General features: G+C 41.0%; 1 protein-coding gene across 1 annotated transcript; it reads right to left on the bottom strand.

Annotated features, from left to right (window-relative positions):
- Positions 1-17,505: 17,505 nt before the first annotated feature.
- Positions 17,506-20,764, bottom strand: GAS1 (growth arrest specific 1). Its single transcript, XM_048850873.2, has one exon. It carries the CDS (start codon positions 19,867-19,869, stop codon positions 18,916-18,918), a length of 954 nt encoding a protein of 317 aa, XP_048706830.2. The 5' UTR covers positions 19,870-20,764; the 3' UTR covers positions 17,506-18,915.
- Positions 20,765-72,089: the final 51,325 nt, after the last annotated feature.

The raw sequence follows: 72,089 nt of genomic DNA, 5'->3' as shown, positions 1-72,089 counted from the left end.
TAGGCTCACAGAGTACCAGTCTGCCCACCAGCCGCATTAACAACTCAACCCCCCAAAACAAACATTTTCTCCCCCCCCATGGTCCCCATCTCACAATCTTTCTCAACTACAAACAAAATTCTTACTTCATCTGGAAATGACAAGAAGCTACTTTGTGGACAATTTATCAAGTTAGATGGACTCATGATTAAAGGAGATTGCATTGTAATTCCAAATGAAATGAGAGAACAAATCCTAAACCTCATCCATGAGGGACAACAAATACTAACAAAATGTGGCGAATGGACCAACCAGCCAGTGTGATGGCCAGGCATCAGCAAGGACATAAAGTATCTGCATCTGAACGTTGCAGAACTAACAGACCAACACAATGCAAGGAACCCTAAAAAAACAATACCTCTACCAGATAGATCTTGGAGGAAACTAACTGCAGATTTATGTGAATTCAGAGGACATCATTACCTGGTCGTAGTGGACTATTTTTGCAGGTATCTAGAAATAATGTACTTGAAAGTCATAATGTGGCACAGTATTATCAAGAAACTGAAGTGCACTTTTACTCATTTCGGTATTCAAGACCAACTAGTGATGGACAAGGTACCACAATTCACCCTGGAAGAATTTAAGTAATTCCAAACTAAATGTGATTTTGACCATATTATTAGCAGCCCGCATTACCCACAAGTGAATGAAGACACTGAAAGAGCTGTACAGACAGCCAAGAAAATCCTACAGCAGGAAGATGCATTCCTTGCTCTGCTGAACTACATGACTCAACACCTCCAGCACAAATCCTGATGGGAAGACAACTCAGAACTACTGTTCTGACTCAAGTTCTTTTCCAGTCTCCAAAGTGGCCAGACATGAAGAGAATAGCCAAATCAAATAAAAAGGCAAAAAGAGTTTATGAACACTTTTACAACAGATGTCATTTAGTTAGAGAACTGCTTAGTCTAGAACCTAATGACTGTGTTTGCATCAAACTGGATGGAGAAAAAGGATGAGGAATGCCAGCTGTCATAAAGAAAAGGAATTAATTGCCCAGATCATATGTGATAGAGGCTGATAGTGGAGAGTTCAACAGAAATCAGCAACATCTAGGGTTTGTTCCTCAGAAAGAACAATCAACAGAGCAAACTCTAGAGATGGTAGATGTAGAACAAGAAGATGACTCAAAGATTCCAAACTGACCACAGAGAGTTCGTGCAACTAGTGGACAGCTGGATGACCAAGTTGTTATACGGTCAGGTCGTGTAATTAGAAAGCCAGTATGATTCAGAGATATCTGGGTGGGGGGAGGTATTTTTTCATGCTTTGTGTGTATAAAAAGATCTTCTACACTTTCCATAGTACGCATCCGATGAAGTGAGCTGTAGCTCACGAAAGCTTATGCTCAAATAAAATGGTTAGTCTCTAAGGTGCCACAAGTACTCCTTTTCTTTTTGCGAATACAGACTAACATGGCTGTTACTCTGAAACCTGGATGCTGGACTTTAAAGACAGTGTGATAATGGACATTTTGTAAGTGATAGGAATGCAAAACTTGAAGGGGGGATGTAATGGAATGCTAAACTGTATTTGCGATTACGTAGCTCTTTGTGTAACATACCTTACCTGAGAATAGCTCAGCCACACTTGGCAGTGCATTGAAGTAACTCATGGAAGTCACATCTCTGGTATCTCTCTGTAAAGGAAGCTTTGTAGGCTGTCTATATCTGGTATATGACAGCATGGTTGGGTGGGATATATCAAGAAACCTTGGGTGTTTTGGGGGTCCCAAATGATGAAAAAGTTGAGACCCATTTCTGTAGGTATTATATCTCCATTTAAAGACAGGGAAGCTGAGGGGTCAGTTGAATCATTTGTCAAAGGTCTCACAGTGACAGAACCAAATACAGATCCCAGATCTCCTTATACCCAGTCTGGTGTCTACCCACAGGAGCACTTGTGTCTTTGTTTTATCTCCTGTGAGAAATAATGGATGCCAGTAGTTTTATAAATGTGTAATTGTTTCTCTTTTTCCTGACTCTTTGGATGCGTCATGAAGAAGAGACCACTGACCACCTAGAAGATGTAAAAGGGATAAAGGGAGAGAACAGTGAGGGCAGGAAAAAACACAAAGCAGGTACTTTGCACTGAATAAATATTGTACTTTCCCCACCTTTTAAAAGATTTCCTTCATAAATCTTGCATAGATGGTAATTTTGTTTGTCGTGGACACAAGAATATAAATTTTATTACATTCAGATACATATAGTTAAATGTATATTTACAAAGAAATTTAAATGGTTTTTGTTTTGTTTTGCTCTCCAGATGGGTCATTCTGTTACAATGGCATTTCAGTTTTAAAAGATCTGGGAAAAATAGTTGTGGAGTTAGTTCCTACAGAGACTACAGAAAGGAGTTGTCTGAAGGATAAAGTCTCTCCTAAAGTCTCGTCAGTTCTGCCTCTTATCTAGTAGTCACAGTTATGCCAAATATCTTACCATTTTTTCATCAGAGAGCAGATAACTCAAAGGCCTGGGCCAAAACAAACTCTCTGAAAAGATCTTATGAAATCATTTCTCTTTGCAAATCCATAAAAATCACCTCAGACTCCTTATCAATAGAAAGGCTTAAAGAGGGTGCAGAAGTCGTTGAATTATGATGTGCTTGTTTTAATGAAATTCCACTCCTGCTGAGATGTTCCCTGCAGATTTTCCATATTTCAGCATGGGAAAGGTTTGAAGCTTTCCTGACGGTGCCAAGAGTTAATTGAAAACATTTCAGGATAAATTCAGCTCGGGGCCAGTGCTGCCATTCCTTCATTATTCTTAACAATAATAGAGGAGTAATACAATTATTAATAGGCATGTTGTATCCTCTTAAAGTGGCAGTGTGTTTCTGAAACCGTGTCTTTCACATTCTTTTTCTTTTTTTCCACAAATCTGAAACAAATGGGAGAATAGAAAACTTAGGAAAAAAGCAAGCCTAGCTGACATATTATACCATTTATTACTTTTCCTTCACACTAAACATTTAGCCACAGTTATTTATAAGTAGTTATTTTTAAAAAGTAAACCTGTTAAAGTTTTCCTCCATTTGTTTGTTGGTTTTTTCTTGGTTTTTTGTTTGGTTAGTTGGTTGGTAGGTTTAGGTTTTTTGATTTTTGTATTTAAAATCCCAGCCGTAGTATGGCATTAATGATTTTCTTTGCAAATGTGTGTGTGTGCGTGTGTGTGTGTGTATCCTCTGCATTACACAAGGAATTCCAGACTAGTATAATAGATAATAGAATAGAGCTACTAGCATGTAAAAGGTTAAATTAGCTTTGAAATCATGATCCCCCTCCTAAGGATTTATGATTTTACTATTTTGAAACTTCAGATAAGAAAAAATAGTTTTCTCCTCCATAAATTAGATTACCTTGTTGGCCAAGTGATAGCTACCTATTATCTCCCAAGGTGAGCAATTTATGTCACCATTTCCCAGCAAACAGCATTTTTGGTTTCATTGCTTTTTATTCTGGCCTTGAGCCTTGGCACTTTCATTGGTGTTTTTGCAGTAGATATGTACTCTCATTAAATCTAATGTTAACATTCAAATCTATCATGAGCTACTATGTTAATATTTCCGAAACAATGGCATCATGCGTACTTGTTATTATCATCATATAGAACCAAAACAGACAATAAAATAGTTGTACATTATTTCCAGATTTTAAGCAATCTATATTTCTGCCCCATTTTTAAATGATGTTCAGACAGAATATAGAAGTGACAATTGAACTAAAGAAAAAAAAACCCATCCCAGTTAATTGCAGAATTGTTTATGCAGTAAATTTTTCCTAATTAAGGACCATGAGCTCAATCCAAAGACAACTGAAGTCAATGCAAGGACTCCTGTTAATTCAATATGCTTTGATTAGGTCATATTAGTAACATTTCAGGAGTCCAAAGGCCATATCTGATTTACTATAGCCATCCTTATTTTTAATGTAGGCCCTGCCAAAACAGACTATGGGCCAGATCTAAGCCCTTTCTGGCAACAAAAAGAGACTCAAAGCTGCCACATTGTGGAAGAATTTTCAGATGCAGTGGACCTGGCATAGCCCATTCTATGCCACCCTCTCTTAATCCCCTGTCATAGGAGAAATTCCAAAGGTAGGAAGGGAGTATGGCTGGAGCACATTTTGATCCAGCAATCTCCAGTGACGTGACAGTCCCAGAGGACAATGAAAAACAGGTGTAGTTTAGAGTAGCCCTTAGGCCTTACTCTGGGTTAGGGGTGATGTAAAACGAAGTCCAGATTGGGGGCCTGCATACAGCTCTTTTGTTGTTCCCCTCTCAGCTGTCCTTGGTGCTTAATGGGCAGATCTACAACTCCCAGAATAACTGTCCATTTCCATTTCAACAGCAGTGGGCCACATTTGGCTTTTAGGCTCCAGTGTGGTCACCCTTGGATAACATGTAGAGCTAGGTGAATAATGCAAAAACATTTCTGCAAGTATTTGCTCAAACTTAAAAATAATATTCCATTAGTCCCTTTTGTGTCCACTTTCTGAAAACATTCAAGAAAATGAGCTTTGCTCCTATGAGTGTTTGTGGAAAATGAATTTTAAGCTGTATATTTGCAGGTATACTTTATACAGGATGGCATGGTGCTTGATACAGGAAGAGGAGCGTGATTCCTAAAAGCCCTTGCCTTTGTTAGCACTGAAGGATTTAGACAAACCAGAGAAAACTCAGCCCACACCCTTCCCATCTGGGCCTGAGCACCCTTACAGTTATTTGTGAATATGATGATAAAAAATTACATTTAGACTCTACATCCAGTCATTAAATCTTACAGTTTAGCCCAAGTTTTCCAGGAATGGAGTCAGAGGCAAAGCCTGTATGGCCCAACAGATAAATAATTTCTAAAATTCCCCAATTGTTCTTTTCTATTCCCTGTTCCTGAACCGTTGCCTTCACTAGAGAAATAACTTGTGTCTAATAACAATTGTTTTCTCTAACTGGACTCTAACATGCCTAGTGTCTCAACACAAAAATGCTTTGGTCACAATACGAATCATGCTAGATACTGTAGGTTTCCACCCAGGGTTAACTTCATTAGTCCAAAGCCCCTGTGGCTTCTTCAAACTTTCCTTAATATAAAAGTTTCAGTCTTTCAGATCAAGAACTGAAATAATGCCATGGGCAAAATTCTGCTGTTGTTTACACTGTTGTAAATCCAGAGTAACTTCACTGAAATCTAGACCTGAGTAACTGAAAATGGAATTTTATATCATAAATAAAGGCTAAATTTGTTGAGTAAATTATTCGTTATGGTTATTTTCTCACCTCCATTCATGTATATACTCTTTTGAGGCCTCCAGCCACTGAAGGGCAAGACCAGGACACACAGGGATAGATCCAGTTGTTGTTGTTGTTTTTTCTTTTTCTTCTCCTTGTATCACATACCTGTTTACCAATATACACCCACAATACATTTAGATGCATAAGAATTTATGGTGAGATTTTTCAAAAGTGCCTAAATGAATTAGGGTCACAGGTCCCACCAAGAGTGACTAAAATGTGATACTAAAAATATTTAAACAAGTTTAGAATGAACTTGTAACTCCAAGGTATTGAAGGGACAAGGAGGGCCACCCCTGCATTGGTGCACCTCAGTCCCTCCTCTTCTCTGCCTGTGTGTACTAAGCACCCACTAATTTTTCCCTTGAGCACCCATGGAGTTAGTGCCTATGAGAGACGGATGTGGCTGCATCAGAAGTGTTGGATGTGGCTGCATCAGAAGTGTTAGGATATAGATATTCAGGCCTGTCTGTAAAGGCCTATACTCTAAGAATTTAGGTGTATTCTTATCACTTGGCTAGTTCTAGAGGTATAAAAGAAAGAAATCACTGTCTGCCGGTGTAAGGGCCTTCTCTTACTGTGACAGTTTGTGGCCCTGTGCTTAGGCTCAGGCCTTTGGCTAAGCAGCAGAGGCAGCCATAAACTGGGAAGCGAACGGTCACATCCTCACATTCCAAACTAGTCACATTGAAATAAGGTGCTATTGGGTTGTTAGGCACTATCAGGACAGGATTGTATTCCTATCACCTCCAGAGAAAGGGAAGTGCCTAGAAAATGTAAAAGGAAACTTAGTTTGATAGCATCCTGTCTGGCAAGAACTCACTTATCAATAGCTGGGATGTGAAATCCTCACTTCTGTGTTGTCTTGTCATTGTAGTTCCCACTTTGCTATTGTTTGTCTGTATAATCTCTGTCTGGTTCTGTGATTGTTCCTGTCTGCTGTATAATTAATTTTGCTGGGTGTAAACTAATTAAGGTGGTGGGATATAATTGGTTACATAATCATGTTACAATATGTTAGGATTGGTTAGTTAAATTTCAGGAAAATGATTGGTTAAGGTATAGCTAAGCAGAACTCAAGTTTTACTATATAATCTGTAAAAAGAAAAGGAGTACTTGTGGCACCTTAGAGACTAACCAATTTATTTGAGCATGAGCTTTCGTGAGCCACAGCTCACTTCATCAGATGTGTACCGTGGAAACTGCAGCAGACTTTATATACACACAGAGAATATGAAACAATACCTCCTCCCACCCCACTGTCCTGCTGGTAATAGCTTATCTAAAGTGATCAGCAGGTGGGCCATTTCCAGCACAAATCCAGGTTTTCTCACCCTCCACCCCCCCACACAAATTCACTCTCCTGCTGGTGCTAGCCCATCCAAAGTGACAACTCTTTACATAATCAAGTCGGGCTATTTCCTGCATAGATCCAGGTTTTCTCACTCCCCCCCCACCCCCAAACACACACAAACTCACTCTCCTGCTGGTAATAGCTCATCTAAACTGACCACTCTCCAAGTTTAAATCCAAGTTAAACCAGAATATCTGGGGGGGGGGGGGGTAGGAAAAAACAAGAGGAAACAGGCTACCTTGCATAATGACTTAGCCACTCCCAGTCTCTATTTAAGCCTAAATTAATAGTATCCAATTTGCAAATGAATTCCAATTCAGCAGTTTCTCGCTGGAGTCTGGATTTGAAGTTTTTTTGTTTTAAGATAGCGACCTTCATGTCTGTGATTGCGTGACCAGAGAGATTGAAGTGTTCTCCGACTGGTTTATGAATGTTATAATTCTTGACATCTGATTTGTGTCCATTTATTCTTTTACGTAGAGACTGTCCAGTTTGACCAATGTACATGGCAGAGGGGCATTGCTGGCACATGATGGCATATATCACATTGGTGGATGTGCAGGTGAACGAGCCTCTGATAGTGTGGCTGATGTTATTAGGCCCTGTGATGGTGTCCCCTGAATAGATATGTGGGCACAGTTGGCAACGGGCTTTGTTGCAAGGATAAGTTCCTGGGTTAGTGGTTCTGTTGTGTGGTATGTGGTTGTTGGTGAGTATTTGCTTCAGGTTGCGGGGCTGTCTGTAGGCAAGGACTGGCCTGTCTCCCAAGACTTGTGAGAGTGTTGGGTCATCCTTTAGGATAGGTTGTAGATCCTTAATAATGCGTTGGAGGGGTTTTAGTTGGGGGCTGAAGGTGACCGCTAGTGGCGTTCTGTTATTTTCTTTGTTAGGCCTGTCCTGTAGTAGGTAACTTCTGGGAACTCTTCTGGCTCTATCAATCTGTTTCTTTACTTCTGCAGGTGGGTATTGTAGTTGTAAGAAAGCTTGACAGAGATCTTGTAGGTGTTTGTCTCTGTCTGAGGGGTTGGAGCAAATGCGGTTGTATCGCAGAGCTTGGCTGTAGACGATGGATCGTGTGGTGTGGTCAGGGTGAAAGCTGGAGGCATGCAGGTAGGAATAGCGGTCAGTAGGTTTCCGGTATAGGGTGGTGTTTATGTGGCCATTGTTTATTAGCACTGTAGTGTCCAGGAAGTGGATCTCTTGTGTGGACTGGACCAGGCTGAGGTTGGTGGTGGGATGGAAATTGTTGAAATCATGGTGGAATTCCTCAAGGGCTTCTTTTCCATGGGTCCAGATGATGAAGATGTCATCAATATAGCGCAAGTAGAGTAGAATTTACCTACTACAGGACAGGCCTAACAAAGAAAATAACAGAACGCCACTAGCGGTCACCTTCAGCCCCCAACTAAAACCCCTCCAACGCATTATTAAGGATCTACAACCTATCCTAAAGGATGACCCAACACTCTCACAAGTCTTGGGAGACAGGCCAGTCCTTGCCTACAGACAGCCCCGCAACCTGAAGCAAATACTCACCAACAACCACATACCACACAACAGAACCACTAACCCAGGAACTTATCCTTGCAACAAAGCCCGTTGCCAACTGTGCCCACATATCTATTCAGGGGACACCATCACAGGGCCTAATAACATCAGCCACACTATCAGAGGCTCGTTCACCTGCACATCCACCAATGTGATATATGCCATCATGTGCCAGCAATGCCCCTCTGCCATGTACATTGGTCAAACTGGACAGTCTCTACGTAAAAGAATAAATGGACACAAATCAGATGTCAAGAATTATAACATTCATAAACCAGTCGGAGAACACTTCAATCTCTCTGGTCACGCAATCACAGACATGAAGGTCGCTATCTTAAAACAAAAAAACTTCAAATCCAGACTCCAGCGAGAAACTGCTGAATTGGAATTCATTTGCAAATTGGATACTATTAATTTAGGCTTAAATAGAGACTGGGAGTGGCTAAGTCATTATGCAAGGTAGCCTGTTTCCTCTTGTTTTTTCCTACCCCCCCCCCCCCCAGATATTCTGGTTTAACTTGGATTTAAACTTGGAGAGTGGTCAGTTTAGATGAGCTATTACCAGCAGGAGAGTGAGTTTGTGTGTGTTTGGGGGTGGGGGGGAAGTGAGAAAACCTAGATCTATGCAGGAAATAGCCCGACTTGATTATGTAAAGAGTTGTCACTTTGGATGGGCTAGCACCAGCAGGAGAGTGAATTTGTGTGGGGGGGTGGAGGGTGAGAAAACCTGGATTTGTGCTGGAAATGGCCCACCTGCTGATCACTTTAGATAAGCTATTACCAGCAGGACAGTGGGGTGGGAGGAGGTATTGTTTCATATTCTCTGTGTGTATATAAAGTCTGCTGCAGTTTCCACGGTACACATCTGATGAAGTGAGCTGTGGCTCACGAAAGCTCATGCTCAAATAAATTGGTTAGTCTCTAAGGTGCCACAAGTACTCCTTTTCTTTTTGCGAATACAGACTAACACGGCTGTTCCTCTGAAACCTGTCATTATATAATCTGTAGTCAATGAGGAAGTGAGTGGGTGGGGGTGGGCATGTGGGTAAGGGAGATGGGAACAGGGAATGGGGGTAAGACAATTGGAATCATGTTTTGCTAAAGGGGGAAATGGGAACAGGGAATGGGAGTAAGGAAGTTGGAATCATGTTTGGCTAAGGGTAGGAATGGGAACAGGGACGCAGGTGTAAGGCTCTGTGGTGTCAGAGCTGGGAAGGAGGATACTAAGGAAGGAAACTGGAATCATGCTTGCTGGAAGTTCACCCCAATAAAACATCGAATTGTTTGCACCTTTGGACTTCGGGTATTGTTGCTCTCTGTTCATGCGAGAAGGACCAGGGAAGTAAGTGGGTGAAGGAATAAGCCCCCTAACAAGGAGCTCTTTAAGGATCTAAAAATCAAAAAGGAATCATACAAAGAGTGGAAACAAGGATGAGTTTAACAGCTAAGAATGAGTATAACAGAACAGCATAAGCATGTAGGAACAAAATCAGAAAGGTTAAAACACAAAATGAATTACATCCAGCAAGGGACATAAAAGGCAATAAGAAGTTTTATAAATAGATTGGAAGTAAGAGAATGATGAAGGAATCCATAGGCTGAAGCATTTAGTGCCTTATTTACTTCAGTCTTCATTTAAAAGATTAATTGTGACCAGATGCTTAACATAATTAATATTAATAACAAGGAGAAAGGCTCTCAGGCCGGAATAGGGAAAGAACAAATTAGAGAAAATTAAGATAAGTTGAATGTATTTAAGTCAGCAGGGTCTGATGAAATTCACCCTAGAGTACTTAAAGAACCAGGCAAAGCAGTCTCTGAACCATTAACAATTATCTTCCAGAACAAGTGATATCCCAGAGGACCAAAGAAGGACAAATATAGTACCTATTTTTTAAAAGAGTGAAAAAAGAGGACCTGCAGAATTATAGACTAGTCATCTTAACTTTGATAGCTGGAAAGATACTGGAACAAATTATTAAACATTCAGTTTGTTCAAACCTGGAGAATAGGGTAATAAATAGCCAACATGTATCTTTCAAGAACAAATCATTCCAAGACAGTCTAATTTCCTTCTTTTATGAGATAACTGGACTAATGGTTGTGGGAAGCAGTAGACATAATGTTTCTTGATTTTAGTAAGGCTTTGACACTGTTTCACATGATGTTCTTATGAGTAAACTAGGGAAATATGGTCTGCATGAAATTACTATAAAGTGGGTGCATAGCTGGTTAAAAGACCATTCTCAAATAGTAGTTATCAATGGTTTGCTGTCAAACTGAAAGGACATATCGAGCGGGGTCCTGCAGGGGTCTGTCTTGAGTTTGGTACTGTTCAATATTTTCATTACTGACTTGGATGATAGAGTGGAGAGTATGCTTACAAAATTTGTGGCTAACATGATGCTGGGAAGTATTGTAAACACTTCCAAGGACCAGATTAGAATCCAGAATGATCTTGATAAATTGGAGAATTGGTCTTAAATCAATAAAATGAAATTCAATAACACAAGTGCAAAGTTCTACATACAGAAAGGAAAATCAAATGCACAAATAAAAAATGGGAATGACTGGGTAGGCAGTACTACTGCAGAAAAGGATTTGGAATTTATAGTGGATCACATATTGAATATAAGCCCAGAGTGCAATGTTGTAGCAACAAATGCAAATGTCATTCTGAGAAGAATTGACAGGAATGTTGAATGTAAGCCAAAGGAGGTAATTGTCTGCCTGTAGTTGGCACTGGTGAGGCCTCAGATTTACAACCCTCTTTAGCCTTCTCTTCTATAGGCTAAACATACCCATTTTTTTCAATCCTCACAGGTTTTCCAAACCTCTTATCATTTTTGTTGCACTCTCTGGACTTTCTACAATTTGTTCACATCTTTTGTAACTTGTGATGCCCCACACTGGATACAGTCTTCAAATATGTAAAAGGTTGTTATAACGAGAATGGTAATCAGTTGCTCTTCATGTCCACCAAGGATAAGACAAAAAGTAATCTGTTTAGTTTGCAGCAAGAAAGATTTAGATATTAGGAAAAACTTTCTAACTATAATTAACTATAGTCAGTTCCAGTTAAGCACTGGAAGAGGTTACCTAGAGGAATTCCTAGGAATTACCTTGTCGAACCCCCATCTCTGAGGTTTTTAAGAACTGGTTAGACAAACACCTTTCAGAGATGGTCTAGATATTCTTAATCTTACCTTAGCATGGTGAAATGCACTAGATCAGTGTTTCTCAATGACTGGCCTGTGGACCGGCGCCAGTCTCTGAGATCTCCCTGACACAGTTTAGGAAAGAAGCAAGCCGGTCCCTGGTATCAAAAAGATTGAGAGACTCTGGACTAGATGACCTCTTGACAGCCTTTCCAGCCCTATATTTCTATGATAACACAAAAAGAAAAAGATGTTTGTGAAGGATTTTAATGCAATGCATTTTAAACAGATGTGACTTGATTTTTGTAGTTTTTGATGATACCTTTCCATTATATGTGTTTTGGGATGACATCGAGCACCATATTTTCTCAGGATGCACATTGTGGTAACAAGATACAAGATGGCAAGATGTATTGGGGAAGTGTGAAGTCTTTTGCATATTTAAATGTTCTCAGATACTGTGTTGGTGTTGCCTAAATATTTCCCATAATGAAGGAGAAGAGAGATCTCTTTTATAATCCCAATTATCTTTTTAAACCCTTTTCCCAGATGGCTGTCCCCTTCTTCCACGTAATCCTTCTCTGTCCACGGTGTAGCTAATTTCTTCTATTCAAAATTGACATAATCGGACAAGAATTCTCTTTCTCCCCCATTCCATTCCAAATTGTTGCCTCTCCTTCTTTGCTCATTTTTTGGCTCTATTTTCTACTTTCTGCCTCTTACACTTCAGCCTGTACCATGGAGCCCACTCCTTTTAACTTCTGTCAGCCTTAGATCCTCTCTAATTCCTCTCCTCTGCTGTATTTTCTGCTGGCTTATTTTCCTCTGCTTCAAAACACACATTCCCCCCATCTTGAAGAAAGTTTTCTCTTTAACTACCATTCTATATCTTTTCTCCCTTCTGTCTCCAAAATCCTGGAGTGAAGGGTTAGCTCTCACTGCCTTCATTTCCTCTCCTCCTAATCTCTTGCTGATACTCTCCAATCTGGTTTCTGCCCTTTCCCCTCCACTCTAGACATTAATGACCTCTTTCAAGCTAAATGTAAGGAGTGCTTCTCTAGCCTCATCATTCTTAATTGGTCTACAGCTCTTAATACTGTTGATCACTCTCTCCTCCTCAGACCTTTCCCTTGGCTTCTGCAGCACTGTTTTCTCTTATCTTCTACTTTATCAACCATTCTTTCAAAATCTCCTTTAATAGTCAATCTCCTCTCCTACCTGGTACTGTCCCTCCAAGTTCTGTTATTGATTCCCTATTCATTGCTGCACTCTTTTCCAGTAATTTATCTCTTCCCATTGTCTTCAACCATCACCATCTCTGCTTCAATCTAATTACTCATTCAGTCTAATTACTCATTACTCTTAAACCCTTTGGCCAGTTTCACATCTCTAGCTGCCTCTATGGCACATCTTGGATTTCTAGATGCCATTTCAAAATTATTCTCTCCAAAACTGAACTTGTCACCTTTCTTTTTGATCCTTCTCCTTTCTCTGTCTCTACTTGATAACCTCGCTACCCTTCCCATTTCCAAGCCTGTAAAACTACTATTAAATTCTTACCATTTCTTTACTCCCACTTCTCTCCCATCCAATCCCTCGGTGAACTGTATTGCTTCTTTCTCCTTGTCAACAAAATCTGCCCTTGCCTCTCTCTCCAACCCTTATCCATTCATAGGCTATCTCTATTCATATAAGGGCTCCCAAACTCACTTTCCCTTCCTTTAGTCTATTCATAATATCACTATTAAAACTGGCTTCCTCTCCTAACATTCCAGCATCAACTTCTTCACCAAAGCATTATTTGGTTTCCTGTCTCTTACCAGGTCACATTTAAGCACCTTATCTACACCTTCTATCAAGTCCTACTTAATCCTGGCCCAGGTACATCCCTATTCTCATTTGTCCCTAATGCCTCTCTCTCTGTGGTGTATTGAGAGTATCAGGTTAGCTCTATACCATGATGTGTTTATATAATATATCTGTATATAATATATGCAGCTGAGATATCTACCAGCCCTGTAGAATAACATCCATTGGACTCATCATAAAGTCATACATAGAACTTTCATAAACTGTTTTGTCAAAAGTATCTCAACTTGCTTTTAGTCAGGAGGTGTCACTAGCCTTAAGTACCTAAATCATTTCTCCTTACTGGTTGTTAAACCCTTCAGTTCCATTCACACTAAAAGGGGTTTGGAGGTAACCCTCCAAAATATTAGCTGAAAGCTTCCTCAGAAAGCAAATCTTTCCCACATCCTTCCCTGCAGTTCCTCTTTAAGAGGTGTCAGCGTGGCTGAAAGAATGAAGTGGCTCCACATTGTTTGCCTGAACTATTATGTGCTTAACATTTCCATAACAAAAGTGCCACTCGACTTCTCCCCGATTAATGCAGCTCGAGGGCTCTTGTCCTCCTTTAATAAAACATTGTTGAAATCATTTATTTAGAGCCCCTGGTTACTACTGGGAGAATGACCATCTTTGTGCCAAAATATAGTGTATACAGTCCACTATTTTGTAGTAGATCATTCTGTTATTTAAGAAATTGATTAAATGGATGCCTTAGAAAGTATTTATGCAAATAGGGCATTACTTATGTCATTCAGACAGTCAATGTGAGCCTTTTCAACTGTCTACCACGGCCAATGCCGCAAGTCAAATACAGTAACTTTCGACTTTGCTGCTTACAAATCATATAGATTTCTATACCTTTATACCCTTGAACAGACTTGAAATCTCACATAGGAGCACTGATCTTTCCAGTTGGAAATGTTTTGTGCCGCGAGTCTACCTACTTAACTTGTATTTGCATGTGTATTGCAGCGGGGCACTCCGTGAGTGTGGTGTGCAGGGCCAAAAGGATACCGACCGGAATCTCTTTTAGCAGCTCTGAAGAGGCAGGTCCTACAAGTCAGTAGAGCATGTTTTCCATGATTCAAGCTGACGCTATGGTTATATGTTCCAAGTTTGTTCTTGAAAATCTTGGCTTCTTTACAATTTCCCCGCCCCCACCCAACCCAGGGTACTTTAAAAACAACAACAACGACCTGAGACAATATTGCTTTAATACCGAGCTATCTTGCATTGCATCGAGATAGGTTGTTTTCTGTTCTATGCATATATAGTTTGCATACTCTTGCCACCCACGTAGTACACATTTGTTACACATAGGTGTAGGCAATGCATGATCCAATGATCGGATAAGTGTTACATACAGCGTAGGTAGGTCCATTGTAACTATAACCTTGCATGCTTTCCAATGTGAGTGTAAAAATGCTCTGGCCAAAATCAATTATTTCATTTTTTCTTATTATAAATCTTGGTTTCATCATATTTACCGGGATACTTCTGCCTGCCTGCATACATTGGTATATATTGTTTAAAATAAACAGAGACCTTATGTTATGGCTATTGTGATGGTGTACAAAAGCTTTGCTGTGAGCTTGGGTGACCAGTGAAGCTTGAATCTGCCTCTATTTACTGTATGGTCACTGTCAGTTCAATGAACTGCCTCCTTGTTCTCCACCATTGTCCCACACTCCCTTAAACATTTGTCACTGGAGTGCCTCCAAAGACAAATAAACTGTCACCAAGAAATCAAACCTGGTAACTGGGAATAAAAAGGGGGCTGAAGCCACTGGATTATTTTACATGGCATGGAACAGAGTTCCTTCTCTCCCCGGAAGAGATTGCTAGGAATGGGCCAAGACAAGGAGCATTTTCAAACATCTAGAAAATCAGGGCCTCCTTTCCTAGGGAAAATCCCCTCTCAATCAGGGAAACTGACGTCCTTTCTTCTTCTAGTGATGCCCACAGCGCTCCCCTGAGAAATTCGAAAACTTCCGACCTTCCCTGTCTCTGAATTTAAAATATGACAGACGTTCACCCTGTATAATCACGCAGCATGGGGATACAGGCCAATACACTCCGGGTAGCTGATTCATTCTGGCAGGAGCATTCGCTCTGATAACCCAACTTACTTTTATTATTTTTTCATAAGGCGAAGACCACAGGATGCAGCGCGTATGGCTGTGCTTCGTGTACCACTATTTAAATTAAAAGGAGCCACCGATCAGTGTACACTTTCTACAGGGAAGGAAGCATAAAGACTCGTGTCCTCCCTCCACAGTGGTGCTCAGTGTTGATTTATTCCAGGCAGATGCTTTTGACAGGGGCCTATAAAATCAAGTCTTGAGTTTATTGTAGCAGTTAATTATCAGTCCTTTTCTAGTGCTAATGCCTTTACTCCTTACTGAGGAAAAACAGAGGCTTTTAGTGGGACTTAATTTTTTCACTTAAAACGAGTCAAAATAGTCTGAATGGACACAGAAAGTTGATTAACTGAAAATATGTTTAAGAATATCCCTTCAAGGACTGGGGAGAATATTTAAAATCATACCTACAGGATTGCAAACTCAGCATTTTTGTAAAGCAAGCTGACTCCATTTACAAGTCTCTCCCAACTCCTCTTTGTTCTCTTCCTAAAGAAACAACCTTTTCAGCTTTATTTTAACAATAAGTTTACTCAACCGTTCAGGTGACTTTAAAAAAAAAAACCACCCGAATTTAGCTCATAGCCACACACAATACTCAGGCTTGGTCGGCATCACAACTATTTTGGAGGTGTGGTTTTTTTTTTTTTTTAATGCTTGTGTGTGAATATCAGTTCAATTGTTAATGAAATTAAGCAAAACCATCTGAACTAAAGAAATGACCCCCCCCAAAAAAGTATCTAAAATAACTGATCCTAGAAACGGGGATTTATAATTGTGTTATTTGACTTAACAGACAGATGTGCTTTCAGAGGGGTGGGTAGCCGTGTTCGTCTGTATCAGCAAAAAGAACGTGGAGCCCTTGTGGCACCTTAGAGACTAACAAATTTATTTGGGCATAAGCTTTCGTGGGCTAAAACCCTGGCTAAAACCCACTTCATTAGGGCTTTAGCCAGGGTTTTAGCCCACGAAAGCTTATGCCCAAATAAATTTGTTAGTCTCTAAGGTGCCACAAGGACTCCTCGTTGTTTAGACAGATGTGCGTTTATCTTCTCCCAAGATCTGTTAAGATGAAAAAGACACTATTTTGCTAATCTGTCGCCCCCTCAGTCAAAGTTTATTTGTGGTGGCTTTTAAACTTCTGTCTTGCCTTCCAATCACCGTATTTAAAACTAAAAGCTTTAAATAAACAGCTTGAATAGAAGATAAACAAACTTTTTTTTTTTTTTTTTTGCAAGTGCCTAGCTTGGCGCGGTTCAAACTCAAATCCCTAGAGGACCAAGCTCCCTCCTTTGTGTTAATGTTTAAAAGATTTTCCAATGCCGGAGTTTATTCCTACTGCAAACATTTCTATTTACAAGGTCAAGTGTATCAGCACTCGACACAGCTTAAGAGTCTAATTATTTATCTAAGGGCGTTTGAGTGTAGATCAGTAGCTCTGGCAGAAAACCAGGCTTCAGCCCAATGCAAAACAACTCCAAAGAACAGTATTACAAGTTCTGGTAATTGTTTATCACCCCAGTTTGTTGACTTTTGCACTCTTCACTGTGGACAAAGGCGAATTGACTTGCAAACTTTCATTAATTTTGTTGCAAATGCCAACAATCTACTGTATACAATCTAAATATTTCTGAAAGTTGCTTGAGACACTGTATGTGTGGCAAGATATTTGCATGTATATGAAATTCTTGCAGCATCAGTGGGAATACCATCCTCCATTTCATAAGGAAAGAGCTGCTCTCTTGATAATTCTATACACATATAGGAGCAGAGTCCTTGGAAGACAAACTGAGCATTGCTTTACACAGCTCTGCACTGGTATGTTACCATGCCAACACATACAAAAATCAACCACATGCTTTGAAGGTAGTATTTTCTAAGTCCTGTTTACTACTTATGTCCAATTATTCATTAAAGTAAGAGCAACAGTAACTGACATCTATTTAAAGTACCATAGAGAGATACTGAGTTTTTATTTATTATTTATCCTTCCTCCCCTGTTCCCCCAAACAGGACTGACAATTCACTCAATAGCAATGTCTCTGGACATCATCATGCATCCATATTTAAAACTCTTCCTTTACTAATTTACACATTTAAGAAATACACAAAGCCATAGATATTTAAAACATAGGATCTTTTATGCCTTCTATAAAAATACCTTAAGGCAGCTCGGAAATGCATTTATACAATTCTACAGTGTTCATAAAGTCTCTTAAAATAAGAAAGTTAACTTCAAAACTATAAAATACACTGTACATTTGATGTTCTGCAGAACAGTTCACTGAGTTATTGTTGCTTGTATCCCTTTACACATAAAATGAAATCTGTATCTTTCCAGAAAAGAACAGCAAATGCAATTATCTGGCAAATAGGATGTAACTTTAAAACTTTAATTTTTTTTAAATAAATTATTCCCCAAGCATACAATTTATAAAATTCTATATACAAAGTAGTGTGACTGGTAACAAACCCCAGTTTTAAATACATTTTATATAAGATTTACCAGAGGTCAGCACCCTGATATGGCTAGACACAATATAACTTTTCAGAATATTTGTACATACAAGTTCTTGAGTTTAAAAAGTGTCTTTCGAAGATGGCAGTGCAGAGCTCCTTTAAGACAAAAGTTGCATTGTTCAGTGCAGCCAACAATTCTGAAAAATCTGCATTTTTTCTGGTTAGGTTGAAGAAAAAGATATGTTTGCTAGCAAGCATTTGTTATGGGGACAGTGAATGTGAGGGGAGGCTGAGATCCCATCGATTTGTTCCAAACTTTTCACCCCCTCCAGTTAATTAAAGGCAATTGAAACCTAATCCTCTTTCAGGCATCACTGTGAATATTTTGAATGGTGATACGGAGAAGGGTACTTGAATTTGAGTTGTTGGCTACTTATAACCAGTAAGGCAGTTGTTTTGGCAGCAAGTTCGGGTTTCCCACCTCTCTCTCACACCCTCATGTGGAATACTAACAACTATTAGCACCTTACTGTTTGTTTTTTGTTTTGGTGGGATGGTAATGGACCTACAGTAGCTTTGCTAACGGTTCCTCTTCTTAACTCATTGGCTTGCTGCTAACAACAAGCCGGGGTGTGGAACAAATTGCATAGTGCACGCTAAACGCAAGCCAAACCACACCACGGCCCTGGACGCCTCCCTCCGTCCATCTCTCTCTCCATCTCCTTAGCACCCGTGCAGAACACAGGGGCCGGTTTACAAGGCCAATAAACTGCTATCGTCGCCATCAAAATGATTTTAACTGGTGGCGGGGGGTGGTGTTTGCGGGGGGGGGGGGAGGGGGAGGACAGTGCCTAAGATAAATGTCCAGGCAGGTGCTGGCGAGAGGGTGTGCAGAGAAGTATTGCGGGAGGTGGGGAGGGAGAGAGAGGCCGTGTCCGGATAAACGACCATGGAGATGGGGGAGGGGAGTGTCCCCCTAAATAATCCCAGGGGGCACGTCTGGGACCGGGGATCCCCCCACGTGTCCCAAGCGCCGCGCGCCAGCCCTGAAGCAAATGGGGACTCGGCGGCTACAGCAGCAGCAGCAAAATGGAGGCCAGCGCGGTCCAGGCCGCTGGGGCGGGCGCGCGGCCGGCGCTGTTGGCCGGCGCGGAGAAGCCGGGCTGGGGGCCGGGCTCGTCCGGCTCGTCCCGCCCCCGCGGGCTGGGCTCGTCCTCGTACTCGTCCTCGTAGTAATCCTCCGGGCCCCCGTCCGAGCCGCCGCTGCTGCCGGCGCCGTTGCCGCCCGCCTCGGCCCCGAAGCAGAGGCGGGCCATGTTCTCCTTCATTGTCTCGCAGATGGGCCGCTCCAGCCCGTCGCAGACGCAGTCGTTGAGCGGCACGGCCTTGGGCACGGCCAGCATGTCCTCGATCACGGCCCGGCACTCCTCGGTGCAGCGCAGCCCGTTGAAGAGCTTGCCGCAGGACACCATGTAGCGGCCCAGCGCCGCGCTGCAGCGGCTGTCCCAGTCGCAGCGCCGCCGGGCCTCGGTGCAGCCCATCACCCCGCCGCCGCCGCCGCCGCCCGCCGCGGCCCCGCCGCCGCCGCCGCTGGTGCGGGGCAGGCAGGGCTCGATGGCGCGCTTGGTGGCCCAGCAGGTCTCATCCTGCGCGCAGTCGCAGTCCTCCAGCGCCGGGCCCCGCCGCGTGTGGTTGAGCTGGATCAGGGCCGCGATGCAGTGGCTCGGGCACCGCCGCCGGGAGGAGGAGGAGGCGGCGGCGGCGGCCCCCGCGCTGCCGGCCGGGTGCTGCTGCAGGAGCACCGGGGCGCACGCCTCGGCGTACTGGCTGTACGCGTAGCTGCACTCGGGCTCCCCCTGACACTGCAGCACCGCCTGCCAGCAGATCAGCCTCCGGCCGTGCACCCGCGGGGGGCACACCGCGCCCAGCACCACCGTCAGCCACAGCCAGGCGCCCGGCAACAGCCACCGGCGGCCGCCGCCGCCGCCTCCTCCTCCATGCACAGCGGGCGAACCTACCACCATTGCGGGCGGCGGCGGCTGCGAGAGGGTCGATGGGGGGAGGAGGAGGAGGAGCAGCTGCCCGTGGAAAAGTTTGCAAAACTCCTGCCAGCTGTGTGCATGAGGCTTCCCCTCATCAATCCATCCACGCGGCCCCTCCGCGGCTGGAACAGCGGGCTGCAGTACAACCCCCACCCCCCGGTCCCGGGCTGCTGTTGCCGCAAGAGTTCCCTTAGATAATCAGTGCAACTGGGGGCTGGGAGGAGAGCGGCTCCTGAGTGCACTCGGGGGCTTGCAGGCTTCGCCGGGGGAGCTCATGGTGCTGTCCTGCTTCTCATGCAGATCCCTTTCTTTCCTCTTTGCACAAAATAAATGCCCAGCTGCTGCTGCTGCTTCGGGAGCTTTCAACTCTGCGCTCTCAGCATCTCCGCACATGCCAGCCGCACACACCGCTCCGATCCCATTCACGGTCCCGGCTCCGCTCGCTTATACTGTTGCACTTTCGGGAAGCCGGGGAAAGAAATCCCCTTTTTGGCAAGAAAATTGAGAACGGGAAAAAATAGCTGGCTCAGGATCTCCCTTTTCTTTCTGTCTCTGCGGTTGATGCTGCTTCTGTTGTCAACAAGCTCGCAAGCTGCTCTGCTCTGTGGAGCTTTTTTCCTTGGAAGGCTTTAAATACAAAAGTGGCCTCCGAGCAGCAGCAACGTGCTCTGATGAAGCCTCATTATGCATGCATGGCAAAGCAAACAAACAAAACAATTAGCAACGCTTCTTCTCCTTTTACACATGCCCCCAGCCTGCGCTCTCTCGCGCTAGTCGCTCTTTCTCTTTTTCTCCACTTTTCTCCCTTTGCTCGGCCCCCTTTCCCTGCTTTTCGACTTACTATTGGTCCAGCCTGTTGTTGAAACTTTTTTTTTCTTTACGATCTACGGGAGAAAGGGGGGCTGGCGGGCAGCTCACATTCAAAGCTTGAAAGGAAAGGCTTAACGAGATTGACAGCAGCCCCCGAGGAGCCCCTCCTACTGTTAAGGAGGCGCCCACAGTTACTGCTATACAACAACACAGCTTTTCAAGGAGAAACTTTGCAGCTGTTTGCATCAAGCAAAGCTTTGCACCCATCTCTGTTTTCCAGCGGTCACAAAGCAGCGTTTGGTTTACAGAAGTTACCTGAGATGTAACATCATGGCATACGTTATTAAAAGATGCTGTAAAATAAATTTCATTATAAATTTTACTGATAGAAGTCCAAACAATTATAGATTTATTATATATCAAATATGCCATTATATACCAATATATATAAACAAACAGAAAGGGCTTTTGCATCATTTGTTGATCCCGTTTTGCCCCTTGCAATGGGAGTAAGAATTCTTCCTGCGAGGAATGTAGGCTCGGTCTCATACTGAACCAAACTGTTCATTTAAGATCGGTGCAATGCTACTGACTTCAATGGGCGTTTCAGAGTAGCAGCCCTGTTAGTCTGTATTCGCAAAAAGAAAAGGGGGACTTGTGGCACCTTAGAGACTTTCTACAGCTCACTTCATCAGATGCTCAGATAAATTTGTTAGTCTCTAAGGTGCCACAAGTACTCCTTTTCTTTTTTCAATGGGAGTGTATCGATATATTGAGAACAGAATTTGGTCCATTAATGCTACTTCTCTGAACATCAAGACTGCAGTACTTAAGCATGACCACTTGTCATTTCACCGTTTTTCACTTCTTTTGCCTTTAAACAAATTCAAATTATATATTTGCATGAAGATTTTCTCTAGGGAGTCAATGCATGGAACTACCAGGATTTAGAAAAAAAAACCCTATTCTCTAATATACATTATTTATAATAGATTTTGCAAATAGAACACTGAAATATGATTCCCAATGTCTGAAATGATTATTTGAATTCTTTATTGGGATCTATGAGCTCTTAAAAGTTGCCTGAAATTTATTAATTGCGATAAAAAAAATCAGTTTTGATTGAAAGAAAAAGACTCGTTGTGGATGCATTAAAATTCTCATTACATTCTTAATTCTTCTTCCTTTGTTTAAAAGAAAATATAAGGTTAAAATAACAAATATAATATAAAATGTTCAGAACAGCATAAGCTGTACATTGCAGAGTTGGTGATAGTGCATTTGTAGATGTTTCTTTTAATTTTGGTGCTACCTTAATTCCAGAGCAACATGGGCTTTGACCACAAGAGGCATCAGTGTCTGCTGCCTGTCAAAAACTGGCGCTTTTTTCATCGTGAAACTATCAACTCCATCTGTCACAAAAATTAGGACTAAATCTACTTTCCAGAACCAAAGGGAGCTTGGGTTTCTATCCTACGTGGATTGCTGTCTTTCTGCAATTGTATGCAAGGTGTAATAGAAATGCCATACAATTAGAAATCAATATGATTGATTGTGTTGCAAAACATTCCTCAACATTTGCTCCATTGTGATCAGTTTTACGCTTGGTTTGTTTCTCCAGTGCAGCCGTGCTCGTTCTACTGCTGCTATACAAGCAGAACTTATGCTTGCTTGCTTGCTTGTTTTTTAAAGCAATGAGAAAATAAAGCTAAAAATTTGCTGTCAACCAAACTGAGGTATCAAATGTAATCGCTGTTCTATGTATTTGTCTTAAACATCCCTTTAATGGTGGTGGTATTTGTTGTGGTTAATTCCCTCTAGTGTTTGCCCCTCCACAGTAGTGAACATACCACACACTGGGCAGGTCTAGTCTATGCATTTCTTCAACAGTATGTTCGCTATTGAACTTCAGCCACTCAGAGAGAGCCTCTGCAAGGCCCATTATGCCAAAAACCTAGTGGTATTCCTGCATAAAGGTGAGTGGGGCAGATCACAAATTGAGCTACTGAGCCAGGGGGTTCTTTACCACTTGTCTGCCAAGGAGGTACATTCATGTCTGCCCCAAACATACAGTTGCAGAGGGAGTTATAGGAGTGTGAGAGTTTCAGGCCCACAGCCATGAGCTGAATGAACCCTGGACTACACTACAGACTTATGTTGGTATAACTGCGTCTCTTAGGGGTGTGGATTTTCCACTCCCCTTTGCGACATAGTTATACCAGCCAAACTCCTAGTGTAGATAGCACTATGTCAATAGGAGGCCTTCTCCCATTGACATAGCTACCACCTCTCAGGAGCTACCAAAGGGAGAAGCTGTCCTGTCAGCGTAGGAAGCATTTTCACTAAGTTCTACCGTGGCGCAGCTGCAGCGCTGTAAGTGTAGACAGGCCCGAGAGAGGGGCCACTGAATCCACAATTACACAGATTTGCAAACTTTCACGCAGGGGATACAGAAAATCCTATTCTAGCCCAAGGACTGAGATAATAGATGTTACTTTTGATCTTCCTGGCTCCAGGCCTTGGGTTTGCGGGCTGACTTGTGTCTTCCTCACAACCCATGTTTTGATCTCCAAAACTCATTTGCTCCAACTATTTCACTCTCTGAGTAGCAAGCAGAAAAAGCAATTAATTTAATTTAATTTAATTGCTAAATAAATGTATCTTGCAAAGAATGAAAAAAAATTGTCTCTAGGACCTGTTAGTAGGGGGAATAGAGGAGCTTTCACCACAATCCCCAGACTCTCTCTTGACTGGGAGCTGAACATTCTGATTCTTCCTGAAGCCAGATTAGGGGCAGAGGATGGGCCAGAGTCCATTATGTTGGCGATCATTTTCATTTTAGGTGTTAGGTAAAACATTCTTGCAGGGCATGAAGCATTAGGTTTTTAATGTTGGATGGGATTTGCAAAAGCACCTAACTGACCTAGGAATGCAAGTCCCATAATAATAATTATAGTAAATGTGGACTTTTATCAAAGTTTATTAACAATAATTTCATACCGTAAGAGCGTACAAAAATAGGTCCTGAAAATATGTGGCCGTATCCATTTATACATGCAAAAATAGCATTTGAGCATTCAAAATAGGTAACTGGGTGTGCTATCTGTTTGTGCACACAAAGTAGCATTTGCTCAGGTTTTTATGCCCTCAGTTTTAGTAAAGAAATTAACAAAAACAAGGGTCTAAAAAAATGTTTGAGAAGCAGACTTTTTTTTTTTTTAGGGCCAAATTCTGTTACCAAGTATAACCACTCTCCAAGTATAACAGCTGCCAGAGTGGTCAGGAATGGGAACACATTGTTCTCTCTTGGAGGAAGGAAATCTTCCTCATGCGGTACAGGGTCTAGGGAGACCACTCTTTGGAATCCCGCTTATGAGTTCAAGTTTTCCGGCAGCTGACCTGTTTTTGTCATGTCTAATTTTAGGTTTCTGAAATCGAATAGTTCTAGAAATAAACAAGAATGCAACTCTTATTCTGCATTCCCATTTTCAAAGCATCCTATATAGACCTTTAATTACCTTTGCTGGCTGTATAAGTTGAAAAATAAAGGCCAAATGGTTTTAAAAATTTGGAAGTCTGCTATGTTTTCTGTGTATTGCCCTTTCCTGGACTGGCAGTTTATGCAGTTCTTTACACTAGTTGTCTATATGGGCATCATTGGAAGATCATCTTGGCTGTGAGGAAGGCCAGTGTATCATAGCTATGTATTGACAAACATTCATGCGCACGTTTTTATTTTCTTTAGTCTTGCTGTCTTTTACTATCTTTCCTAGGGCATCTCTTTTTCCAACTCTTTTCTCATCCTTAAATTTTTGTCACTTTTTCCCATATTTACATTTTGGGTGTGTTCAGACAATAAACAAAAAAACCACACACACAAAGGAGACAACATTACAATTCAGCAGTTCACATTCACATGTAATCGAAAAATACATGTATATCTGGTTAATGCGTCCCAGGTAATTCCTAGGCAAATTTGGATTATATTAGTGGATTATTTTGCCTTTTCTGCATTTCAGCGGATTTAAAACTGCCATTGTAAAATAGCTGGGATGAACACTGTGAATAAATTAGCTGACTAAGTTTACTGTTCTGGAGCCCAATAATGTTAATGAAATCTGTGTTTGGCTGCAGATGATCATAGATTCACAGAAATGTATGCCTGGATGGGACCTCAAGAGGTCACCTAGTCCCGTGTTTCTCAACAACCAATCCGTGGACTGGCGCCGTCGCTGAGACCGGACACAGTTTAGGAAGGCAGCAAGCTGGTCCCTGGTATCAAAAAGGTTGAGAACACTGATCTAGTCCATTTCTCCTTCCCGATCATCCCTGACATGTTTGTCTAACCTCTTAAAAATCTCCAGTGATAGGGATTCTACAACCTCCCAAGGTAACTAACTTATTCCAGTGCTTAACTCTCTCTCCATCCTGTGCTGAAAGGTGGCTCAAACATCTTGTGGCAGTGAATTCCACCTTCCACAACACCCAATAAAAAGCTCTCTATGGATGTTGGTGCTGTGATGGCAGGGGTTGAATTGGGCAGGGAGAATTTAGTAGTAGTTTTCAACACTCCAGCTAGAGACTGAGGACCACCCACTTGAGATGCCTAAATCAGATGCCACGCACGGTAGCTTCGGCAGATGTTCATAAATATAGCAATGCATACTCAGCTGGCCTCATTGGATTTGGCTGCCCTCAATGTGGCATGGATAATCTCTGGGTTCTTCAGCTGAGTGGTATTCAGATACAGCCTGGGTACTATTGAGTGCCACAGACTTAGCTCAATGAGACTCTGATGCCTAGTTTGACCCCGCTGGGCCTCCAGTCACTGAGGATCAGATTCTCTGGACTTCTCAGTCTTGGCTCTCCCTTAGTGGGTCTCAGGTGCTCTGCTAGGCTCCTGGGGTTTTGCTTCTCTTCAGTGGGGCTCAGATACCTGTGCAAACTCTGCTTCTCGCCTTTGGCTTGTTGGCTTCCCAAGTTAGATTGGGGGATGGAGGGGTGGGGGAATTGAAATTCTCCCAAGTGCCACCTATTCATGGCAACAAAATGATCTGTTACTCTCAGTAGAATGTGCACATCCTCGTACTATAATCCTGTCTCTTCTTCCCTTTGATCAGCAGAGAAATAGTTAAAAATGCTGACATTTAAATGATCATATTTGTGAATTAACATCCCACTGAGTGAAAGCTCATGCCTCTTAGAGCTATTGTTTTAGGCTCTGCAGATTCAGCCAGACATCACTGTATCAGTTACACTTGCTTCACATTTTTAAAAGTATCCTTGCAAACAGAGGATTAGATTTGTGGGAGGCCACAATCATTTTTTTAGAGGTTGTAGAGGGGGTTGGGGGAGGATGGGGCTCTGGAGCCCCAGCACCCATCCCCTATTACTCCTCAGCAGCACTACCAGGGTTCCCCAGTTGCTCCAAGGGGAATCCTATACAAGGTAGAGGGCTTCTTCCAGATGCTTTAAGACTTGAGTTATGCTGGAGTACTGGCCTGGTACACAGCTGTCTTAGAATCATGGCAGCAAAAGGCCATCTTTCCTCCTGAGGTGTTTTCCTTGGCGGTACTTGAGGAGTTGGGACCATTCTTTTTTTTCATCACTGTCATCATGGCAAAGGGTGAGCAGATAGATTTTTTGTGTGCAGATTGGTTCATTTTTATGACATTTTTGCAAGGCTTTTTAAAGAAAGTTTAAAATATATTACATACAAATCTTAAATAAGGATTTTTTTCTCCTATGAGTGGATCCTTCAATTTTTAAAATTGTTTAACAATTTCAAAGCTAAATAATGTTCCAGTATATGCATTCATCAGTCAGTATATATCAAACGGGTATACTAAGGGACAGCTAAGGGGTGTATATAATCAGTAACAAACGTACAAACCTGTTATGCGTTAACCCTTAGGAAACTGGCTGATTCCCAGTGATATGATTTCTGCGAACTGTCTGTTTCTAAAGGATTTAAGGGTTGGGACTTTTGACTTTACCGTGCCTTTCCCATCTCACAGAAAGTTGCCCTCCCCATCCTCCAAGTGGTGTTCCCAATGCACCCCAACTCCGCTGCTATCAATTTCCAACTCCCCTGGGAATCAGGAGTGAGGCCAATTGCATCAGCGTCTCAAAGGGCTGGCAGGACACCATTCAGCAGTTGGGGAAGTAGGTGGACTAGTATAATGCAAAAATAGGGGAAACTAGTGAATCAGCCATTAGGAGGTGATCACATTCTGTTGCTTGAAGTATTGGGGTGGTCAAGAAGAGAAATCGAGCAGATTTTATCTTGAGAGGGAGCAGAAAGGATCAGGAGAGTGGGGAGTAGTACTGTTTGGTTTGGAGGAGTTGGAAGGGGGAGGTGATTGTTACTAAGTTTCTCACTGCAGAACATTAAGGATAAGATTCCTGAAAATGCAGTGCTGTAAGGGTTAACGGTGTACAAAAACTATTTTAAAAAACTGTTTCATTTTAAGGTTCTCTTTTAGATTTTCCTTCTTAATTTACAATATTTACTTAGAAATTGATTGGCATCCTCATAAAATTGGAGATTGTTATTTATATATGAAATAGTAAGTATTTTTGAGGGTATTTGCCCAATGCATCCAGTACGGTCAACGTGGAAATATTGCACAATGCTACTTGGACCTCTGCTTTATTGAACTCTCTTCCAATCTAAACTACAAACTAGACCACGCATGTTGTTAAAACAAGTTTAAAAAGAGAGTAGGAATTAAAGCCCTTTTTTGATTGTGACAAGGGTGAAAATAACTGTTAAAGAAGTACATTTCTGGTTACCTGTTAAACCACTTAGAAAAAAGATTTTACAAAAGATGAATTTAAGCCCCACACATTGCCTATATGTAAAAACAATTTCAAACATCACAGTATTAGGGGAGTTATGTTGGACATGTCAATATAAACACACACAAAAACAGCTGGCTGGTTTTTAGGCTGTTCTGATTAGCAGATTTTCCAAAAATTGACAGGAGCAAACTCCCTAAAACGGCGACTAAATGTTATGTTTCATTTTCTGGATGTGCCTCTTTAAAGCCAGTATAACAGAAGTAGGAAGAAATGGGCAAGTCTTGAGTTTCTCAGCCTGATGAGATCTGGGAAGCAAGCATCTTTGTAGATAAAGCAAAGAATTCCCTTCTGTAGAACCACTGTCTCCAGGACAAAAATAAGAGTAGCGGTTTCATTTCTATGGCTTCAGCCAACACTAAGTCTACCACAATAATTGCTTCAACGTATTTATGACCTCAACTATGTTCTGAGTAGGGTTTTAACTAATGTGGTCTCCCATTTCTCTGTTCCCGGAAAATCAACTTTTAGAATAGTAATTTAAGATAGCTATCATGAAAGGTACCACCCAGGGGCATATCCAAAGTCTGTTGAACTTGGTATCCTTGCTTCATCACATAACAGTAAACACACAAAAGTTGTACTAGTTTAACTCAAATTGGCTTTTAAACTAATGTAAACCCAGTCACAGTCCTTGTGTTCTCCTGAGGCACGCACTCCTTTCCGTCTTTCCCAAAGGGGCAGAGAGTGTGTCAGGATATGCAAAACTAAGCTAGCTGGATGCAAGGGAGAACGGATGCTACACTACATGCAGTAACAAGGTGATCAATAGCAGCTGCATTTCTGCATTTTCCAGAACTCCAAAAGATAGGTGCTTGCTGTAGACACAATGACATTGGGGTGGTGTAGCCCCATCCAGGGCTGTGCTTTAATTGCATTACCAAGAAATCAGAGATGGAGAAGACCTATTAGGTCACCTCCTCCATCCCCAGGATTATGTAGTCAGTGCAGGATTATTCCTTGCATTATGTTTTCTGGTGCTTTGTCCAGCTTATTTTTAATGTCCTAAATGAAAAGAGATGGAATTTCCTCCACCACTTTCCTGGGGAGACCATTCTATAGTCCAGTGGATCTCACTGTTAGGAAGCATTATTGATAGTCAGTCCAATTTTTACCTATATTAATTTTGCCTCATTATCCCCAGATATATTTCATCGTTTCACCTTAAATAATTCCTTAGCAATGCCAATGCCTGTGGTATTCTACTAGACACACACATATCCTCTCCAATTCTATACATTGCTGGCTTTCTGCCCCTTGTGTAGTGTCCGCCAGTCAGTGTTAGATCATATGACAGTGTTCGAGACCAAGCAGATTGTGATGAGGTCTCCGGGATACAACCTGGAACTGTGAAATCACTGTGCCCTGCCACAGAGATTAGTCCTATTGGCTCCATCCATTAGGCCATGCTGCCCTGCTGCAGAGGGTGGTCTTAGTGGCTCCAGCTGTTAGGCCACATGACCCTTCCTAGAAGGGTAGCCCGAGTGACTTGGACTGCGGACTCTCATCAAAGGACTGTTGCAATGAGCCCAACTCTTAGGCCACACTGCCCTAGGAGCCAGAGCTGCTACGGTGGCTGGAGAGACCAGGCCACTTGGGACACCCCAGTTCTACTTCAGTTCCCCCACAACCTGGACGGGGTGGACCTGCCCCAAGACAGAATGGAAAAAAGGGTGTTCCGTTCTGTTTGAATAAGTGCCCTCACAGTCCCTTGAATTGTGTGAGTACGACTCCCTTTGAAGTCAATGAGGACTAGCACAGCTGATGGACTAGTTGGGACCGAGTAGTATTGCCTTCACACACTATAAAAGCAGCAAAATTTTTACCACCTCTGTTTTATAGTGTCCCTGCCAATACCACAGCTCTATAATATGGCTCCATCTTGGTAGTTCTGCCAGTGCAGATGTGACTGGGCAGGGTTTCCTTAGCCACTGTTCTGGCAAATATGATCAATGTTCCACCTATATTTCTAGACCTATGTATGGGGCTCCTTATGCATTTTTTTGGCTACCATCATGTACTGCACGCTGGTATTCAGTCTAAGACAAGTTTCCTAGCCACTTCTCTACAAGGCACAACATAGACAAGAAATACAGCAGAACTTAATATTATATGAGAAAATAAAATTTCTGAGTTATATGATGTCCCTTTGCACAAGAATCCTTGATTTAGTTAGAAAAGGTAGACAACTCCTTAGTGGCTACACATCTCAGGAGGCTCAAGTCTGCTTTGCTTGTTAGAGCAAAGGTCTACTGTAAGCTATGCTCAAGAAATTTTTTCATATGGAGAGGAAAACTTTATGGAATGTGAGATTCTGCAACACTTTCAAGCTGTTTCTCTTTGGGGTTGCAAACTAGTTCATTTTGAGAACTCTTTTTCCCCCTACAGACTTAAACTTTTTTGCAGTAGCGTTTCTTGTATTTTGGGAGCATTTTTGTTTTCTATATAAAGAGACAGAGGCTCAAAACGTTAAACTAGCACAAACGAGTGGCCTGGAAACAGGCTGTGTGCATACACACTTGCTGTAGTCATTTTTCATTAACATTTCTTTTTTATTCTATCTCTCTTCCCTTTATCCCAGATACTTATCGCTCTGTCTACTCTCTATTCCACTCCCCACCCCATTTTTGCTCTCTGCCACCTACTTGCTCGCTTGCTCTCTCTTTTTTGGGGGTGGGGTGTGGGGGGGTAGTTCCTTCCAAAACTTGAGAGAGACTTTTTTTTGCAGTATTTGTTTCCATAAGTCATAAATTAGCTTTGATTCTGTTGTGACCCCTTTTATTTGCTTTTCAAGGATGTTCATTGGATAGAAATTTTGTTCACAGAGATGTTTGCAGAAACAAAAGTACTGCAAATCCCCTGTGATGGGTTAGACCCTCTGGGATGTCACCTGGTGTGCTGGGAGGCTGCTGAGTCATTCTATTCTGCCCCCTTTTATCTGGTCTTGCTGGGCTAGGCTCCCCAGCCTTTTCCAGCCAAGCACACAGGCAGGGCTACAACCAGCTGCACAGAGAGACAGAGATCCTCTCTGGGAAGTCTCATCTTAAGGGACTTGCTCCAGCACTCAGATGTCCACCTCCCTTGGAGTGCAGACCCAAAGATATATTTTGAAATTCTCCCCCTCCCTCAACGTGGAGAGAGGTGTGAATACTTCTTACCCACACACCCACAGTTCAAAATTACAGAAACTGGCTTTAATATTAAACAAAACAAATTTTATTAACTATAAAAGGCAGATTTTAAGTGGTAAAAGGGATAACAAACAGAACAAAGCAGATTACTAAGCTAGTTTCACTAAAGAAATTGGTTACAAATAGTATTTCTCACCCTAGATATTGTTGCAGGCAGTTTGCAAAGCTTCTGTGGTTCAGAGTTCCAGTTATATTCCTTTTCAGACTAGGCCCCGTCTCAGTCTGGACTCCCCCATTGCTTTTCCTTTTGAAGTCTTTCTTCTTGGGCAGACAGGCCATGGAAAGGAGGAGTCCTGTTTGCCTTCCTCCCCACCCTTAAGTAGGATTTACATAAGGCGGGAATCCTTTGTTTCCCCCCCTTCCCTTATACTGGAAAGTTACAAGAAGTCCCAGGTAATGTTTAGTATCAGGTGACAAGACTGCCTGACTCTAGGATCACAGCGTCCATGAGTCAGTGGCAGTATGGAGCATCCACAGGAAGGCCAAGCTTTTCACAGTCTCTTGTTCTCGCTGGTGGGCCATCTGCCCTGTCTGGCTTTTCCATTGTTGTACCTGAAGTGTTAGCAGTGGGCATCACCCAAAGTAGCAGAGTTGAAATACAGATACACAGTCAATATTCCTAACTTCCGATACAGAAATGGTACAGGCATACAGATCGGATAATCACATTCAGTAAATCATAACTTTTCCAATGATATCTCACATAAGCCACCTTGCCTGAAGTATATCTCAGTTATGTCATATTCATATCATAAGCATATTTTCATAAAGAATAAGGAATGACATGTCACAGTCCCCACCAGTATGTGACTATTTGCACAAGTTTTTGTACCAGGACTGTTCAGGCAGCCATCTTGAAAGTTCTTTGTGAATTTGGGAGTCATCCAAACAGGGAGCAGAAACAGTACCCTGTGAACAATTGTGGCATGAATAGCAAATTACAATTAGTAAATGCTTGAAACTGAAATCATGGCAAATAGTTGTAAGCATCCCATAGACTGAAATACATTCTCATAAACCATTCATTGAATAATAAACAAATGTGTCAAAATCTATGTCTGTTTGCGGATAATTTGTTAACAGAAAACGGGACTAAATTGTCAAATAAATAGCTTGGTATGAATAGTTCAGGCAGCTCTAGTGCCTCCTAAGTAGAATGTGAACCTAATAATATTAGTGTCTGAGTTGGACTTTTGAACTCATGAAGTTCAAGGAGTTCAAAATTAGGCCGAACCCAGCCCAAGATGGTAGTATATAAACAATTGATGCACAAGATTGAAAACTCTCACTTTGGGCTCAAATCACATCCACTTTTGGGACATCATGGAACACTGGAATGCGTTACCTAGGGAGATGGTAGAATCTCCTTCCTTAGAAGTTTTTAAGGTCAGGCTTGACAAAGCCCTGGCTGGGATGATTTAATTGGGGATTGGTCCTGCTTTGAGCAGGGGGCTGGACTAGATGACCTCCTGAGGTCCCTTCCAACCCTGATATTCTATGATTCTATGATTGATCATTGGAAATATGAACGCTAGATGGGGCGGGGGAGCTGCCTGAGACAAAATTTGTTAGTGGCATTGCAACCAGGCACATGTTGCAGCACCACTTGTTCAAATTTGGCCTGGCCAGCCCGCTGTCATCATGGTAGATGGGAGGCTGGTCCTAACCAGAGCAGCGCAACACCCAGAGGTGGTGAGTTGAACCCAGCTAGACTTGTGACTCTTTGATACAATTTTGGGTCATGACCCTCAAGTTGGGAAACCCTGATGTAGGGAACAGATGGCAAGATATTGGTCAGTAAAAGAAGTCAGGAGGAAGCTGGGAAAGCAAAGAAATGGAGGAAGAATGTTGAGGATGCCGGGTGGAGTAATTGCTCTTCTATCTTGTCTCCTTGTTTTTTAAGGTGTAGTAAAAGATAATTTTAACGATTTCATAGTTTATCTAGGGTTAAAAAACCTTCTGTCTTTTGAATGTTCTAATTATGGAGATAAGCAAAATAAGATGTGTCTTGCAGATATCAAAATAATTTTATTTTAATATTTATGTTAAATGCTGAAAACACTTATTCTTTTGATACATTCATGATTTTTGGATCCAGCATTGTCCAAGGAGTGTTCAAATCCACAGGATATTTGTGAGAGTAAGAGTATGCATTTGGAGCTCTGCATTAACTCTAAAATATTCATATATTCAGGCAACTCCTTGCTTGGTACACATCTGACTGGGCTCAAGAAGAGCACAAATTATTCCTTCTGAAGCCAATAGTTATTTATGGTCACCAAGAGTGCAATTCAATCCTGTGCAGAGAGCCAGCCTGGGGGTGTTTAAATTGGACTTTAGAAGTGCATAAGCCTTGTGGAACAGGTGTGCATTGCAGCTGGGAGGTTTGCTTCCCAGCCTGGGTAGAAAGACTTGTGCTAGCTCTACTCAGGCCAGTGCGCTAAAAATAGCAGTATGGATGTTGCAGCATTGGTGGTGGCTCAGGATAGCCACCCAAGTCTGAGCTTGCCCCACCCCTAGGTGTGAACTTGGGGGGGCTAGCCTGAGCCTTTGCCCGTGCTGCAATGTCCACACTGATACTTTAAAAGTACTAGCTGGAGCAGAGCTAGCACAAGTCTATCCACCCACACTGGGAATCAAACGTCCCAGCTGCAGTGCCACAAGGCCTATGCACTACTGGAGTCCAATTTAATCACCCCAAACTGGGCTTCAGTGAACCTGACAGGATTCATGACCTTTGTGATGGTCCTCCGCACTGGGGTGAATTGTCACTCAAGGGGCAGATCTTGATCCCTGAGCAAAGCTTTGTGCATGGAACCTACAGAGGGACAATGAGAAAGCAGATTCTTCCTCCCCAACCTGGGGCAGCAGAGTGACAGCCGCAATACAGCTGTTCTGTGGCTGCTGAAAAAGCAGGCTGCAGGAACACCTGCACCTATGTGTTATGTGAGTTATGGCCAGTGGATCCCCATAGTTATAGAGCTATTGCTCATGCCCCGGCAACTTCCTTGGGCTGCTCTACCCAATACCCTCTTGTTCTGCTATAGAGTGTGCCAATCTGTGCCAAACTCCATATCAATTTCCCCCAGAACTCCTAGTAAGTGGTTGAGTTAAGGAAGTATTGATTACTGAAGCTGATCTTTATTTTGCATAAAGCACAAATCAATAAGACTGTTTTTCTCCCAGGCAAACTGATCAGAACATTTAATTGTTTATGATGCAAAAGCTAGTTTATGTAATAAACATTTTAGTGCACAAGATAATTATATAATTGGAAATAGGATCATGTACGGTATCTTGTTATGTCCTGTTTTGTAATGATAAAAAATTGACATCTCTGAAAAGAATATATAGGTACATAATAGGTGTGTGTTGTGTCTAATGAGCTGAGGAGACCTTGGAAGAAACAGTTCTTTCCCTCTCCCCTCTTTGCTGCCAGGCATAGTCATCTATTACTGGCCCTGACTAATAATGGATTACTATGTCCACCATAATCTGGTCATATCTTAAAAACAAATTCTTGTCTTGGATAATGTAGAATTAGTGCACATATTTGGGGCCAGATTTTGATCTCATTCTGATGCAAATCAGGCATAACTTCACTGATTTTCACTGAGATTCTCCAGTCATCCTATTATGATTTTTAATACCACATAGTCTTTAATCCTTTTTTTGAGGTTATAAAGACATGTCTCCATATCAGGTTCTACTGCAGAACATTCAGGCAGTCATACTGTTTCTTTCTCATTTTATGCTTTTTATAATTATAACAGAATAACATGCTTGGGGCACCTTTCATTTTGTCATACAAGAGGCTAATAAACCATTACAGGTATTTTTTTACAACATGGTGAGTGTTATTTTGCAATGTTTCATTAGCCACAAATCCACAAGTCACTTTCAAGAATTCCAGATGCCATATTGAGGGTATTTTTGCAGCTGTTCTGTGGGAAATCATGAAAGCATTACTCCCTTCAAGGGAAGGGGGAAAAAAAGATCTTTGGATATATCAGTCCTTTCTACAGTATTTTATAGCAGCAGTGAAGAAGAATCATCTCAGATACAGCTGTACACTGTATCTGTACATATGCCTGTGGATAATTCAAATATCATATCGCTTGTAAAATATTTTGGCTGCAGTGTTGGAGGAAGTCACCTCCTTTGAATGGATATAATATGCTCCAAGGTAAAATAGTTTGAACGGCTGTTCACTTAATAAAATCATGCCTAAAGCAATGCTATCTTGTGACGATTATGCTGCATTTCTCGAGTTGACTTATAAATTGAATTCACTGCCATCTTTATGTACTGAAGAACATCTTGAAAAAATCAAGCTACAAATAATGACTGTTTTCTAAAGGTCAAAGAAATTGAAGGGGAGGGGATGGAGTCTGTTTTGAAAAAAATACTCCGGAAGCCCTGAATATTTATATACTGATATCATCTATAGACCTCCAGGGTGTTTCAGAGCACAGACAGCTATAGCTTTTAATAAAAATCTGAACTGGATTTCATTTCTCATTTCTGATGGGGAAAAAAAATCACAATCTGCAGTCTTCATTGCCTGACTCGTATTCCCTTGTTTGAATTTTAACAGTTAATGTTTGGTCCTTTTCCAGAAGGACATTTTGTCCTTTGTGTTTTCTGTCCATTGTAAAAGCAAAACTAGGATTTGGGAGGTAGAACTGCCAAGATCTGTTTGTCAGAAGCTCATACACTAAGTTTACCATTGGTATATCATGTGCAACCCTAAGAGAGCTAAGGATGTTTAGCTTGGTATAGTGATGACTAAGTGGGGGTGGAGAGAGGGGACATAATAACTGTCTGCAAATATTGGAAAGGTTGGATTCTCAGGTGGTGCAAATCAGTGTAGCTCCATTGACTTAATCCTCAGTTGGTATAAATCAGTATAACTACGTACTTCAATAGTTTAACACCAGCTGAGGATCTGGCCCAATACTTATAAACACCAAGAAGGGAGAATACATATTTAGATTAGTAATCACAGGGGTATAATTAGGAGCAGTGGGATGAAATTAAGAAAGGGAAAATTTCCTGAGACTGGGATATATCAGACGGTGGAAGGGAAGTGGTGAAAGCCCCATCACTTCTAGCTATTAACACTAGACTGGACAAAACACAAGAGAATATAGTGTAGAAAATAATCTTGGATTTGTAAGGAGATGGGTTGTCTGATTTTATAAACTGTTTCCATCTCTAACTACTGTAGGCCATATTATGGCTTTAAACCATGGCCAATAGAAGGGCTGTGGAGAGGCTCTCTTTTTTTGGGTCCTTGAAGTAATCTTTGGCAAACTCAACCAGAATTCATCCTGGAGCACCACACATTAAGGTGACAGGTCCACGATGCTTTAAAAGGGCAAATAACATATACTCCTTTATGCAAATATTAGTTCCTTCTTCCACATATATAGGGAACTCCACTGTGAGAGGTAAGGATCATTATAACCATACTACAGGTGATTAAACTGTGGCACAGAGCCAGAAGTCACGCAGCAAGTCTATAAGGAGAACTCCCAACATAACCCATGAATCCCAGTTCCCAGTGTCTGCTGTGACCACTGGACCACATTTATTTAAGCTTGGGATGGTTCTGTCATCTTGTCAGATAGTTCTGTTGCAGTAGGGAGCAAGAGAGAGAGAGCAGTGCAGCCATTGTGAGCTCATTTACTTGTTTATTTTAGCATTTCATAGAGATTTCTCTATTGGCTAGTGTGAGTGAGTTCCTTGCCACTGGACTGTTCCTCAACTTGGAGGTTTTTAAAAAATCAAAAGTCAAGCCCTTATCCACTGTGTCATATTTTCCTGAGACGTTGGTTTGGGAAAAAAATGGTAAAAGAGAAGGATTTAATTTATGGGAGCATCATAAATGCCGTCTGCTAAGCCCCGGGAAAATTCCCTCTAGCCAACACCTGAAATAACTGGACTCTGGAGGGAGCTTGGCCCAGAATTCCTTGGCAATAGGGAGGATCGCTGCAACACGGTGTCCTTCACAAGGCAGTGAGGAAGCCGAAATGTGAAGAAACATGGAACCCCCTTCCCAAGCAAAGGGGCAATGTGAACTAATGAGTTCTTTTACTAGCTGAAGAACCTTGGGTGCTGCCAGCTTTTACTCTGATCAAGCAGGGTTTGGCTGTAGCATTCCAACTGCTTGTACAGACTTGGCAGATAAAATCACAGCATAATTTGTGACTCTTGAAAACAAATTAATGAATGCAATAAAATTTTATATTCTCTGCCAGAGAGATGAGAGAGAGAGAGGTGTTGGGAAAAGCGGCAGTTTGGCTATAATCTAGTTTGCCAAGCCTCACTTCCCCGGCCCATTGTCTCTTGTCTTCTCTTCCTCCTTCCTTTTCTCTGCCTTATAATCACCACAAGCCCCCACCATTTCCCTTCCATCCACATCCAGCCCACACAACCTCTTTCCTTCCCACCAAAAACAAAAAAATCAATTACTACAATGCACACATTAACAAACAAACTCCAGGACATATGCCAAAGCCAACTCACGATCTTACATTTGTAATCCTGGCCCCTGCTTCCTACCATCCTCTATGTCTTTGTGTTCTCCTGTCATGTCAACTTGGATTATAAACTGTCAGGGCAGGGACATTTTATTTTATTTTATTTTATTTTTTATTGCTGGGGTATGCTTTGTAGTAAAGTGTCTAGCGCAGGTTTGGATGCTGCATAAATAAAAAAAAAATAATAGTCTGCGATAATGAACTCTTCTTTAAGATCTGAATTAGGATCACACTTCAGCTAATATTTGAATCTGGTGTTCTATTTTAGACCCATCTCACATTCAACATCATACAATATAGGTAGAGCTATGCCTACAGGTATGGTTCCCACTATAAAGCCCCTGCTTTTAGTTGCTTGTAATTTTGCCAAATTTTAACTGTTCAGCCTGAAATTTTCTATACTGTGTTTCTACTTAAAGCTGAATTTTGAGGGGAAGTTTCAGCTAAAAGAGTTCAGCTGCCTCTGAGAATGATTTTAAGGAAAAATACATTGTTTTGCTCATGTTAAAACTCATCTTATTGCCACTTCATTGAGAAGTACTAGCACACTCAGACTTTGCAACAGAGACTTGACATTTGTAAGGGGGTTTGCCCTGATGTCAGTGACGTGTCATTTGTGGTTCATGTGAAAGAATACCCGCATCTGGCCAAGTTATAAGTCTTCGAAATACCTCAATTCCCACATTCTTAGTAAGGACTTGTTAAGAGTTTAGGAGATAAAGTTCCCAAAGATACCCTCTGCACTGAACATGCTCCAGCCCAGGGCAGCCAGGGCCGAGCAATATTTTCCCTACAATGGTTCCTCCTGTCTGCTGTGTCTCTCTATAGGGCTGAGCCCAGGAACTGAGTTGAGGAAGACTGTCTCTCCTGTGCTCTTGATGCTTTCTCTGCTGAGCCCAGGCAGAAGCGAGGGAGGGCAAAGCAACACAGGAATGCAGAGGAGTGAGGAATGTCTGCGGAGGGGAGTGTTGAAGGTGCCGGAGGGTGGGGAGGTGTAGAGGGAGCCACAGCAGGGGAGGGTATATGTGGACAGGAGCCAGGTGATGCTGAGTTGGATAGAAATAAAGGGAGAGGAAGAGAGGAGCTGGGGTGTATGTCAGGTGAAGTGAGATAGGAGTAGAAGATAAGGAGGGAAAGAGCTGGTCTGTGTGTGATAGATTGTAGAGGAGCACAGGGTGTGGTGGTGAGATCTGGGGGGAGGGGATTGGATAGCCCTGCCTCTGCTGATGCCACAACTTCCACACTCCTATTTTTAGGGCACTAGCTCAAGCCGAGCTAGCGCAAGTCTCTCTCCCAACTGCAATGTAGCCATACCCACTGCTACTGTGGTGAGAGCACCACAAAAACACCCAGGAGGAAATTAATAATTGTGTACTCAGTACAGGTTTTGGATGATGTATGTTAAATAGGCCTGGGGCCACACATTGAGTGTGAAGAAAAAAAATAAATGTTGAATAACTATCCACTCACTGAATGAGGCAGGGGTCCTGTGGGGGGAAAAATAGTGTGATCATGTAATTAAGGACTGTATCATAATGTATATTCACAAGGGGGCCAAATTAAGGTTTCACAAGACCCTTTAAGTCTGCCATGTCCTAACTTTTGAGTGCTTGACTTTGCAACTTTAACATTCTTTTAACATAGGGTTGTGCTGGGTTTTTTGGCTGTTTATAGATGAAACACTGACCAGGGCATGACTTAATGGTTTTATCAGCATGAGTTTGGGGTGGTTGTATTATGCCACATGTGAGTTTATGTGGTCATCCCAAACAAGTGTCGTCATTAAAACTTTTACGCCAAAGTACACCATGTATGTTGTATATGCCACATATATTACGTACAAACTCATTGAAGAATGTTTTAGAGCTCTTAAAAAAACATCTTAGAAGGACTATGTCTTGTATCTCTTGGCCTGTAAAGCCAGGTCCTTTAATTACCATGAGGGAGAGGGAAATTAAAAATAATAAATGTAAAACACCACTAAAAATAACCTTAAAATAGCTTTTCCATACAAAAGAATGTCACAGTTCTAAAGTCCAATCTAAGGCCCTTTAAGTCTCGGGCCTTAAAAGTGAGTGCTGGCTGGGTACTATTGGGAAGCTGCTAAGAATCTCCCACTTCCAATAGGATAATGCTCCTTTTTGAAGACCTGCAGAACCATGAGATATTAGATTTTAAAGATATGATATTTTTATGTCTGGAAAAACTGTTACTGGTAAAAGATTGAATCTTGTCTGTCATGGACCTCTGGCAGGTCTAAATTATCAAGAAATTCCACTTTTTTTTGCAGGGGAAGGAGGAAATATTCTCTGGCAGGTGGATTTAAAAAATAAATGGTGCTGTCTGAAGTGGCTCGGGAGTTTGGAATGTTATAATGAGTCCTGGGAGACAGATTAATGGGCAGGTGATACAATCATAGGTTTTTGATAAATTGCGCAGGTATTTATTTATCACGTCTTTGCAATGTAATATATCACTTGGATATCATATCTACATATATGGTCCACACAAACACACACCTTTGGGGCAGGTTTGTGAACTGGTTTAACTCCACTGGAGTTGAGTGAAGTCAATGGAGCAATGCCATTTTACACCAGCTAAAGTTCTGGCTCTATGTCCTCTCTGTCTACACACCTCCCTCTAAGCTTTAAATTACACTCATGATTATTCACATTATTAAGTGTAGCAGGTTCCTGGCTCTTATTTGCTAATGAAAAACACTTTCTAACATAAAACTGGGCTTCGATCCCAGTTTTTAGTCATAGTCTCCATTTTAAGATGAAGGACGTGGCATACATCACTGAAAATATTAAATCAAGTAGTGACAGTACTGTTGTTTTCCAGAAGAACTCAATTGCATTCCCATCTCCTCGTCCATCTAATTTGGTGTATTGAGTCAGTTGCATTAAGACTGAGAAATCCATAAGAGGGACACAACATGCACAATGGTTACAGTCACTGATGTAATACTGGCGCCAGTGAGCTTTATTTTATTTAAGAAAATACTGCGTTCCATGTACTTCAAAATAATATAGACATAAAACATTTTAAAAGAACCAGAAGCTCTGTGTGTGTAATTTGATGCTGAGCCTTAGCAAAACAGGCAAAGATTCAAATATTTTCCCCTGCTCAGATGGTTTAAAATATATTTCCAAGGGTGATTTGGCTAGAGAGGTTGTCACCTGGGAATTACAAGCTGAAAAGTTTTATTTTTTTGTGAAGATCTGCATTTCTGTGAAAGAACCACAACTGCTTTGGGGGCTGGCCATGAGCCAGAAATAAGGTATTCTTAAAAATATTCCTTCAAATGAAATCTCATTAATAAAGCCAAATGGAGAAAATCACAATTTATTTAAAATTTCAAACAAGGGTTATACGATAAATCAATTACAAGTATAATAGCTTGGCCTTTGATTAATCTGCGTGTAGTCCCATATCCTGTAAAGACTCACACTAATGTTCTGCAGCATCCCAGTTGAGGGACAAGTCCCTGGGTAAGGCCTGGTGTACACTAGAAAATGAGGTCAGTTTAACTACGCAGTCAGGAGTGTGAAAAATCCACACCTCTGAGAGGAGTAGTTAAGATGATTTATGTCCCCATGTAGATAGTACTAGATCAATGGAAGAATCCCTCCTGTCAAGTGTAGGTAGGGTAGCACAGCTGTAGCACTGTAGTGTTTCAAGTGCAGACAAGCTCTGAATCTTTGCAGGATTGGGACCTAGAATTAGTATTTAGTACAGTCAGTAGCAAGTAGGATCAAATGGGGGTTATAGTTAGTGCATAATTTTGCTTTGCCAGATCAGGGCTAATTTATTAGCTTGTTTTCCTTGTACCCTCTTTGGCAGAAAAGAGTATTTATAATTTTGTTGTTTTGGACAGATTGCACTATTTCTCCATTAGGGCTTGATCCAAAACGCCCTGAAATAAAGGGAAATCTGCCATTGTCTTGAAAGGACATGGTATCTGGCTCCTATTTCTCATTCTTTGTGTTGACACACAACCAACTCATGGGGCCTATAGGACAACTAGAGCTGAGTGAATACCAAGAAAAATTATTTGCAAAATTTTGGCAACCTCTGTTTACCTGAAAAATCACCTTTCACCTCTGCCATAGTCCTGGCAGTTGCAATCAGCTGGGACATTCAAGCTATATTCCCACGGGATATGAGACAGGGAGCTGCTAACAAGTGAGGGCCCCTTGACTTTGGAAATCACTCCTTCCCCTTCCCCTCTCTAGTTACAAATATCCCAGGTCTGCTGAATGTTAGGGTGTGTTGCAAAAGTGCAAAGCCTAATCTGTTCTCCATGGGGTAGTGAGGGGAGCAAGTATGTGTCAAATGTTTGTTTTATTTAATCTGAGCAGTTAGGATTGGAGTTGTATATTAGAACAATTACACTATAAAATATTGTTGAAGGCTCCTAGAATAAATATTTTTGAAGGCACCTAGAATTGAGGATAGATGTTCTTTCTTTCTTTCTTTCTTTCTTTGTGTGTATGTGTCTCTCTCTTTTGTGTGTACCTATACATTAAAATAAGTACTAGAAAAATAAACAACTTAGAATTTTGTTACGACTATTCTCACCCTTTTCTGTTTGTTCAAACACAAAGCAAAATATGTTGCATGTCATACGAAAATTCACTTTGGGAAGAAGGGAAATATTTTATAAAGGTTTTGTTATTTAAGAAACAGAAACAACATTATATGATTTAGATGAGCAGTCACATACTTGGAATATTGAATTGCAAATACTGAATTACTTACACCAAACAGATCATCAGCAATCTATAAGCTGAAATTTATTAAGACAAAAATATTCAATTAATTTTAAACAGGAAACAAATGAGTAAAAATGGAACTCTCTTCACGCACAATCTGAAAACAGAGGAAAGGGTTAAATTCACTGAGTACATTGTTTGTTTGCCTGGGTCTACTCTAGATTTTTAGAGATGACAGACTATAAATTAAGAGACAAGGTGCCTGAGGTAATATCTTTTATTGGGTCAATTTCTGTTGGTGAGAGAGAGAGAGAAACTTTCAGCTAACACAGAGCTCTTCGTCAGGTCTGTGGTACCTGAGTCAGCGGTCAGCAGCAAGGGAAAAGATTCAGGAAATAGCCACACTGTGTAGCATGTTCACCCGTCAAAGTAGCCTTAAGAGTGCATGAAAAAAAGGAGGATTAGTTAATTCTGATCAGAGAAGCATTAAGGGGAGTTTCACAGTTGACATCAGTGGGAATGGGATCAAGTCCTAACCCCCAGGCAGCACAGAATGCAACCATGACTTAGAAGTCAATGGCTGCAGGGCAGCTAAACCTGCTATGCTGCCTGTGTTGTGGAAGAGTTTGTACAGAGAAAGTTTGGTTCATACCCTCTAAACTCCAATTCTAGAACTAGACCAAACTATTATCAGTAAAGATTTAGTGTTCAGTTAACAATGAGTTATTGCCTGATAAAAATGGCAGGGATTATTACATAGACATTGGGCCTCAGGGGAATGCATATGCAACTATTGCTGTACTTTGATCATAAAGTCCTTAAGGGTCTTGGTATGTACACCAACTTTTCTGATTATATTTTACAACTTTTTCTGCTCTTTCCTTTGTCTAGTTCATGTACGAAGTGAATATAAATGTTTTTTAGCAGAGCAAGGAATGCTTAACACCTCAGTGCAGAACTGAGAGTCTTTGCACAAGGTGACCTGTCTCTATAACAATAGCTACTCTGCTGGAAAATCTGGGATTTATCTGCAGCTCAAACATTAAATATTTTTATGTGAAATCAATGGGCCAACCCCTGTTGATTCTCTGGGAACTCAAACCTTCAAGAACCACACCCCTGGGCATCCCAACTACCTCCTGCCATCAGTCCTTGAGACCCATGCAAACCTTACTTTCTTGTCTTAAGAAGCAGTTATAGAGTCCTTCTGACTGGTGATAAGGTAAGAGCAGAGAGAGCACCGCCTGGCTTTCAGATCCCATGTTACATTTGAGGAGCAAGCAGCTACTGATATTTCCATCTCCCCAATATTTCAGCCATTTCTTTTGCATATTTTCTTTGTACCCTCAAAATTTCACAAGTCAGCTCACAAAATTCACTTCTCATTTGAAATGGTAAGCTTTCAAATCCCCACCTGAATACGGTGTGGCAGCCATCTTTAGCAATTTTGCACTTATGATTCTATTTCTTTATTAGGTATTTTTAACTATATATATTATTCTTTCCCATCAGCTATAAGGCCATCATGTGCAATGAGAATCCCCAGAAAACCCTGATTTAAACATTCCACTTGCTTTTGTTGTGCACAGTGTAGGAGATGAAGTATTTCAACAAGTCAGGTGCAATCATCATCAGAATTTGTTTTCCTTTTCATCAAGGCAAAGTACTGTAGGCTACAGACAGTTCTCTGGGATGAGGGGTGAATCTGTTCTATAATGTATTTTGCCAGAATGTACAATAAAAATAAACGGTTTCATTTGTGGAATCTATAAGAAAACTGCTCCTGCCAGACTGCATTAGAAGGAAAAAATACTTTAGAACTTCAACGTGCTGTGTCAAGTTCCGTTTGCCTCCCTTCCTCCACCATTTTTTACCCCAGGAAATCTAGTAACTGGGTCTGCTTTATTCATTACTGGTTGGATAAGAAGCTAATCATGCCATGGGGTGCTTCAGGAGAGATGGGAGCATTACGGAGACCCACAATTATGTCCATGCTAGAGCAGCTACAGGAAGGAGGAACTTTTAAAATGGAATAGGAGTTATAAAGCCTAAAATATGAATAAACATTAAAGAAAAGACATATCCGTTTTACTAAATTTGCATTTTTTATAGTTCATTTGCAGAATGTGGGTCCATTTTTTCTCCCCTTACATTTGGAAGGAGTTCCGTTGACTTCAGTGGCAGCACAGACAAGTATTGAGCTCTATACCTTTGTGAACCATTCTGTGTGGCCTAAGAATATTTTTTTTAAAATTAACCAAAAATATTAATAATTGTATAAGTTTATTTAAAAACTAGACTGCCCACTGTAGTCACAACAAGATACGTTATACCATGTGGGATTTCTAAATATGGTGGAATTTTCAAAAGTACCTAGGCCAGTTACACAATGGGGCCCTGCTGCACAGTGGAATTCATAGCCCTGAGTTACGTCCCCAGCTCCCTGTACAACACATGGGGAGAGTTAGGAATCAAAGAGGGGACTCCTCAGAAACCAGCATGATGAGCAGGGAGCCGCCTAAGCTAGCCAGGAACAAAATACAGAGGAAAGTAGCAGGGCGTAGGCCCAGACCGCCAAAGTCATTTAACTCCTGCTGATCTGGGCGTTAATCTCCTGACTAACAGGCCCGATAGGTGCCTCTCTTCACGTGGGATCCTTAGCCATGAACCCTTTTCTCGAGTTAGGCACCTGAGCCAGGCCAGCTGCTTAGATAGTTTATGCTCTAACTGAAATCCATTTGGAAGAAACTAATCTTTTGACAATCTTGTTTGCAAGTTTTGTGGAAAAACTAGAGCCAGCGAGTATCTCCAAAATACCCAACAGCATGGTGGTTAGGGTGCTTACCTAGCAGGACAAAGACTTGGGTTCAAATCCTGCTCTGCCTGACTCAGCACAGACACTGGAACCTACTGCTCAGGTGAGTGCCCTAACCACCAGGCTATTGGATACCCTGGGGTGGGTTTCTCCATCTCTCCTGTTGGAGCTGTTGCACTTTGAAATAAAAATTATTAATTCGATCAGGGACTTGAATCCATATTTCCCACATCCCAAGTGGGTACCTTAACCACCAGGGGACATACACAAATTTCTGCCCTGCTTGCACCAACTGTCTTTGTGAGAGGTCTTACGTGTTCTCAGAGCACACATATGGGATTGGGCCCTGCTGGCAAGATAGACATTCCCCTGCCTAGCTTGACAATCCTTCTGCCACACCTTGCTTGAGCAATGGTCGAAGTAGCTTGTTAGCTGTGGGGCAGAGCCAGCACTTAGGCAGCTTTGCAAATGCCAACCAGAAGAAATTTAGGTACCTAGTGGATTAGCTAAGCAGCAGTTTTGGGACTATCAGTGAGCCTAAAGGGTGGACCGAAGTGCCTAAAGAGACGGGTAGGTGCCTAAATACTTTTGTGGATATTGCCTAGGTTATTTTGGAGCCTAAGTCCCATTTCTGAAAAGTGACTTAAGCAGGGAGGGCCAGATTTTCAAAGTTATTTAGGTACCTAGTGGGATTTTTCAAAGCACTTAAGTAGGTTAGACACCTATGGCAACATTTCTGAAGGCACCTCAGTGACTTAGGAGCCTCAGTTCTATTTTCAGAAGTGACTTAGGCCAGTAGGAGTTTGTTTAACTGAAAACCAGTGAAAAATAAATTTCTAGAGCCAGATTTGTAAAGGTATTTAGGCACCTAAACTGCAGATAAACACCTAATGTGATATTCAAAAGCATCTAAGCACCCAACTCCCACTGAAGTCATATGAAATTTCATATGAATTATAATTCATATACAATTAAATGCACTTTATTGTACATTAAAAAGAAACCATCATACTGCAGATAGTAAGAACCAAAGCTCAGATGTATTTGCAGAGGATCAGTTGGAATTTCTTAACAGATAACAAGATAGCATGAGAGGCCTCATGATAGCATAGACGCAGAAAACAGCAAATGCATGTTTTTAGGAATTTCCAGCCTAATTTCTTTTGCATTTTTAAGAGGTTCAGACAGTTTGAAAAAGCTACAGGTACACTTCCATGCTTCTTGGTACTTATTCAAACTCAGACCTCTTAAGGCTTGCTTATCACTAGTTAACTTAGATTACAAGCTAACGGAAAATCATAGTTTTTTGTTTCTCATTCAAATTCTTAAATAAAATCCTAGTATAGGCAGGGCAGGCATGTTGATAAATGACAGTGCACTTTTATTAGATTAACAATGTGTTAGCTTTGACATCAGCTGTAATATGATCTGGTATTGTGAAATGCACTTTTGGATCCTGACACATTAATTGTTGTGTTTGGCTTTTTCGCTGACATATCTTTTTAATTAGAGCTGAATGCAAATGGTTATGAGCTAGAAATTTTTAGAAAAGTGATAGCATGCAAGCTTGCACTTGAAAGTGCTCTTACACCAACAGAGGTAACAAAAATGCTAGAAGGGGTAGAAGAAAGTCAGAATACAAAAGGGCTTGTGTCCTAAGATGTTGGTCTGGAATTTACCTTTACGTCAACCTCTTGGTCTATTCAGAAAACAATGTACTGAATGTCAGTCATGGATGGGCAAGCAAAGGGTATTGCCGGTCTCTTGACATTGCACTATTTGGATATGATGGATGTGAAGAAATCTAATCCTTCCAGAGGGAGTCAGGTGGCACTGTGAGGACAAAGAGTGCAAACAATTTTGTACTGGGAAAGAACTTTCCGTTTTGGTCTTCTTGTGCCAAAAATGTTACAGTATCCAGCTGTTCTATGTTAAACACTAAATCTACCAGAGAGAAAAAATCCCCCAAAAGAGGTTAAACTCCCAGTAAGAGTTTCTATTGGTTGGATCATGTTTAGCTCATACAAAACATGTTAAAAATCACTTCCCAGGCATTGTAAAACCATCTGCTTTCTGGATTAGAAAGCTAGACATTCAAATCCAAGTTAGGAAAAAAGGATAGCCAAAAGCTGTTTTGTTTAGAGGCCCTTTGCTGCAAACAAGTGAATTGAGTGTTTGTGATATCTTTCTATTATCCCAGGAGTGAGTCTGAGCAGAAAGTAATACAGCAGATGTCCCGGGGACTGTGACCTTGCTAGCTGAATAACGCTTTAAGAAACCTTACAAAAATGATGATTTAATTCTGTTTTTCCCTTTGTCCTCACTGCAGATAAGCAAAGGTTTTTTCTTTGACCTATGGAATGAGGAAAGACCAATTTAAATGGCAGGCTTCTTCTAAGTTTCTGTGAATTGAATTTTCAAAATCACTCACCATTTTCCCATGAACCCATGGAGTCATGGCAATATTTATATTTTCTGGATTGCATGACAGTTTTGCCACTGCTAGTTTATTGGATTTCTTTGACTGTAACATCCGATTCTGAACCAAGACATCAGGCTGCTTAAAACTAGAAGAGTTCTCAAGTTGTGGTCTGTGAACCCCTGGTGAGCAACAGCGCATTTGTTGATGGCAGTGTTGCCACCTCTCATGATTTTAGCTCAAGTTTTGTAATATTTAGTGTCTTTTCTTAAAGTCTCAGCTCCTGGAGTCATGTTATTACATGAAAATTTCAGCTTTCATTAAAAAGCTTACATTTTTAGCTCACGTGGTTGCAAAGAAAATCTTGGAAATGATAACAAAAACAGCAAAAAATCATTAAAAATATCTCAGGAGTTTTAAGTTTATCTCATGGTTTTTGGGGGACTGACTTATGATTTTTGAATGCATGGGATTGGCAATACTGCCAACTGCAGAAAGCTGAATGGTTACATAGGGCCAGCTCTCCTCCTTATCTTCAGCTGCTAACTTGCATTAAAGACAGATGAAAATAAATTATGGCCAAAAATTTCGGAAGTGCTCACTGACTTGGGGTTGAACTTGTGACTAGAGCTGGTTGAAAATTTTCTGTCTAAACCTTTTTTCAACAAAGATATTGGGTTTTGACTAAATGACAAATTTTGCCAAACATATCTCCTTCCCTTTAAAATTTTCAGTTTTTCATCAGAAAACCACAAACTTAAAAATCAAAAAATGTTCAGGTTTTCAATGAAAAAGGTTTCCAGACTGAGGCATTCAAAATCAGTGACCACTTCTGAATATGTGAGCCTTAATACTTTTTTTATGTTGGCAATTACTGTAGTTGCTATAGCGATGTTATATGATTATGAATTAGGGGCTAGGGGCCCCAACAGACCATCTTTTTGTTAATACGTGGTCCACACTATGAAAATCAGAGAATCCCTGAAGCAGAGAAAGTTTGACAAGTTTTGGCTTTCTTTGGTTTTCACACATTCATGAACCACTCTCACTGTTTGAAAATTATGTAGTATTTGAAAATATTTGATAAATATCACAAAGAAGAGGCAGTCTGAGGATTACGCATGAAGTATCCAGTGTTGGTATTCAATATTTAGACTTCAAAACTGGTCAGTCAAAAGTCACTAGTAAGCTGCATGTACATGGTCTACTTCAAATATGTATATTAATGACTATGATACTAAAGATACCAAATACACATATGACTAAATTACGCAGGTCTATTCCAAACCTTCATGAATTTTATAGGGCTCAAACAGGGATGAATCAAACTGAAACTCTAACATTCACAATATATTCACATGTTTTTTCTTGATATTTGTCCGAATCTTCTTAAAACCTGTTCACTATCAAATTTAGATGTGGCCATCCAAAATTAGCTTTCTACAGCAATGGCTAGGCATCAGGAGCCATTCAAGAACCACTAAGCAAAGTACTTTGTTTTCCCTCCAAACACACCAAACAATCATAACTAATATAGTTGAACCAGGTGTGCAGAGGGAAGTCTGTTGTGTCTAGAATGGATACCTTGGTAAAGGAGCTGCTGGAAGGCTTGCATCCTTAGGAAAGCAGAGTTCATGCAGTGTTGTGTGATTTGTAGAATGTGATAGTGACAAAGGTGTGTATCTGTAGTTCAAGGAGGAGAGTGTTAGGTAGGTTAGCTTTTGATTTTCTTGCTTTTGTGTTTTTGTGTCAGACGTGTTATGTGTGTAGCAATCTTAGTTATTTTTTAAAAAAATTCTTGCTTTTAATCTATCTATATACTTGTACACATTTTGATAGTATCTGTTTCCTTTATATCAACTGCCAGCTTAGATAATAAGCTTTTGGGGGCAAGGACCAGTTCCTTTTAAGGATTTAAACAGCACCTAGCCCAGTGGGGCCTAGATTTTGACTGGGCCTTTGGACACTACAACAATAGAAATAATTATAATTATTATAATATGCTGTTTTCATGAACACTCCTTCCAATAAACTTATTCAGTAGAATATGTATGGAAAGCAAACACAAAAGGGGCATTAACACAGTTGAAGTTAATTCAGTTTTTTTATTTGAGAAAATAGTCATGGCCATCTTTTATTTTTTTTCTTTTGGCAGTATGTTCCCAATTCTCTTGAGACCGAAAGGCCTGATCTTGCTGGAAAGGAAATGGGGCAGAGAAAATTTCAAGAACTGAAAGCTATTCTCTGAGAAAGAGTTGCAGTGGTTTTTGGTGCATGTTCCACAAAACTACAATTTAATTTAGGTCACATTATAGAAAGAGCATTTTGGAAAGGAAAGAATTCAAATGCAAGAAATGTAATGACTTAAAGGTTAATTTGATAAAGCTGGAAAGCTGAATGTTGTGGACAGATATGTTAGTCTGATCAACCAGGTAACCTTGAACTGAAGTCCTTCGATTTAAATGATTAGTAGGAATCCAAAGAATTATCTTCTTTGGGGAGGTGGAGTAATTATGCCGACGGGAGCACTCTCTCCCATCGGCATAGACCATCTGCACGAGCAGCATTACAGTGGTGCAGCTACATCAGTACAGCTGTGCCCCTGTAACGATTCTAGCACAGACTAGCCCTGAAAAGTTGTTGGTTTTGTGTAAGGTCCTAGCTACATTGTGGCTATCAGGTTGGGGTACCCAGTTATATACAATACGACACTTCTCCGGCACACTTAACACATGGTTTGGTCTTGCACAGTAGAGGGGACCACCGAACTGTGATTTAGATGTGAACTGTACAGCTGTAGACTTTAGCAGGGCTGTGATACAGACCATGAACATACTTAAAACATAGTTCTGTCCCATCTGAAGCATGTTTTATTCTTACTGGGAGACTGACAACCTGTTGTAACTGTGTCCTGCAACACTGACATTTTTACAGGACAGAAAGGACCAAAATCTTTCCTGTCCACACTTTTGCTTGCAACATTCTTAAAACCATTTTCAAACATTATTATGCCCAAACACGGTTGGAATTTGGCTTGCATAGATACTCCTGGTTATAAGCTGCATTGTTCTTACCATGTTCAGCACCCATGTTAGGCTACATGTAAGGGTCCAGTTATGGACATAATAGGGTTAACACGATTGCAACACAGTTGTGTAAGGTCAGGATGGAGTCTCCAAATTCTATTAGCAAAACTGTGTTACTGTCCTCAGTTCTCTTGAGTTCTAAACACTATGGTTCTGGACAGTGTTGAGTGTGGACACACTCTTCTCGCTAGCATAGTTTGGCATCCTATGTTCACAGGTCCTAAAACTTAAACATTGTTTGCACAGAAAATTACCATGCTCAGCAAAGCCTGGGTAAAGTTTATAGTATTTTGTGCCTTTGAGATCCTGGAATCTGCAGTAATGCGTGATAACATCACAGAGTCTGGGGAAGTAACACACAAGATGTTTAGAAGTAAAAATAAGTTGATCATACCTCTACATGCAGGACAAAGGAGGCCATGCACAACCTCTCATGAAGATTGCTCTAGCCAGGAGGTTTTTTTAGCATCTGAAAAGGATCTTGGTGGATGCTAACTGAATTAAGATAGCTTACGATTTTCAGAAAGCAAAGTATTAGAACTATAGTTGATAGCTTGTCCCATATTGCTGTTGACCCTCTTCTCTCTTTTTCCCTCCCTTTATTTTGCCCTCTATCACCTTCTATTCTCTTTCTCTTTTTACCTTTTTTCCCCCCTCTTCCACAGCCCTATGAATAGCTCATTGGTGGTGGAGGGAGGGTTACCTCAGAACTAAGTCAGCCTACCCTCATCATTGTCTTCTCCTCACCTTTCCCACCTTAACTTAGCTCTCCTACCATTTTGGCTAACTTCTATTGACTAAAGTGCCTTTATATCCTTTAATCTTATTTTGAGAAATAAAACCCAATCCTGAATCCAAACTTTTCTTTATTTAAAAGCATTTCTATGATGCTCTTTACTGTAATATTTTAGTTTCTCACAAACAAAAAATTACAGTAAAGAAATTCTCACAAACTTCAAAGCACTTGTATCCCCTTTTACAGATAGTGAAAATGAGACACAGAAAAGTTGAGCGACTTGCTCAAGGTCACAGGGGAAATCTATGGCTGACAGGGGAATAAAACCTAGATTTCCTGACTCCCCGACCTATGTCTTAACCATCAAACCACTTTTCTATCCTGTTTGGTGGTATGTACATAAGCAGAAAACTGAGTCAAATGACTTCACATTTGTCCACTTCAGCAGAAAGCTCTGGATGAAGTTTGCTGCACATAGGAAGCATTAGCATCAAAAGAAAACAATTTTTTTAAAGAAAAGCATTGGAAATAGAAGTGGTCAAATGATGCATTTTGAATAATATTAGCTGCAGATTTAAATATTTTTTCAGATTGTGAATTATCCTTGAATCCATCTTCATATCTGCGGATGTATCTGATATTCATATCTATTCACTGAATAGTTTGACCAAGGTTTTTTCAGTCTGTGGTTGTTCTTAAACTGTTCAATTTGAATATTTGGTGTTTATTATTTGTGGTGTTTGATTGATACCTTGTCAAGTGATGTTGTTTCTGCTCCGTGACTGGACAATTAAAACTTTTTAAACAAGAGAATAGCAAATAATGAGTGAGTTTTCTGGTTCATAAACAAATACCTTTGTTCAAATACAAATACAGTATCTGTATAAAATAGTTTTATTTTATTTATTTTATACACAAAGCCTCATGCTTCAAGGCTTATGCCAATATCTAATCATTAGGGGCTAGGAAGAAACCTTCATGGGGGCAGATTATCCCACATTTGCCTAATGTGGTGTTTCTTGAACCATCTGCTGAATCAGCTGGTGCTGCCCACTGTTGGAGACAGGATAGTGAACAGCTGGCCCATGGAGTTGGTCCAATTTGGTAATTCCTATATGATAGCCATTTCCCAAATGCTTCAAAGAAAGAACAACAACTCATCAGAATGTTTGTGAATAGTGATAGCAATAGGTTATGAACATGGTTGAATTTAATTCAAAATAATGTTTGGAAATAGTATTTTGTTGTGTTCAGCTAACTATAGTTAGAAATACATTATTGCTCGGGGGGCCAAAACTGGAAGCCAGAATCCAAATTGGTGCTTTGTTGAGGAAGATTAAAATCCAGACTCAAACCTAGATCTTAAATTTTGTGATTAGGACTTATAATAGGCTGAACTGGAAAGTTAGATTTGGAGTCTCCCAGACTTCTGTGGTGGGTTCAAATCTAGATCTTAACGCAAAGCCAAATACAGTTGAGGTGCCTTTCTTTTTACAACAAGATGTTTCTGAGCTGTGGCCATTGACCACAACCAAGAACTGACATAACATTAAATGTAAGTCTTCAGAATTGAAACCACTTGGTTTTCTGAATTCATCTTCAGGGCTGTTAGACTTTATTTGAAGGGGAAAAAAGCATATAAGATTAAAAGTTATAGACAAGGAGCTTTTTTCTAAGACCAAGATGTTACTTGCTGAAAACATATACCAATTGGTTAAAAATTACACAGGTGACTTGAGTTAAAGAAAAGATTTTAAAAACACATATATCCTAATCTTTTTATAGTGTTACCTGTTCTAGATAATAACATTTAAATGCAAAGTGTAAGATCAAAAGCATCTTGAATACCATCTGATCATCTGTAAAATCTTCTGGGGTGTATTCCCCTTTTATACATGTGTCTAACTACTGTTAGTGTTAATAACAGTTGCATGCAAGCCCTGAGGGGACACTATCCCTCTTAGTTTTTTAACACTGTTAAAAAGGGCAAACAATTGAGTTTAAAGGTCAGCAATAACAGGTGATAAAGTTGTATATTGAATTGACTGGCGCTTGATTGTATGTGTATAACTGTTACATCAACCAAACAATCACTACGCTCTTGAATGACCGCACACAGGAAAATAATAAAAGACAAAAACACCCTATCATGTATGGGTGAACACTTTTCACAAAGTGACAGATTTCAGAGTGGTAGCCATGTTAGTCTGTATCAGTAGAAACAACGAGGAGTCCTTGTGGCACCTTAGAGACTAACAAATTTATTTGGGCATAAGGAAGCGGGTTATATCCCACGAAAGCTTATGCCCAAATAAATTTGTTAGTCTCTAAGATGCCACAAGGACTCCTCGTTGTTTTTACTTTTCACAAAGTGATCACTCTATGTCTGACATTTCAGTTCTCATCTTCAAAGGAAACCCGCACAGCATTTCAAAAGATGAGCCTGCCACTTTAAATTCATAACTCTGCTAGACATTAAAAATCAAGGACTGAACAGAGACATTGGATTTATGATTTATTACAACAATCTGTAACCCACTAACCCCCTTTTTGTCCTATGACTGCAGAGGTGTTAACAGGCCACTCTACCTTGAATGGTCCTTAGAATATGTGGTAACTACTTATGCTAAAACAATCTGTTCCACCTTCCATTTAGCTTTGCCTGTGATGCTCCAAGTACCCTTCCCAGACCTGAAGAAGAGCTCTGTGTGGCATTAAAGTTTGTTTATCTCACCAACAGAAGTTGGTCCAATAAAAAATATTACTTCACATACCTGTCTGTCTATGTCAGGGGTAGGCAACCTATGGCACGCTTGCCAAAGGCGGCACGCGAGCTGATTTTCAGTGGCACTCACGCTGCCCGGGTCTTGGCCACCGGTCCAGGGGGCTCTGCATTTTCATTTAATTTTAAATGAAGCTTCTTAAACATTTTAAAAACCTTATTTACTTTACATACAACACTAGTTTAGTTAGATATTATAGACTTATAGAAAGAGACCTTCTAAAAACGTTAGAATGTATTACTGGCATGTGAAACCTTAAATTAGAGTGAATAAATGAAGATTCAGAACACCACTTTGGAAAGGTTGCCGACCCCTGGTCTATGTTATATCAATATATTCATTGTATATCCAAGATAATCTCATCTTTATTCTTCTCTAGATACTATTTTCTTTTTGTATTAAATTATTTGATGGACAATTTTAGTAATTATAATAATATAAACATTTCTGATCCATTAGTAGGTATCAGTGAAAATACAAATATTTTTACAAAGTGATGATTGTGATATATGAATCACCCTTGAAAAGGTAAATTTGAAAATCCAGCCTCTCTCAGTAGTTGCGAGTAGTATTGTCCTCCCCGCAGTGAGTGTTCTGGTGATATAATGCTACTCTTTTTTGAGTCATTGGGAGCTTAGTACAGAGGTGGCCAACCTGAGCCTGAGAAGAAGCCAGAATTTACCAATGTACATTGCCAAAGAATCACAGTAATACGTCAGCAGCCCCCCATTAGCTTCCCCCACCCCCACTCCCAGAGCCTCCTACCCACCGGCAGCCCTGCCGATCGGCACCTCCCCCTCCCTCCCCGCACCTCCCGATCAGATGTGGCGTGCAGGAGCCTCTGGGAGGGAGGGGGAGGAGCAAGTGCATGGCAGGCTCAGGGGAGGGAGTGGGATGGGGTGCAGTGGGGGCAGGGCCTGTGGCAGAGCCAGGGGTTGAGTGATGAGCACCCCCCGGCACATTGGAAAGTTGGCGACTGTAGCTCCAGCCCTGGAGTTAGTGCTTATACAAGGACCCGCATATTAACTTCTGAAGAGCCGCATGTGGCTCCGGAGCCAAAGGCTGGCCACCCCTGCTTAGTAACTCAGGGTAAGTCTACACTACAGCGCTACGTTGCTGCAGCTGCACCGGTGCAGCTGTGCCTCTGTAGTGTGTCTGGTGAAGACACAATATGCTGATGGGAGAGTGCTCTTCTGTCGGCATAATTACGCCATCTTGGCAAGAAGCAGAAACTAGGTAGGCGAGAGAGTGCCTCCTGTCGACATAGTGCCGGTGTGGACAGTGCAAAACTTGCATCGCTCAGGGGGGAGCTTTTTCACACCTCTGAGTGACGTAAGCTATATTGACTTAGGCTGTAGTGTAGATCTCTGCCCGTAGTGTCCACCTGGGAAGCTGTGTGGATGGAATCCTGGAATAAACCAGAACTTTTCTTCATTTTGCTTGTGTAGTTGAATTTAGCAATTAATTATCTTATTTTTATACTTTTTATGTTCGCTTAGTTTTATATTTCTAAGCCACCTCCAGACTTAAGCATCTTGGGTGACTGAAAGTTGGGCACTAACCTTAGTAGGCACTTTGAAAATGCTGTCCATCACCTTTTGAATTCAAATAGCCTCTTGGACTTATTGAAATATACACACTGTTCCTGAGGAGCACTCCCTTCATTGAACAGTTTCCCAATCACACTTAACACGCCCTGAAAAGCCTCAGCAGAGGTGGTGGCATCCGCATGATAATGATGATTAATTAATCCTCCTTCTAATGAGAGAATTAGGGCTGGTCTACACTTGCAACGTTAAAGTGCAGCCGCAGCAGTGCTTTAACGTGGCGTGTGTTGTCGCGGCAGAGCGCTGGGAGAGAGCTCTCCCAGCGCGCTAAAAAACCCACTTCCACGAGGGGCGTAGCTACCAGCCCGGCTGCTAGTGCAGATAGGGCACTGTCTATACCGGCACTTTACAGCACTGAAACTTGCTGCACTCGGGGGGTGTTTTTTCAGTAAGTAAGTAGGTAATACTACCTCCATTGTACAGATAAGAAAAAAGCGTGATCTCACTCCCAGTAAATCAATGGAAATCTTCCACTCACTTCAAGGAATTGGACTGAGTGTGAAATGAGAAATAGTAATATCAGTGTAAATGCAGGGGCAGCAGAAGAGTGAGAGGTAAAATAAGAGGAGCCTTTTCAGTACTATGTGTTAATAGTTGTGTAAACTCTGGAATTTTTAGCTATTGTTTAATCAGAGGAAGAATAAAAAAAAGTTCTGTGCTAAATAGTTACCCTAAAGTTTACTGACACCACCATTAAACCAAATCAAAAAAATTCTGGGTCACTGTTTGAGCTTTGGTGAGCAACAGCTTGTATTGATTTCAACAGGAGCAGAATGCACATTTGAGGACAACTTTAACTCTGCAAATATTTTTAGTCCTTTGCACTTAAAAAAAGAGAAAGTGGACACTATTCATTGTGAGGAGGATATGGCTTGCCTCTTCAGGATCAATTGCACAATCATGCCTCAGTTTTATCTCTTTCATGCCTCACTTTCCCACTGATGATGTTTAGTTTAGTGATTTGGATCTATGCCCAACTCAAAAGTCCAAATACAAATCAAACAGGTCTTTCACAAACAAGCCCTTCAGCCCTTGACTACAGGGCCTCAATAGTCTTTAGCCTACCTGGACTAACAGTCTTTTACTCTTCAGTACAAGGGTCTCTACCCCACTTCTCTAGGTGGCACCAATGAGAGGCCCATGCCCCTCCCTACTATGGCTCCCTAGACTCTACATTGTGAAGGAGTGCCTACTCTCAACCCAGACCCCCATGTTTTATTGTTTCCTATGGTCTCTACCTATGTTGTCCCTCTCTTTTCTAGGCTTTCCCTGGGGTTCTTCACTAGCACAGCCCTCCTGGGCTTCTTCCGAGAGTCCCCCCTTTGCAGAGAACCAGTCTCATCCGGAACTCAAACTGCGGGCATTCCCAAACTCTCTCCCTTCCTAAAACTCCCATCCCAGCCAACTACTACTCCTTTCCAGATTTATCTCTGACTGAGCAGAAGGAGGTTGATTTCATAATGCTGTTCCTTTTCCCACTAGACCTTGCCACAACATGTGCTCACACGTACTCTCCTGTACAAATCACAGAATTCCCATGTCCCTGGATCCAAAGAAATATTCCACTGTGTGCACAAATGTTGAAAGTTTTAAAAACTCATTCATACATGCAGAATTCAAGATTTTTCCCATGATGACTTGTGGTAGGCTTGTATTACATATTTTAAATTGGGAGGAGGGATGGGCAATATCTAAGCCAGTAGCTTTATAGGCAGCAAACATAAGCTGGAGCTATTCCAATCCACTTTAACCCCTGGACATAATGTTTACTCACGAGATGATGGAATACCAGCTGTTATAACACACATAGCTTTGCTCCAGCACACAACATAAGTAGGTATATTTATACAGGCCTGAGGGGTTACTTGCAGACAAATAACACACATACAATGATGCCAATAGACATTTAAACTATAGGTAGCAAAACAAGTAAAACGATTCATATTCAAAAGAAGTCTAGAACTTCAAAAATAAAATCTGCAGATAAATTTCCAATCTGCTCTTGAAGTGGGATGATCACAGGATGACCGTGAGCCTCCAGTGTGATGCGGCCATGAAAAAGGTAAATGCAATCCTAGGATGTATTCGGTGAGGCATTTCCAGTAGAGCTAGGGGAGTATTAATGCCATTGTACAAGGCAGTGATAAGACTTATCATAGAATATAAGGGTTGGAAGGGACCTCAGGAGGTCATCTAGTCCAACCCCCTGCCCAAAGCAGGACCAATCCCCAACTAAATCATCCCAGACAGGGCTTTGTCAAGCCTGACCTTAAAAACTTCAAAGGAAGGAGATTCCACTACCTCCCTAGGTAACGCATTCCAGCGTTTCACCACCCTCCTAGTGAAAAAGTTTTTCCTAATATCCAACCTAAACCTCCCCCACTGCAACTTGAGACTATTACTCCTTGTTCTGTCATCTGCTACCACTGAGAACAGTCTAGATCCATCCTCTTTGGAACCCCCTTTCAGGTAGTTGAAAGCAGCTATCAAATCCCCCCTCATTCTTCTCTTCCACAGACTAAACAATCCCAGTTCCCTCAGCCTCTTCTCATAAGTCATGTGTTCCAGTCCCCTAATCATTTTTGTTGCCCTCCACTGGACGTTTTTCAATTTTTCCACATCCTTCTTGTAGTGTGGGGCCCAAAACTGGACACAGTACTCCAGATGAGGCCTCACCAATGTTGAATAAAGGGGAACGATCACGTCCCTCGATCTGCTGGCAATGCCCCTACATACACATCCCAAAATGCCATTGGCCTTCTTGGCAACAAGGGCACACTTCATTTGGAATATTGTGTACAATTCTGGGCACTCATTCAAGAAATATTAATTTAAACTAGAACATCTACAGAGAATTGCTGCTAGGATGATCAGGAGAATGGCAGGCCTATCATATCAGAGGAGACTAAAAAAGCTTGGCTTGTTTAGTGTAGCAAAACGAAGGCTGAGAGAGGAAATGATTGCTCTCTCAGTAAATACATTAGGGGTGTAAATACCAGGAAGAGTAAAAAGCTATTTAAGCTAAAGGACAATGTTGACACAAGAACAACTGGGTATAAACTGGCCATGAACAAATTCAGGTTAGAAATTAGAAGAAAGTTTCTAACTATCAGAGATGTTCTGGGACAGCCTCCCAAAAGGAGTTGTGGGGGCAAACAACTTAATTAGTTTTAAGAGAGAGTGGACAAATGTATGAGGTGCAATTGTTTAATAGGGATGCTTGTGATGGTAGGGGACAGGCTTAATAGCTCTGTGGCTCACTTCCAGTTTATGTTTTACGTTACTAAAAGCTCAAGCTTTAGGGTTTCAGCAGGCCACCGGCAGGAGACAGGAAGGGATTCTTTTCCCCCCAGTGAATTTTGGGAGGATTTTTTTTATCTCCTTCCTCTGAAGCATCAGGGATGGCCACAGCTGGAGATGGGACCCTGGGTGGAGAGGGCCAGGGTTCTGAGGTGGCACCGAGCATTGTCTGTCTCAGTTGCTTGGCTGGCTGTTTCTTATTCACATGATCGCCATTGGGATTGGGAAGGAATTTCCCCCCAGGTCCGAATGGCAGTGACTTTGTGTGTGTGTGGTTTTGGGGTTTTTTGTTTTTTTGGGGGTAGGGTGGGGGGACTGGCCTTCCTCTGAAGTGTGTGGGTGCAGATCACTTGCCAGGATGACCTGGGTATATCTCACGTAATCATTTCTCTGCCATTGCAGGGGCACTGGTGGACCTCAGTCCCTCCTAACCTGTGGGCGGTAATGCTTTGGTTTAATTTCAATTGTTGGGTTCAGTGTGCAGGTGCTGGGTGGCATTTGTGGGCTGCGATATACAGGAGGACAGACTACATGATCTGGGGGTCCCTTCTGGCCTTAAACACTATGAAATCACTGAGAATGCCGCACAGCAAGGTCTATTTCCAAACATCTGGCACTCAGCTCCACTTAAACTGACAATCACCTTCAGAACTGTTTTAGGTAGAAGTGTGCCAATCTGAGCACTAAATGCAGAATTGGGCACCCTAATTTAGTCACCCACATTTTTAAACTTAGACCCAGAATGCATTGTTTAAATCTTGTGCTTCTTGAGAAATGAACATAAAAATATAAACATTGATACTTGACTGTTGTGGGTCTTCCTGGGGTCACTCTCCGTAACACCCTGGCCTCGGTTCCTTGCCCTCTCTCTTCTGGTTGACTTTTCCCAGGGCTTCATGATCTTTCATTTCTTTTTCTACTTCCAGCATCACCTCCTTGCCCCTAGATCTCTGGTCCAGTCTCCTCTTGCTGCTTCAACCCTTACATCCCCCTCCTCACTGCTCTCCTCTCCATCTAGATGCTGCTTTTTGAGTTCCTTCCTAATGCCAATACTTAGCCACATAATCTTCCTGCTACTTCACTGCTGGCACCCTTAGCAGGCTACAATGATTTATGGTGGTAGGTAATGAGTTTAGGTCAATAGACTTCACTAAACCCTTAAAGGAACCACATTCACAGAGCCCTTCAAAAGGTTTAGCTCTGTGATTAATCTCAGAACTATGTATTCTTTTTCTCCCAGACCTAATTTAGTTATTAAAGTCGCAGTTTATGACATTTTCCTATTAAATGTGTAGTTTTCCAAAGGACGGTTGAAATCTCTAAACACTTGGAATGAAAGAAACATAAAACTTCTGGCAAACATATGGTATCCAGGTTATACTAGTAGAAAATATTCGGAAGCATTTACATTGTGCCAGAGGAATGATTTCAGGCTGAAAAAGGATTTCCACAGTAGGGAAAATGTTAGAATACTACAAAGCATGTTTATTCATCCTTTGATTTCATTGTCACACCTTTCATAATTTTCTTTGTGATATTTGCTGATTAACAAATATGTTTTCAGTGATTCTGTTTAGGGTCAAAGCAAAGGACTCGGAGGTTGGCTTTTTCGGGTTCCAGTCCCAACTCTGGACTGACTCTGTCTCCGGCCATTCTACGCATACCACCTATTTTTTGCCTTAGTTTCTTTCTCTGTGAATTGGGGTTATAAGTACACCTCACCTACTTCAAAGACACATTGTGAGGATCAAAGTTTTTAAACAATTTTGAATCAGAAAAGTGCTAACGAAATATTACCTAAGAGTTAGTCTTACTAAATTTATGAAGTCAAAATTATTTCCATGGTAATTTTCTGTGATTTCATAACCATCATTATTTATTTGTTGGATGAAGGTAAAGTGGAAGTGAGACTATGAAGGAGAAACCCCTGAATCAAACATGAATATTTTTCAATAATAGCTGGGGAGGGGGAGGGGGAAGAAGGGAGACAGAAATAGAACAATAAAAATAAAGTCAAATAGTTTTAGAAAAGTCCATTTATCCAAAGTTTGTCTCCATTTAAAAATAGAGAGTATACCTCATATGCACCCCCACTATCATCAGTGGGATTACAGAGGGCATAAATCAGGGCAGAATTGGGCCCTACTTGATTGGTGCCTTATAATTCCTTTGATAGCCATAAGTCTGAAACCTCTCTGTTCCTTTCCAAGTGGAGGCTGCGTAGTCTGTCCCCAAGCAACAGCAGCCAGCAGCCAGCAGCCAGACATTCTGAAAAAGTGACAATTCTTTGAGTTTCTTCGGAGACGATTTTTATGCATCAGTCTCTGCTGAAGGATAAAATTTGTTATGAAAAATAATGGCAAAAAGTTACCATTAATCTTAAATATTTCTTTACAAAAGCTACCCATTGCACCAGATCTACTCAACAATGGAGGTGGAAGGAGAAAATTAGAGGGATGTGTGGGAAGAGAAATAGAAAAGACATGGAAAGTAGGATATAAGTGTGCATGCACAAGTGAAATATGCGGTGCAGGAGAGAAGAAACTGGGGTGAGGGGGTGCTTTACAGGAAAAGAGAGGTTCAGAAGGGAGAAGGAAGCTGGTGCATGTATCTGTGTATGCAAGGAAAAGCGCTGAGTGTGTGTTCAGGGGAATATAGGTAGGTGCAAGAAGCAGGAGGGATCTGAAGAACAGGAGATAGGAGGAAACTGTGGTCTACCTGCCAGCTGCTTTGTGCTGGTGATACAAAGCAGCTGTAAATCTAGTTTAACTGGCCAGTAAGCTCTGTATGCTTTGTTCTGTGCAAATGTGGAGTAAATCAGCCAGAGTATACTGGTGAATCTGGCCATAAAGGTTGACACTTCATATATTTATATCAGTAGAAAAATAAATGGTATCATTCTCTTTGGATTTCTTGTTTAGTATTCATGTATGAAATATTTAGATTCCAAAGAAACAGGGAAATTCCCAGGCAAAAACTATTTTAAAATGGAGTTAAGGTGGGGAGTACATATCAGTAATTTAGGGTAAAATCTATCACAGAGGTGTTGCAACTATCCCAAATCCAGGTATTATAAACCCAAGAAGTTCAGAGTTAAGGTTAAACTTAATAGAAATCCAAACATATTAAGGTATAGAAATGCACAGTTAGGGCACCCAAACAATTTTAACTCTTGCCCTATAGTGAAATCATGAGGAAATACAAAGAAAAATCTAATGTTTGTTCAAAAATCAGTTTAATCTCATCTGACACCACAAACTCCAAAATGCCTTAATCATGTGGTTTTTGCATGGTGTCTCTACAGGGGAGTATGATATATTAGAGGGCTAGGGCACTGGCATATCCCAGCCCTACTAGTTCTGGGAGAACTGGAAAGCATGTGGCACCCTCCCCTCAAAAATAGTGCTTCTAAGGGGATAGGGTCACTGAGTTCTCACTCTAAAAAATTGCTATGGGGAAAACTAAAAGTAAAGGGGCATTTTCTCACAGAATAGTGCTTTGGTGATGGTAAACACATAGCTTCCCTGCAAAAGTGCTGCTATGGGGGAGAGGAGAAAAGGGAAGGGCTAAACATTCTCCCTCAGGAAGACATCTGCAAGTGGGAGAGACTGCCAAAGCACCCATGGAGACTGCTGCTGCTGCCCCCACCAGGTCAGAGAGAAGCCGCATCACAAAAATGGTTAGCGGGCCAGGGAAGGGTGGGGTCATGGGAAGGGGGCATTAAAAGATTTGTTCCTTTGGATGAAGAGCCAAACTTTTGAATGCTATCCAGAATCTCATGCGTCTCACCCCAAACTAAATTGTCCTACTTACCTGATGAGTCAAACATTTAAATAAGTATTTTAAGCCTTTTATATGGTGCTATAAATACACATCAAACATATTATCTATGTTAGAGTGAGAACAGCACCAACAAGTTATTCTTACATTTTGCTGAAAACCTCCTGATTGACTGAAACCAACAAAAACACCGTAACTGTTCTCGGTGTTTCTCAATCTTGTTGACCTCTTATTCCAAGTCATTTAGCATAAAGGTTTGCAAACTGTGGGGCATGCCTTCCTAGGGGACACACCCCACAGTTGGAAAATCATTGCCTTGTGCCAGGAGCCAGCGGATCAGAAGCTGGTGGGAGTTGCCCGACCCATTCGGACCCCAGGCTCTCCACACTGTGGGAGTCAGGGTGCTGGCTGGCTACCCGGCAACCCTCCTACCCTACTCCCCAAGCCAGGCTGCCTTTGCACGCCCGGGCACTCCCCAGGCAGGGCAAGTGGCACCGTTCTGCGCTGCAGCCCTGAAGCATTCTTGCCTCTCCCCCAAAAGAGCCCGGCACCAGCTGGTGATGCCCCGTTGCAGCCAGCCCCTGCCTGCGGAGCCCAGCTGCCATGAGATATTCCCTGAGGCACTCGCTGGCTCTCCTGGCTCTGCTACTGCTCTTCAACAGGCGATGCGTGCGGCGGTCACGTGCCTCCCCAGATCCTTTAAATTGTGCCTCCCATTATCAAGAATTACACGTTGTCTCTGTTGCACATGTAAAATTACAGTGTATAATACAGCTTTAAACAAACAGGGTCTATTTGTCTCTTTACTGTAAGAACAGAAGTATTTCCTCTTACTGTAAGAACAGAAGCTAAGATGCTAGTAACAGGTAGAAAATCATACATTCCCTTTGAGCTTCACATTACTGACTAACTCTTAAACAGCTTATCTGACACATTTACACACAGAAGTATCACAGCTTTTAACACATAAACTGGATTACACCTAAACAGTAGATATATGTTGCCAAGGATATTTCAATAAATAGACTTTAGATCAACCTGTAAGATAAACTTTGAGAATGAGAGAAAAATAGTCCTTTTGAAGTAAAAAACTATAGGTAACTAAAGGTAAATCAATCTGGTGCCCACATGCTATGTTAATATTGGAACAGTTAACCAGGGAACAGATCTCAGTTAACCAGATTAGGCCAAAGAAAGCACCAATACAGAATTTAGGCAAATTACCAAAAATTGCTCTCATTCAAACATACCACTTATTTGATGTCTAGGTATGAATTATACAGAAATGTCAAAATTACATTTGAAGATAGCAAGGCCTTCGCAAGCTTGTGTATTATTTGATACAGGCTAAAGTGCAGGCACAGTACTCAGCCACTTCACAGGAACACAGTCTGAATGGGTTTGAAATTCATCATGTTGAAACCAGCACTTGCTTTGCAGACCCTGTTAGAATAACCAAATGATACAATAGTTTCTTTCTAAACAAACAGGGCTAGTAGGCTGCTAAGGCTCTTTCCAAATACTCAGGCTCAGATCTGATCAGCTGCCTCCAGGCCCAGACAGACTGCCTTCTGTGCTGGCTGGTGGGAAGGAGATGTTATCTGTCTTCTGCTTAGTCCCCCATAATTGCATCTCATTCCTGACTCCTGCAAAATAACGAATGTATCCTCCCATGGTTTGCAGAACACATGCAGAGGAAATAGCAGCATTGCAAGCTAACTGACACAAAAATTCTAACCAGATGATGGAAACCATCTTTTTGTCAAACTAAGAGCACTTAGAAAGGTTTTATTCCTAAAAGTACTGCACATAATCTAATAAACAGCCTCCCCTGGATTTGATTGACCCTATCTTGAAAGGGTATTATTTGTTATTTCAGTACCATCTTGCCAAGCTCTCTGCTTTAACATACACAAAAAAGATTTGAAATTCTTTTGGCAGGACTATAAAGACATTAAAAAAAAATGAAAGAGCCATAAATGACACTATTGAAAAAATACCTCATAAAACAGCATTTTGGTCTCCACATTATTAAACAAAAAAAGTGATTAAAAATACTTCCATAAACCTAATATTTATTTTGTGGGGGTTTTCCTTGGAATGATGACGTTTTCATCCTATGGCCGTGGAAAGTTTAGTTCAGATTCCTCAGAAGTGGCCTACATCACTCAGTACTTTTAAAAACTTATTTCTTGTCTTGCTTTTCAGGTAATGCATCAACTAACCACTAACAACTAGAAACAGGCCACAATGCCAGCCTTTCCAGCTCTAGAGCCTCATAAGCCTCATTAACACATTCACTTTCAGTGACCAGAACTGATTTACCAATGTTACGTCTACAAATATTGCGGGCAAAACTGAGTACAATGATTTTCTCATTTTCTAAGATGAAAACATGGGGCCAGATCTTCAGCTGGTGTAATCAGCTCAGCTTTATTGAAACCACACATTGCTTTATACCAGCTGAGGATCTGGCCCATGATTTAAAGCTCTCGAAAAATTTTCATTGCAGGTTCAGTGTTGCCAACCCCAAACATTCAAAAAATCAGGAGTCAGGGGCCACAAAGTCATGAGACTGTTTTAAAAACCTTCAGATTACATTTTCAAGCTTTTCTCCACAAACATGAGGACTACAGAGTTCCTTTTTATTTAAAATGAAATGTGAGATTCTCACATAACCCCACAAATCTGGGCACTGGGGGCTTTAAGAAAAATACCAATTATCGGAAGGCTAGCAATAAAAGCATGATAGTTGGCAGCACATTTATATGCTGTATAATCATTTTCAAAATTTCTCTAGCAACCAATCCTGAGACCTGTACTTACCCAAGTAGTTTGTGAGCATGGCTACACTTAAATAAAACACCCGTGATTGGCCAGGGTCAGTTGAGTCAGGCTGTGCAGCTTGGGCTGCAGGGCTATAAAACTGCAGTATAGATGCCCAGCCTGGGCTGGAGCCTGGGATCTGGGACAGCCTGAGGGGGAAGGGTCCAGCTGCAATGAGTTTTAGTGCTGTGTAGACATACCTTGTATTATTGCACTTGTGTGCAAAGGTTGCAGGATCAGTTCCTAAAGTGATATGGAACTTGTCTAACTTTTAGCCAACCAAACTTAAAAGCAAGCAGCTTTAGACGTTTTAGGCCCAGGTGAAGGGTGTTGCACTATTCTTCCTCTGCAATGTACATTTATATATACACATACAAAAGATAGCTTTTTTTAAAAAACAAAATGTGTTTGAAGTCATCTCTGGATGAAATCAGTTATAAGCACAACTGTGATTGAGCCTTGTCACTAACTCTATCTGCAAACTGCTGTCAAACATGCCTGGCCTTCCCAGCCTGCTATCAAACACTACATTCATTCATCCCTCTAGTCTGCAAAAAGCATCTTCTTCTACTTGTGTAATTTATATCCATATATTGGCAAAAATTGGCATCCGGATTATACCACTTTTTAAAAGTATATTTAGTACAAAAACCTTCCTTTACTCTTTGGATTCACTAGAGAAGGAGAGAAGAGGCATCCTGTGATGCAGAGTGGGATGGTACTAAGAGATGAGAGCACAGGGCTATGCGATAAGTGATATGGCAGGGCTATGTGATCATTAAAACATGATCAGTGTAAGCCCCAAACTATCACCTATAGTCCATGTGCTGTAATAATGTGCTCAAGAAGTCACTGCCTAGGAGCACGCCAAACACATTGCTTCTTTATTGAACTCTATGGCAAGGATCATGTGACAGATGAAGTAACCCTTTAAAACCCTGAGCCGTTATCAGGTGACGAGATCCCAGAAATAACTATCAATCTCGATACTACTCCTGTATGTCACACCTGTACTACTTTTCCAATCCTCCAGAACCTGCACAGCAGACCATGATGGCTGGCAGGGGCAGTATCCAATTTCCCAACCAAACATTCTTTTGAGCACTAAAGTAAAATTCTGCCCAGTTCTACACAGAGCTTCCTTGCACCTTGTTCTTTCATTTGCATATCTGGAAATCCCAAGGCAAAGTTTTCAGTTTCATTTAACCCCACTATAACCTTCCCTCTATATAGAAATACAATTTTATTATCCTCCAAATGACTACATCTAATAAATGATACATAATTTTTATTCTAATCTGAGAGGACAATATCTGTTCTGTGCTTCAAAGACAGTTCAGCAGTGATAACTTTGGGTCCATTTAGATGAGAAAGAAGAGTGACCAGAACAAAACTGGCCCAAGACACAGTTGTTTTAATGAGTGGAAATCCTTGTGAAGTTTATGGTTTTAAAGGAGTAAATGACAAAGACAGTAACATATTGCAAACTGTTGGAAGTGATTCAGGCATTTATTTCATCCTCTGTATTGTGGTCAAATTTTTCAAAAGTGCCCACTAATTTTGGATGCCTCAATTTTTTGGAGCTCAGTTTGAGCCTAATTGTCAGAGGTACTGAGCACCCACAACTTCAAATGAAGTCATTGGGAAACTGAATGCTCAGAATGTGTGAAAACCAAGATATAAATACAGAGGACTAAGAGCAATGGGTTAATCACGCAACTATGTATTCTCATACACCTTCACCTACTCATTCTCTACAGTGTAAGGCTTTGCAAAGCTCCACAGAAACAATATGTATTGTCAGCCACGTGTGCAAGAAAAGTTTTGTCTTAAGTGGATAGTCACATCAGCTGACGTTTGATTTCCATCATTTGGAATTTCTCCAAGGCCTGTTTTTCTAAGTTTGTTTTTCTTTGATTTTGAGTATAAAACCTGTTTTGTTTCCATTATTCCAACACTTAACTGCCTGTTGCCAAAGCGGAGGGTGGGGGGGAGTTTTCCCACCTTTTTCCATTTTCTACTCTTCTGTTCCTTTGTGCTTGGTGATTCACTATTGAAGCCTCTCCTTTTCTTGATGATTCTATTGAGTTAACTAACCATCTACTTCTGAGAGAGCCCATAATTGTTGTGAGGATTTGGGGACTCTCAATATACAGTTTTATTTGGATCATTTGCATCAAGCATTGTTTTTATTTTCTTGCTTCCTTTGCCCTTTTTCATTCTATATCATCGGGGGGGGGGGGGTTGTTTTTGCTTTAGTCCATCAGAATGCTAGTAGTGGGGGAGTTACAGTTGAACTGGGGATCTTCCTTTTTTCTCACTGAATGCATCCGATGGAGTGAGCTGTAGCTGACGAAAGCTTATGCTCAAATAAATGTGTTAGTCTCTGAGGTGCCACAAGTCCTCCTGTTCTTTTTGCGGATACAGACTAACACGGCTGCTACTCTGAAACCTGTCCTTAAAAAATATCCACCTAGGCTCATAAATGGTTCTCATCCCCATAGTACCTGATTGCTTCAAAATCATTTTTGCCTCACAGCACTCCTGTAAGGCAGGAGAATATTATCCCAATTTTCCAGATGAGAAACTAAGGCACAGGATAGGTGGAATGACTTGTCCAGGGTCACACAGGGGCAAATCCAGGAATTGAACGCAGGTATCCAGAGTGTCAATGTGGTGACAACTACTACACTGTAACTTCCTCAATGGATCATATGTGTCTAAATCCTCATGACTGTTTTGAATAGTTCAGCTTACATGTTAGATATTACCCTTCTGATTTTTCAAGGTCATCTAATGGACACTTGAGTGAAAGCATCCGTTTGGCAGACAAAGCCAAAAGATGATATAGGTACTGTAAAGGAGATTATCATCTCTCATTTGAGGCACCAGAATCTCTCTAAAAATTCTAAGGCCAAGCCTGATTTTAATAGTATTTTTTGTTCCTTTGTTTAAGGCTTAACATCATAATTTGAGAAGAATTTTCCTTGTTTTGGCATTTTTCCATGACTTTTTTAATTAAAAGTTTGGCACCATTTTCTGTTTTTATTCCAGCAACCAGGTGTCCAGCCTTCTTTATTATTCTTTATTTTTTGTTTAGATTATTTTTAGCTCAGTGACTTTTGGCAGATGTTGACCTTAAACTGTACAGCTGTTTGAAACGATACTGCAGAGTTTGGAAGGTTGCCGTATATTTATATTTTGAAGCTCTCCTTTCTGATATCAGATAATACTTGAACTGCCTGTTCACTGTGTCCTATGGATTTTTTGAATAATATGCTAAGTGTTCCTTTTAGAAGAACATTCCTTTACTACAGTATGTATTTTATAATATATTACTTTACTGGAAATCTTTGTTGTATTTGTTTGGAATATTCCTTCATTCCCCTGCCTTTTATCTTCTGACTTTTTTGAATAAATACTGTAAAATGGTAGCCCTCTGTTATGCTGTCTTTGTGTGCAGCTAAACCACCTGCTCTGGTCATCTCTTAAAAGCTGAGTAGGGTCAGCATTTGGATAGGAGACCTCCAAGTAAAACACAGATATTGTGCAATGTAGTATTGGTGACTCTATAGCTATCTCTCTTTCCCTGTGAGTTACCACTGAACAAGTAGTCCAGTGGAGAGGTAGGGAGCACTGTGATGCTGGAAGTGCTGTTTCTTGGCTAGGATATAATATTGAGGCCTTCATACTTGTGGTCATTAAAGATACTATGGTTTGTTTCATAAGACCAACGCTATAACTCTATCCAAATGTCCAATTTAGCTGCTACATTCTCTCTGTCTAAATATTCCCTGTAGTTTTAGTTTGATATGAATTATGCACTATTAAAAAGCTGCTGCCTTCCAACTCAGAGGTGGCTGCATTTCAGTTGCTGGTAAAGACCACTATATGTACAGATTGTAGAGTGCCTTGGGAACTTTAGAAGAAAGGTGCTATGTAAATACTAGTTGGTATTATTATTAGTATCATATACTTCATATTCTCTTCTGTGCACAAGCGTACACACAGAAATGGACTTCTTGAGGCTGTATAATATATCCCAGAACACTTACAACTCAGTCTGCAGGTGCAGGAGCATATTCTATATGACAACCAGTAGGCCCTCTTATTGGCTACCTATACCATGTTTTGCAGGTGTGCTTGGCCCTTACATCATACATCACCTACGTTAATTTCTACTTGTTTATTCTGGATATTATTTAGCTTTTTACATAGATTTTACCTCTTGACACCTTAGGCCACCTGACACAATACTCTCTGCTAGGGTATTTGTGCATATGTCCGTTAGTGAGTGATATAAATAATTATGCCATCTGCTCTGTTGTGCCTGAGTCAGGCCCCTAGAGTATTAGATAATGGTTCCTGTTCCCCTATCAATGAAAGATTATGTTGACAATACATTCTCTAGTCCTCCAGGCAATCTAATGTTAAGTCATTCAAGAAAAGGTTTTTTCCAACACTTCTCTGAGGAGTCTATTTCATGGTATTGGGAAATTTTTCCTCCAAGTGATCCTAAATTTTCTTTTTCTTAATTTTATCCAGTTGCAGTTACAATAACTTTTTTCTTTTTTTTTTCTCTTTCCCTTTTTAAAAATCCTCTGGGTTCTTCATTACTGCAGCCCTAAACAGTGCAAGTATGAAGCGTGGATGAGAAAGGTCTCAGAGCTTTCCTAACATCTATGGTATTTATTCTTAAAGGCCTAATTGTGCTGTCAGTTATGCTAGTGTAAATCCAGAGTAACACCACTGACTTTAGTGGAGTTACTCTAGATTGATATTGGGGCAACTGACAGCAAGATTCAGCTCTAAATACTTAGAGAATCCCTGAACCTGGATCCTTCATTGCCAAAACAAATACAATAGTCTATTTTTAACAAGCTATGTGCATTTCAAATAGGTCTACTGTTCAAACACTCCCTGTCCCCAGGGAATCTGTTATTGTCTGCGGTCATGCAAGCAAGAGGGATACAGAGAGATGTTGATAATGTTGCAATAGCAATAAAAGCCCTGAAAGGTCAACCAACTTTTTAAATATTGTTTTGCATAAACAGTCTAACTGAGTCTAACTCAGACGGGAAATGAAAAATATTTTTGATAGTTTAACTTTCATTTACATTTAATATGGGGGTAAGGTTTATTATAAGGCTAATATTTGCTTTGGGTTTTGTTTTTTGTTTTGGCTATAAGGACAAGCTCCTTGAAGCTCATCCTGAGGTTCTTATTCACTCAGGCAAGCTCCCACTGAAGGAAATTATATTGATTTTTTGTGTTATGGTAGCATCTAAAGCACAACCAAGATCAGGGCCCCTTTGTGCTAGGCACTATACAAACATTAATAAGAGACAGTCCCTAACCCAAAGAGGAGTGGCAATGTGTTGGCTTGATTAAGGTCTGAGTAAATATTGAGGGTTATAGTCTTGCTCTTTTGCTCATGTTGGGTATATAGCTTACTTGATTATTAATGTAGTATAGATTATAATGTAATATATAATGCATTTGAATGGTCTTTTTCAAGGGTATGTTATACTGGTTTGCAATCAAAATAAGAAAACAGCAAAAAATAAAATACAAAATTTTTTGGTTCTAGATGGGTGATACTACATCAGCCACAGAATATATACAAAAGAAAATATTACAATGTTCTAATAGAGACAAATCAGTAAAAGGAAAAATTCACTGCACTGCTATCAATATTGGGTTAGATGTGTCCACTGATGGCATGGTGTCTTTGTGTTGGGTGACAGCGATAGGAGATAGATCGAGTTAAAGTTAGAAGATGTTTCTGGTCTTTATTTTCTCTCTTCCTGCCTTTGAGATGAATTGTCATCCGATAATATGTCATGCCAGTTCCTAGTGTATTTCTGTGATCCAAAGGGCAAGCAATGTGCTTCTTTCCAGCAAATAATATCCCCTTTCCCCCCCCCCACACACACACACAGCTGAAAGGATCCAGCCCTCAATGTTAAAACTAACTACATTATGGTGTCATACAAGATTTAGCCATTCAGTAAAACTGAATCCAATTAAAGTCTGCCGAATGCTAGGACATTCCTGTCTGACAGTGAAATCGGTTTGACTGACATGGTCCTGTCCCTGCAAGTTCAGCTACTTAAAGCCACAATGGCTAGAATTTTCAGAAATGCCGAGCAGCCACAATGGAGTCAGGTTTTCAGAAGAGCTCAGTGTATTGGGCTCACATTAGGTGCTGAGCTCCAAGGAAATCTGGCGTCACACAGGTGTCACACTCTCAGCGGCTAGATGCTGAGCATTTCAGAAAATGTGGCTAAGTGTCCTCCAAAACCATATGAATCACTAACACTGATACCATTAGACTCAGAAACACTGAATCACTCATTTATCATTTAAAGTTAAACCAGGGAAGCGGCTGACCAGTAGCAGATACGTTCACATCTGTCACAATGAGACACGAGAGTGACAACTTCCTGTCCTCTCCTTTCTTGGGAAGCTTCTAGTCTACTCTACATTTCTGTAAGCCTCACTCCTGCATTCCTATACTTGACCCAAAGTTCTTCAATTTATCTTCCACCTTTCTTTGCTAGAAGCAATTGAGGCATTTACATTGGTCTCTCCATTGGTTCTATGCGCCAGCCTTTCCAAACCATCTTTGCCCATAGTTAACCACTTGAATAGGTGACCTGATTTTTAAAAGTACTAAGCATTCAGCAGCACCTTCACAGAGCTAAAGGTTCTGAACAAGGTTC

The sequence above is a fragment of the Caretta caretta genome, chromosome 5 (assembly GCF_965140235.1).
Source record: "Caretta caretta isolate rCarCar2 chromosome 5, rCarCar1.hap1, whole genome shotgun sequence".
Taxonomy (NCBI): domain Eukaryota; kingdom Metazoa; phylum Chordata; order Testudines; family Cheloniidae; genus Caretta; species Caretta caretta.
The sequence above is the reverse complement of the archived record's forward strand: the minus strand, read 5'-3'. Positions and strand labels throughout refer to the sequence as shown.

Coding starts and splice junctions, on each gene's coding strand:
- GAS1 (XM_048850873.2), bottom strand. CDS start 19,869: ATGGTGGTAGGTTCGCCCGCTGTGCATGGAGGAGGAGGCGGCGGCGGC.